The 72,089-nt window shown below is 46.9% G+C and overlaps 2 protein-coding genes across 2 annotated transcripts; one reads left to right on the top strand and one right to left on the bottom strand.

Moving 5' to 3' along the window:
* Positions 1-1,355: 1,355 nt before the first annotated feature.
* On the top strand, positions 1,356-1,769 carry LOC136465676 (uncharacterized). Its single transcript, XM_066464320.1, has one exon. The coding sequence runs from the start codon at positions 1,356-1,358 to the stop codon at positions 1,767-1,769; it is 414 nt and encodes a 137-aa protein (XP_066320417.1).
* A 62,850-nt stretch (positions 1,770-64,619) lies between these two features.
* LOC136465675 (uncharacterized) lies at positions 64,620-65,574 on the bottom strand. The gene is made up of 3 exons (XM_066464319.1): positions 65,253-65,574; positions 65,077-65,181; positions 64,620-65,005 (listed from the first exon to the last, which is right to left on the bottom strand). The coding sequence occupies exons 1-3, from the start codon at positions 65,572-65,574 to the stop codon at positions 64,620-64,622; spliced, it is 813 nt and encodes a 270-aa protein (XP_066320416.1).
* Between the last annotated feature and the right edge of the window lie 6,515 nt (positions 65,575-72,089).

Below are 72,089 nucleotides of genomic sequence, written 5' to 3'. Positions count from 1 at the left end.
GCCTAAACCTAGAGCAAGCACATAAGCGGTGGTCTAATCAACCTAAGTAGTTCGCAAAGCACCTACGCTAATCACCTAATGAATCACTAAGCACTATGCAAGTGGAGATCACTAAAATGGTGTACTGGCACCCTTGATATGTTTCCTCAGCTCCACACACTTTATTTGGCTGGTTGGGGGTCTATTTATAAGCCCCATTGAGAAATTAGCTGTTGGGGATGAAATCCTGCTTTTCTGCTACTGACCGGACGCTGATCACGTCTTGACCGGACGTGTCTGGTTGTCCCGACCGTTAGAGCTATGATCAATTGATCGGACACTGCTAGCGTCTGGTCACATGTCATCGGACGCGTTCGGTCAAAATTTTGTCGCTCTGGAACCTTTCTGTACTCGATCGGACGTTGCAGTTCTACGTCCGGTTGATTTGCCACCAGCATCAGGTCTAGCGTCCGGTCGCTGCTACTGACGCCTGTTTACCGAACCTCTTGATCGGAGCGTCCGATCACTTTCCGCCAGCGCTCGGTCACTTCTGTGAGCTCGTTTCTTCACGATCTTGCGTACAGCTTGGTTCCTATATTCATGCTTGGACTTTGCTTGATATCTTGGGTCTTCTCTTGTGCTTCTAGGGTCTTGCTTATGGTGTTGATCATCGGATCATCATGTCGCCTTCATCCAAGTCACGTCTTGCACCCTATTGAACTACAAAACAATCACTTGCAAATTCATTAGTCCAACTTGGTTGTGCTGGTCATCAAACACCAAAATCCAAAGTAAATGGGCCTAGGGTCCATTTTCCTTATAGACAAGCTCATGGAGAGTCCATGCACCAACCACGCCTATCCCGTCAAACATCTCTACAAGGACTGCGAGCTCCTCAAGCTCTTCCTACGGCAAGCCACCAAGCCAAAGGAAGGGAAAGGCAAGGAGGAGGTGCAGCGAGCAAGGATGAAGATGGCTTCCCTAACCCCAAGGAATGCCTCATGATCTTTGTGGGATCCGACGCTATCCACTCCAAGCGCCAGCATAAGGTACGCTACAGAGAGGCATGCGCCGCCAAGTCGGCCATCCACTCTTTCCTTAGCTGGTCGGACTCCCTGATCACATTTGATTAGAGAGACTATCCTTCCCACGTTGCCCGACCGGGTCGCTACCCGCTCATTGTCGACCCCATCATCCGCAAGAAGCACCTCGCCAAGGTGCTGATGGATGGAGGCAGTGGCTTCAACATTCTCTACGTCAACACCCTCGATGTCATGCACATCCCCTGGTTAGAGCTCTAGCTCATGAGCTCTCCCTTCCACGACGTGATCCTAGGGACGCAGGCATATCCACTTGGGTAGATCGACCTGCCCGTCATGTTTGGTGACTGCACCAACTTTCACTCAGAGGTTCTAACCTTCGAGGTAGTGGACTTTCTGGGGTCCTACCATGCCATCTTAGGGCAGCCATGCTACACCAAGTTCATGGTGATCTCCAACTACATCTACCTCAAGCTGAAGATGCCAGGGCCAAATGGCGTCATCACCATAGGTAGCACCTTCTCGACCGCCTACATGTGCGACTGCAAGCATTACGAGCTCGCCACTGCCATCATCAACTCCGCTGAGCTCCTGGTGCTCGGCAATTCGGCAACTCCAGTAGTCCTCGACTGCAACGGGTCGACCTCCTCGAGTGCCTTCCATCCGATCAAGGAAACCAAGGTGGTGGAGATCGACCCCACCGACCCGACCAAGATGGTTTGGGTCAGGACTAAGCTCCTGGCCAAATAGGAAAGCGAGCTCAACAACTTCCTATGCATAAATCATGATGTCTTCGCATGGGAGCCTTCTAACATGCCGGGCATACCGAGGGAGGTCACTGAGCACACACTACACATCGTTCCAGGCACAAAGCCCACCAACCAACGCCTATGTCGCTTTGACAATGAGAGGCGCAGGGCCATAGGCGAGGAGATCACCAACTTCTAGCAGTTGGATTCATCAAAGAGGTATACCAGTCTGACTGGCTAGCTAATCCTGTTCTTGTGAAAAAGAAGAATGGGAAGTGGAGAATGTGTGTTGACTATACTGGCCTCAATAAGGCATGCCCACAGGATCCCTTCCCTTTACCACGCATAGATCAGATAGTCGACTCCACCTCAGGGTGTGAAATCCTCTCCTTCTTAGATGCCTACTTAGGCTACCACTAGATCACGATGAAAGAGTCCGACTAGGTTGCGACTTCATTCATCACCCTGTATGGTTCATACTATTACGTAACCATGCCTTTTGGTATGAAGAACACTGGCGCCACCTATCAATGGTGCATGCAGCGATGCTTTGCCAACCAAATCGACCCACCCGACCAACCTGACCAAGTCGAGCAGCTAAAAGCAACAATCGCCGTCTATGTAGATGACATAGTGGTGAAAACGGCTCAAGCTAGCGACCTGATCGCAAACTTGGCCGCAACATTCATGAACCTCTGAAGGTTCAGCGTCAAATTGAATCTCGAAAAATGTGTTTTCGAGGTCCTGAAGGGGAAGCTGCTCAGATACATTGTGTTTGAGCACGGCATCGAAGCCAACCCAAAAAAATTGTGGCCATCTCCAACATGGGCCCTATACGCAATGCCAAGGGCATATAGAGGCTCACCGGCTGTTTGGCCGCCCTGAGCTAGTTCATCTCCCGACTAGGCAAATGGAGGATGCCTATCTACAAACTTCTCAAGAAAATAGATGCATTCGTCTAGACAAAGGAGGCACAACAGGCTTTGGAAAGCCTCAAAACGTCACTGACGTCGGCCCCAATCCTCATCGCTCCCAAACAATGAGAATCCCTCCTCTCATCATGGCAAGCAATCACATTATGAGCACCGCCCTCATTGTCGAGAGGGAGGAGCCAGGACACCCCCTGAAGGTCCAACGACTAGTGTACTTCATCGGTGAGGTACACACCGATGCCAAAATTCGCTACCCCAAGGTTTAGAAGCTTCTGTATGCTATGCTAATGGCAACCCAGAAGCTCCTGCACTACTTCACCAACCACGAGGTCATGGTCGTCACCTCATACCCACTAGGGGAGGTCGTCCGTAACCGCGACGCCACTAGCTAAATCTCCAAGTGGGCTCTCAAGCTCATGGGCCATGACATCAGGTATGTCCCCCACACTGCTATTAAGTCTTAGGCTCTTGCTGACTTCATCGCCGAATGGATGAAAGTCCATCTCCCGACCCCGGATGTCACCCATGAGTACTGAATGATGTACTTCGATGGGTCGGTCATGGCACCCGGCTCTAGGGCTAGAGTGGTTCTAATCTCCCTAGATGGGAGCAGGCTCCAATACGCGATCCATCTCTATTTTTTAGCCTCAAACAATGCCATGGAGTACGAGACCCTCATCATTGGACTGCATATCGCCATCGAGCTCAGAGCCACGCGGCTGTATGTCCATGGTGACTCAGAGTTGGTCGTCGACCAAGTCATGAAGGAGTCCTCCTACAAGAGCCCTCTCATGGCGGCGTAATGCCAGTGCGCAAGCTCGAGGATAAGTTCTGAGGGATCAAACTGCATCATGTCCCTTGAAAGGACAACGCCACCGCCGACTTCCTCACAAAATTGGCGGCCAGATGGGAATCGCCCGTCGATGGGGTCTTTGTAAACGACCTCCACAAGCCATCTGCCCTCATCCAAGAGGATCCGACCCAGACACGCTCCAACACCAATCTTGCACTTGGGGGTTCTAAACCTCTAACGTGCCCCGACCCTGACTAAGTGATCGAGGGCTCTAACCTTGGTGCCTCCATGGCAATGTCGCCCGGCGATGTCACCGTGATGGCACTCGATCCGACCGACTTGAGAGCACCACTGCTCGCCTACCTCCTTGAGGAGGGTCTCCCACTAGAAAGGACTAAAGCGTGATGAATCGCTCGATGTGCCAAGACGTTTGTCGCCGTTAGTAATGAACTTGACAAGTGAAGTTTGTTGGGAGTGCTCATGAAGTGTATCCCAACCGATTAGGGGAAACTTCTCCTCGAAATCCATGCCAGAATCTATGGACATCACGTGGCCCCTAGGTTGTTGGTCGGGAAAGACTTTTGCTAAGGTTTTTACTAGCCCACTATGTTGCGAGATGCAGAGGAGGTGGTCTGTAGGTGTGAAGGATGCCAGTTCTATGCTTGGCAAACTCACCTACCAACGCAGGGGCTTCAAACCATCCCCATCACCTAGCAATTTGTGGTCTAGGGCCTCGACATGGTTGGACCCCTCAAAAAGGCCCTAGGTGGCTTCACTCACCTACTCATGGTGGTGGACAAGTTCACCAAGTGGATAGAGGCGAAGCCCATCACTAATATCCGCTTAGAAGAGGCAGTCAAGTTCTTCCTCGACATCATCTATCGGTTTGGTGTTCCTAATTGTATCATCACCGACCATAGAATAAACTTCACCCAAAAGAAGTTCCTAGACTTTGGTGATGGATACGGCATCAGGATCGATTGGGACTCGGTCAGACACCTGTGTACTAATGGTTAGCTCGAATGGGCTAATGGCATTTTCCTCTAAGGACTCAAGCCCCGCATCTTCGACTGACTCAAAAAGTATACCAAGCATTAGGTTGCAAAGGTCCCAGTGACCCTCTAGAGCCTAAGAATGACCCCAAATCGACCCACAGGGTTCACCCCTTTCTTCCTAGCATATGGAGCCAAAGCAGTGTTGCCATCCGACCTTGATCATGGTGCCCCAAGAGTAAAGGCCTTCGACTGAGATCGAGCCACGAAGGCTCAACAGGACATGGTCGACCTACTCGAGGAAGCTCGTGAGATGATTGTCATCCGCTCTGATCATTACCAGCAAACTCTTCGTAGGTACCATGAAAAAAAATCAGGGGGAGGATCCGGAAGGTCGGTGATCTCGTACTCAGGAGGACCTAGTCAACCAAGGGCAAACATAAGCTCTCTCCACCATGGGAAGGACTATACGCGGTGGCCGAGGTGATCTGACTAGCGCCTACCGGCTGAAGGATGACAACAACAATGTTCTCACCAACACATGAAACATCGAACAGTTACATTATTTCTTTCCCTAAAACTCGGTCTTACCGTTTGTTTCCATTCAATGCTTGCTCCTGCAGTGCTCTAGCCCGAGCACTCTCGGCCTAGGTCGCTCGGGGGCTCCACGGGGGTGCAATATCACCCTTCTTCTTTTATATCATCATATAGTAACACTTTTCGCCCAAACAAAAGGGCATTGCTCAAAGGAAAGGGCATTCTGTTCCTTTGATTACCCTATGTAACTTGCGCTTTAACCACCCGACCAATCACACCCCCATGACATATAGTTACGAGTAGCTGAGCCTCATGGGCCACGCCCAGGTTCTTAAGGTTGCAGCCTACGGGTTAATGGGCATGTGCAAAAAAGAAAGGACAAAAGACAAAATTATGCAAGGATAAAAACAAAGGGTGGATGGGACAAGCTTCCCCTCACAAGTGATTTCATCACAAAAACAAACTTAAAATATTCATGAAAGTAAAACTGTTCACATGAGGGCTCCCCCATGAATTCATCTTTTACATAAACTGACTATTTCTACACTAAACTCTATTGTGCCCCCCCGGCGGCATCGGTTAACGGTGCGATTGGCGAGGACGAAGGCAGCTCAATTGTGATTGGGACAACGGTGCTCGACTTAGCTATGGGTGGGATGACGTTCGGCTCAATAGGGGGCAGGGCAATGCTTGCCTCTGACCCAGCCTATGCTGCCTCCTCAGGCTAGATGATGTCTTCCTAGCACACATCTACAGCCATGGTTGAATGGCAAGCCTCCATCACACACTGTGCGGTGACCTGCTCAGCAACCATCTGTGTGTGTGGCACCACACTTCCCCTAGCACATGGATCTTGTCTGCGCTCCACCCATCAGCACATCCTCTACAGATGGCCACAAAGTCCAGATCGGGGTAGTGGGTCGCCACCGAGGTCAGCACCACTGATGTCCCATAGAACATGCCATCCGAGATGAGCGCCCGAACTTCATTCGGGGCCTCCGCCAGCTGGACGGTAGGTGTACTGGTGCTCGGTCCCAACCCAAACACCTTGGAGGCCACCACCTGTGCAATGTTGTGAATCTAGGCAAGCTCTCCCTCGAGAGCGTGTCGCTCCTCAAGGGACTAGGCTAGCGCCTTCGTGCCCTGACCGACCGCTGCTTTGACCATCTCTAGCTCGTACTCTAGAGAGCTGATCTTTCCACCCAGTTCTAGAAATGGACGACAAGTTCAGGAGCAAGCAAAAGAAAAATTCAAGGCATCAACCGAGGGCAGAACAGGTATGTATCGAGGCGGTCACTTTCGAGAATGGAGATTCCTTCCTCTTGCCGGGCCACCCTCTCGAGCAACCAAGTGTTTGACTCCTCTACCCCGAGCATTTGCCTCTGGAGCACGACGACCTCTCGCTCAGCGTCCGACCAGGCCTTCTACTCCACTTCTAGAGCCTCTAGGGACTTCCTAAGCACTGCCTCGGTCTCTGCCAAGTGGGCCTTTGCCACATCGAGTTTATGCTCGATAGCAGCTGCCCACTTGACCGCACGCATCTCCACCGCCTGTGCTCCTGTCACCTCGGCCACCTAGTCTTGGGACTCACGACAGGTGGATTCCAGCTGGTGCCTAAGCTCGTCAACCCACCATGATGCCACCGCTTCTTGCTCCATCCGACCATGCTCCTCCTAGAGAAACTGGGACTTGTGGATCGACATCATCTCTAGGTCCTGTGAGACAAGAAGCAGGCATGCTGAGATAGCTGTTTGAATGCCATGGAATAAAAAACAACACTAGGAACACACAAAACTTACCTCTACAATGCGTGGTAGGTCCATAGTCATGGCCTGATGGATGAGCTCAACCCTCTCCAAGGCCTCCTTGAGCCTCGTCTTGGTAAGGGCAAGATTGGACTCCATCGACACTCCTCTCTCCCCGAGCAGGTGCCAAAGCTTTACCTCCTCCTCATCACGAAGGATGAACCGGGCCTTTCTTGGCTCACCGGGCTAAGGCCACACCAGCTCGTGGGTCGCCCCTGACCTACTAGAAGATCCAGCCATCACAGTATCAAGCGACAACCAAATCATCACCCACTCCTAGGATGGCGAGATAGCTGGCGGCTCCACCCCAGTGTCTTCCTCGCCATTGAAAGGGATGTCCACCGCTAGGACTCCATGGCTCACTGGCAGTTGCTCTACCTCTGGTCTGGCCATGGCCCCTCCGGACCCCTCTAGCTCTAACCAGGTAGGCGAACCGTGCATTCCTCCGCTGGATGAGACATGGAGTCCAGTTTCTGTCCTCTCTGCCTCCACGACTGGCGGGGGAGGGACTACAAGAGTCACCTCCGACCCGACCTCCGCCATCACCATGAGGATCACCGCCATCATGGCCACCACTGTGCTCACCACTGGTCAGGAAGATGCAACCCCCATTAAGGAAGGTCACGCTGCCACCAACCTGCTTTCCCCTTCGCTTGTCGCAACCAGCCACAGGCTGGGTCTCCACTCTTCCCGCATGGGAGGTGGGCAGATCCCTAGTCCTATTGGCTCCTGGCTACTGCAAAAAAGGGGACGAGCACAGGTTAGTCTCAACCAAAAACTCAACTATGAGGGCAAAGGGAAGCATGAATACATACCCAGATGAAAGCGGCAGAACCTTGAAACCTCGACCGGCTAACGACGACCCGACTGGGTGAGGATCGCTTGGGGATTGTAGTTCGCGCCCCCTCAGACTGACTGAGGGTAGGGACGACATGGTCAGTCCCTGTTTGGCTCATGAATGGTCATGGCCACTAGCTCACAGCGAGACAACTAGAGCAATCGGTGGGGCATCTCCCCGTTGAGGGCCATGCACGCATGGTGACCCTGAGGGAACAGGTGGGCAATTGCGTTCTGCCGACCGACTAGCGTCTTCCATCACACTCAGAGCAGGGGGCTGAGAAGCCGATGGTGCCTTCGAAGGGTGCGGCGACCATGCCCACTTCGCCTCTCGTTTGAGGGTGGCATCTTCACTCGCGGCGCGCTTCCTCTACTCAGGAACATCGCTGCGCATTTCCATACCATGCCCATCACTGATGGGCTTGGTTATGGGCTCACAACACTCCACCAAGGTCGCCCATATCTCCCTTGTACTCCAAGGAACTCATGTCATCACCCATCTCCATGGGCTCCTCTGACTCGAGCTCTGCATCCACGTCGCTCCGACTCTTGCCACCCTAGACCCACCGGTTGATCTCCTTCTCCTTATCAAACCTCTTCTGGACCTTCTCGGTTGTCCTCTTCTTCATGGCAAGTGTGGCCTCTCTTTGGGTAGCTTGCCAAACCGCACCTTTCGGCCCTCTTGGAAGATGCGATCGGGATTTGTAGCCCACGAGTCCCTTCGAAATGGGCAACTCGAAATCAATCAACACATCAAAACAAGAAGGGAAAGGTCATGGGAAAAAACATTCCAAATTGGATAGGTTCGCGGCATGAAGGGGTTCAGGCGTCCCTTCAAGGGAGTCTTCATCCCTCAAGTGTAGTACCTGACCAAGATAACCCCAGACTTCATCCTTTGATAACTCCTCCGGTGATGTGTGGTTAGGATCTGTCGGGCCAGAGTATTACCACATCGCTCGCGTCCTTTCCACCAGTAGGGCAACCCGATGGTAAAAGAAGGTGTGGAAGACCCGCAACTCGTCGAGGCTGTTCTGCATGAGCTTCTAAAGCTCAGGCTTGATGATCGCTAGCTTTTTCTATTGATGGGAAGGACCCCACGTCCAAGTTTCCCTCTTCTTCGGCCTCCCCCAGTAAACATTGGGAACGATGCCTCCACCAAGTTCCTGATATAGAACCACTTGCCATGCCACCCCCGATTGGAGTCACTAGGGGAGTACGTGGGTAGGGGACCGACGGCTTCGGCATCTTCTACAGAGCAAACCCCCAACCGGTGTAGTTTTGGGTGGTTTCCCCTTGGACAAGCTCACCCAATGAAGACTCATCGGAATAGATCCACATGCGGCTCCATCCTAAGGAAGGCCTCATAGACGATGAAGAAGCCGGTGATGTGCAGCACCCCAGTTGGGTTGAGGTGCTACAACTCTAGGCCCCACTCATTGACGAGACCATGTAGAAACCAATGCATGGGGGTACCCGAACTCACGCTCATGGAAGATGAGGAAGGAGACAACCTCATCGGCCCAGTGTCGTGGAACAACCTCCCTCGCGATGGGAGCCCTCCAATCCGACATCTCCTTCGACAGAAGCAACCCCTTCACAGCAAAGTCGGCCAGCACGGCCTCATCCACATTGGAAGGCATCTGTGAGTTTTTCCTCTCCCTCGCTCTGCTTTCCCCTCTCCTAGAAATTGCCATGGCACACAAATAGGCTTGACGAAAAGGAGGAAGAAGAAACGGCAGTGGTTGAAGAAAGGCGAAAGAACAGGAGGAAAACCCTCCCCTTCCCCCTATTTAATGCAGAAAGGCGTGACCCTAGCTGACAGGACGCGGCATGTCCGATGGAATGTTTCTTGGCTAACGGGGAGTGGCCTAGGCGGGGCCCACCATGTAGCACCCAATTGTAAGAACAAAACCAGATACACACTATATATGAGTCCAGGAAGTCAAATCTCACATATAGCCACAAATAAGGGTAATATCAATAGACAATGCTTAAATACATAACGTATTAGTATAAAGAATATAACCTCATAGTAAAGATAGCGGAAAGATAACTCCGATCTTCAGGCGAAGACTCTAAATCCATAGGGACGACTGACTGGTTGACCACAAGCCTAACTTCTCCAGACTAGCAATCTGGTACCCATCCGGGATTTTTATCCAAAGTATAGAAAAGTAAAGCAAGCGTAAGTACATGTCGTACTTAACAAATATATCATGGGGTTCATGAGGCTCAAAAGACTGACACTGGTTTACTGTGATTAGCTTTAATAGGTCATCTTTTTAAGCAATTGAGTAGCAAAGAATTTATGATTCCCATAAACACATGATCAGGTAAGAGCATCTCCAAGAGCCTTTCTAAATTTCACTCTCTAAATCATTATTTGGAGAGCCATTTGTATAAAAATCGCTTTCTATATCTTTTTAGTCTCCAACCGTTTTTCTATTTCTCATGCACACTCTAGAGAGCCATTCTCGTCTTCTATTTTTGGCTAGTGAAAAATCCAGAATAAAAGATGGCTATATTTGGATGACCATTTAAAAGACCTATTGGTGGTTAATTTTTCACCAAAATCTCTATTCCTAGCAATTAGGAAGGATATGGAGAGTCTATTGGAGATGCTCTAAACATGAATAATGAATAGCATAAACAATTAATTATTAGCATCATCATTAATGATCATCTATTCCATAAGGGTTCCAAGGCCACTCGTATCCGTGACCACCGTTGTTATAATAGTTTTACACTCTGCAGAGGTTGTACACTTTCACTGTGAGTCATGATTTACCCTTTCGCCCAAGGTAGCTAATCTCTTGACCCACTTCCAAGGAAGGTCGGTAGGGTTCATTATGAAGCCTTTCAAAGGTTGGTCTAACAAGTTAGGGTCGCTAAGGTTTTCCCATCAATAAGCATGAACCCCCTCCAAGGAGTGACTAACAAAGTGCATCCTCTTGGCAGGCCGAGATCATACCCGTCGAAGCCCCTCTTGCACCATTAAGGTAACCACTAACAAGCTAGAAAAGGTCCTCATACTGAGCTAAAGCTAGAGCCATATAGCTCTCATAGCTGTACTATAAGCCCCGGATAATCACTTACATATAAGGCCTTAGGGAGAGGAATCTAGAGCATTTAGAAAGTAACTAAACACTCTAGCCCCCAGTTTCCATGTTACTAAAAAGTCATGTTTTAATGTTTATTGCATATACCATTAGTCAGGTTACAAGATCATGGTTTTGATTAAGCACTAGCAAAAACTACCCCATGCAATAACCCAAAGGTATAAAGGAATCCATGATATCAATTAGCTAGGGAATTTGCTATAGTTGCCAAGGTAGACACATGCATCATGAATAAAATGATTAATGGTGAATAGGTATCAAGGATGGTCCCATGCTATACTTGCCTTACACACCGATCCTTCGGTAAGCTTTAATCTTCAACGTCCTTCTCCTTCTTCTAGATCACCACGTATATCTCACCGACTGGACGTAATCGTAGAACACCACACAAATATCCATACGCATACATGCATAGCATACAATTGCATCTATATCAGAATAGTACACCAATCATAGAAAAATAAGTAAAAGAGTTTGAAACATGATTCTACGCATCGCTATGAACACACAGTCACGAGAAGCACTCTAATCGGAGCTACGGTTGAAACGATACAACTACCGAGAGATTTGCTTTATACGTGGAAAAGAAAACTATAGGCTTCATTTATTTTAACTATATAAATCCATATAAGATATTTTATAAATAATATAGATTGAATTAAGTCAATTTTAGATTTGAATTATAAACTTAAAGTAAAACAAATCATATTTTATTTATGAAATCCAGTTGCATAATCATTAATCAAGATATGATTTAAACCATGATGTTTTTCTGAAATAGTAATATAGTAAACACTATTACTATTGCGTAGATCTCGTCGTTATGAATCTAACGCAACTTGAACGGACTATTTTGGAGTTAAAATGAATAAGTTATGATTTAAGCAAGTTTTCCTATAATTAAATAATAGATTAAATCTACCCATGAATTTTAAATATTGAAAACATGCCTAACAGTAGTGTAAACACATAGAAAACATAAATACAGTCCTAACGCAATTCGAACGGGTCAAATCGGACTTAAAACGCAAAAGTTATGCATGAAATAAGGTTCAATTGCATTTCTGTAATTAATTGGACTCAAATTTGAATTTAAACTAATTAATTTTGAATTTTAAATGCTAACTGGACTGCGGGCACTAATACTTAAAACTATAGGGGCTAAAACAGAAGAAAATAGGACCTAAAAGAAATTATTTTGAACTTCGGTTGGACTGCGGGTTAATTACTTGAAATCCTGGGTCTAAACTGCAAAACGTGTGTTGCTTTGACAAAGGGTTGACTGCGGCTGCTGACCGGGCGCCACGTGGCAGCCGCTGGTTGGCGTGGTGTGCCGCGCGTGCGGTGGACGTGATGCGCTGGCGCCGTGGACCACGTCCACGAGTCCGTGGTGGACCTGTTATGACCCCGATGGGGTATGTTCTAGTCCTAACCGTCCAACGCAGATCACATGGCGGGAAATAAAGGGGAGTGTTTCAACCCCCCCTGCTGCTGCACAGTGCAGCTGCGGCAGCGCCATGCCATGAACGGTGGGTTGGACCTCTCGGATCTTGGCCTATGGTGCATGGTTAGACAAACCGGAGACACTAGGAGAGAGAGGGTGATGAGGACATCACTCCTTCGGATGTACCCGCTGATCCTCCAACCATCATGCAATGTCCAATGACCCAAGCTCGAATGCGTCAACTCAATTTAGAGGTGAGCTCATTCTTAAGCGATCCTTTTCATACTTTTGAGAATAGACTACTACCTAATGATGTTATCTTGCTTAAGAACATTGGAGAGGGTCATGAGGGACTTAGAGGAAGAGGTGGAGGCATTAATGACCAGCAAGGACGTTGAACAGAAACCGGAGGCCTGGTCCAACATGATTTTGAGTCTGCCTCGGCCTTCAGGACCAGTCTGCCTTAAACTGGTCACCCAGGACGTATCCTGACTCTATTTGCAACAATCCACATATGGTTAGAAAGATAATTTGATAAGGAAGCCAATCCAAGTGGTCTCACATCAAAAGGCCTTCAGAGTCAACAGGAATCATCGAAACAAGTCAGCATCCAGAATCTACCAGTGTGCTGCGACACCGTCTTTTGGTCTGTTGGACCGTGTATCATGTTTGGGCCTATCAGGGGGCGTGTCCAGGGTAGACGACGACCCTAAGACCTTTATAATCATATGCCGCCACCGTCATTAGGTTTTGGGGTTTTGTTTAGATTAATCTGTCAAGAACAGTTTTGCCGTTCATCGGTTTATGAGACCCTAACTTCGTGAGATTAATCATTCATCTGCAATTTGGTTGCTTTCTTTCTTGTTCTTGCTTGTGTTCTTCGTTGCATAGGCAAGGATTAGCCTTCTTGGTGAGGTCAACTGGATCCGTGTCTCGGTTGATAACCAGAGGAGTTGTGGTGCTAAGATTGTAGGGTTCGATCTTTTGATCTGAAGCCGGATCGGTGTGTCATTCTCCACCACAACGATAGTTATCACTACCTGACGGAAGATCGGGATCCCTGTTTCCATTAAGTGGTAATCAGATCTAAGGTATACCATTAGGTTCATATTTATCCCCTAGTTTTGAGTGTTTCACATTCGTCCTATAGTCCAGTGCCATACTTTTTTTCCTGTCCTAGAACCTTCCGCGCCATAGCCTTTGCATATTTTAGTTTCAGAGTCCGTCGTGTTGAGTTTGTGTCCTGGTTGAGGTGTTGTTGCTGGTTAGTGTCGCAGAACCGACCAATTTATAAGAATACAAGTACAATGGCAATCCGCAAGCGGTCGCACTGTTATACTTGAACCCATATAAACCTGGTAGTCCGTTGAGTACCACGACGGGTCTCGATAAACGATTTACAACAACCAAGATCGTACATGATTCAACATACATGCCACATATTACATAAAGTTCACAGATACTTTTCATCATCAGAGTACGAATAAAAGTTATTACAAACCGAGTTTGATAAATAAAGCGGAAGCAATTAAGTTCGAAGATAAAGTTTCCAACATAGTTTGATACAGTGCCAAGCTAGATCACGGTCCATAAAAGCAAAGATAGGAATTACTAAAGAAGCCTGCCCAAGGCTTACTCCTCATCCACGGCGGGATAGAAGCAACTCTTGCAATACCCATGATACACAGTGCCATCTGCAACAATGGGAAAATAAACCCAGAGTACAAGAAGGTACTCAGCCAGACTTACCCGTCATGAACCAGAAATAAAATGACTCCAAGGATTATGCAAGGCTGTATAAGTGGACGTAACTCGACAACATTTTTGCGTAAAAGCAATTGAGTCATGGTACAGTTACAATTTCTTTATCAGGTTAACTATAACTATCCATTTCTAGATTAGCAACTATCCTGTGCCAAACATGTGGTAGAACATTTAGAAGCATACAATAGTAACCATAGCAGGTGTTGTAATTCCATATTCATCCGAACCATCATGTTTCATAACACAGTTACTACGTTGTTGGAGCTAGTCAAGTTTCTCACTATCTGGGAGAGACGGCGATTCGAATCGATTTCAACCAGCTGGGAATTTATTCCTAACACAAACCTAGGTCTACCAGCCACGATAGCCTTAGGTCACCTTTGGTACAACTCCGGTACACATTTCGTGGGTCCGTACTGCACCGCACAATCTGGAACACCAGATGCCAGGATGCTCAGGCCAAGCCTGCCCTTGGGCTCAGTCCAATCGTTCCCCGGAAGGAGCGCACAACAGAACGATTCCCGGCCTGAGTTGCATTACTCGGCTTCGTGGTCGGAACGAGTTATCCGGCCAGCTAAGTGAGAGGCATGCGTTCAATCTTGTCAGAAGTTCCAACAATGGTACGGTCCTTGATCGACACAGACGGGGATAGATCCACACCCAAGACCTCCATGTCTTGTTGCTTCTCTATCGACCTCCCGTTCGGTCTTGATTTACTTTTACCTCATGGTTCTGTTCCACGATGGCAGATATAGCCGACCGTGCTCCGGTATCCACCTATATCTCACAGGTGATAGGACATCACCCGACTTCTACCGGTCTAAGCATGGCTAAGCATTTATTCGATCCTGGACCTATACCGGTTAAAGGTGTAATATCTGGACAAGGAATGTACATGCATCAAGTGGTTTCATTCAACTCTTATAACCTAATGCATCAACCATAAATACGTAAGTAAACATTTGTAAATTATTGGGAGACTTATAATGCTCCGGGGCTTGCCTCGCAGAAAGGAAGTAGGGCGGTGGTCAGGACACTCCTGAAGCTCTTCAGGGTTCTGCTCCACGCCTTCGGGAGCTGCGGCTTGCGGATCCTCCTGCTGGTTCCCTTCCTCTGCTTCTTTGAATTCCAGCAATGTGATCTCTTCCTCCGATCCTAGATGCATGAGTATGGCATAAGTATTATGAATGCATATATGTTAACAAGTGCATCATGTTTATTGAGTAGGTGCATATCTCTTCTCGATTATTACTTAACTACTTCTACAATGCATCGACTATGCCAGAAAAAGTAGCTACTTGTTTCACTCATAACTGGAGTTCTACTAATCCAAAAATAGTGATCCAAGACTTTCTGGAAAGCTTATCAAATTCTCTACAACTTTGTTATTAACCATTTTTACAGTACACATCAGTTTCAACATGCAACTCATCAAACTCTAGAATCAGTCCGGAAACTATTTAATATGCAATATAAAGTAATAATACTTCTACTTCATGTAATCATTCAAAATTTGACAACATAGAATCTACCAACAGTTTAAGCATACCAAATACATTTAAGATAATATAATGGTGAAGCCCAAACTATTTATTTAATTGCCTTTATTATTTTATTTAGATATCTAGGTTAAATAATAAACATATATCAGATATACTTCATAAATTCTCAAAAATTTACAGTGCCTTACTAATGCTATCAAAGGACTACTATAAAAGTTTCATGTCATTTTACCAAGTAAAACATCCTATACAAAAATGATAAGGCAGCAAGGCTTGAAATAGCATAAATGGAAAATCCTATTGAAAAGTGTCAAGCAACAGATTTCCTATTTTTCTTAGCATCCATATGGTACTAGGATTACTTCCAACAAATTTCATGAATTTTGGACTCACAATTAATTTATAAAAATTCATGCAAGGATTAACTATTCATAAGAGAAAAATCTATAACTATAAATCTACACATGCACTGGTCCTCAAATTTTTACCAGAGCTCATATATGCTAAGACTAGCTTACCACAAAAATTTCATAATTTTTGGAGCACAGGAACTCTAGATATAAAATAAACAAATTTGAATGTATTCAAAAGCACATTTCAAATCCCTATTTAAATCTCCAAAACTTTCTACTGTAAATGTTAAAAACATATTTTTCCTAAATACTACACTTCCTAAGGAACACTAAAAAATTTATTTCACAATTTATGGGGCCAGCAAGTTGAAGATACAAAAATTACAAAAACATGTGAAATCTGCATTCAAACTGAACTGGATTTAAAACATGGAGTCGCTGACCGATGGGACCTATGCGTCAGTTGGACCCACACGTCATCGAGACGGAAACAGAGCCGGCGGCGCCTCTCTACGGACGTGGCCAGAGCTCGTCGACGGCGAGGTTGCCGGTGGTGACATCTTCACCAGACTTTCTACTCGACCTAGCGCATCTAGTGAGCCAGTTGGCCGGCCCTATTGTTGACTCTAGAGATGACGGCGGCGGCCATGGCGGAGCGGTGGGGCTGGACTATGGCAGTACACCGATAGAGGCCATGGTGAGGCACAAAGGGGCGCGAACGAGCTTCCCTGGACTCAGGCGAACCTAACGCGCACGGCTACGCGGTCTATGGTGGAGGGACGCGCCCTAGCCACGATGACGGGCACGGCGGGGAAGCTCCGGTGAGCTAGCGCACGGCGCTGCTGCTTACTAGGTGCGGTCAGCAAGCGCGGGTGGAGGCAGTGGGTCGTTGGGGATCCTATGGTGCTGCTGTGGTGACGAGAAGGCTGCTCGGTGCGAGCTTGCGTGGGCTATGGCGACGGCGGAGCTGTGGGAGCTCAGCGGCTGCTACTGGGGCTGCGAACGGTGAAGGAGAGCCGGGAAAATGTGAAATGAGGGCGCTGGGCGTTGTGGGCGGGTGCTGGCGTGTTGAAGGCGCGCATCGGCCTGCCTTGGCGGCGCTGGGCAGAGCGCCGGCGACGCGTGGCCACGCTCCACGCCACGCGGCGACCACGGCCTGAACCGGTCGTCCACTGACGATGTCGATTCAGTCGGTTCAGTCAAGAATTGCCGAGCCTGACAGCGTGTTTTCGAGTCGATTAAACTCCTAATCCGTGGACTTCTAGCCAACACTTCCTAAACCAAAGTTGAAGACCGAAGTACTAGCTACGATTCTTGTTCGAAGAACTAGTTCTAATTCGCAACAGAAATGAAGTAATATAACCCCAAACATTGGCTGTCAGTCTGTCAGGGTTCATGACTTAGCAAAAATTTGCTAAGTGTTGCAAATGTTGATTTCTCTAATTTTTGTGATCCAAATTCACACATGTTAGGAGCTGAATCAGTCAAAGACCCAAAAATAAAAGTTGTTCCTTATGTCAAACACTACAACATTGCTTTAGTGATCTCCTCCATGCAAGGTCTCTAGCACCTAGTTCAACTTTAGTCAAACATGTCACTTTGAAATGATGATACATACTCAAACCATGACTAAATGACCAAATTAGCCCTAGCCCTAAATACCAAAGTTGTTCATAATGATATCCTAAGCATGTTTAAGCAATTTGCAAGGTCATTCAATCATTTTATGTAGTAGTCACTCATAGAGCTAGTTAGGGCAATCACAGGAAACATGCCTTAAAGGCTTGATTAAGAAAAGTGACTTTCATGAACAATGTTCTAATTGCTAACCCAAGTGTGGTTACATGTTTTTGTGACTCACATCTACCAAGTACATGTTTTCATTCATGATCATTTGCAGATACACATGGAGACATGAAATAACGAGAAAGGTTGCATATGATAATGAAACATGCGATAACAAGCAAATGTTGCAGATGTTTCAATCAAATGTTTCAATTGTAAATGCTTGTTTATGAATGCGTGATGATCATGCTCATGTTATGCAAGTCAAGTTATGCAAGGCTAACACCCAAGGTGTTACAGTTAGGTCATGTTAGAGTCCAGTTTGTGTGTTTTTCCCCCATCGTTTCCATCAAATCTTTGCTTCCGTGACCAATTTTGCGCACATTGTTTTGGTTTTGTCCTCTTATTCGGAGCCAATTCTTAAAACTGGTCTAGTTTTCACATACAAACTTGGATTTCAACATTCCATATATCAAAATTGATCAGAAAATTTTTTTGGATCCGTCCATCCCTGCTTTGCTAGGGTCGGAGATTTTTATTTTGGTCAAAAACTGGTCACAAGATCCTCTTTTCGTGATCACACGCTTTTTATCGATTTTGAGCATGTCTTCTGAAATTTCCATAGGCCACACCTTTCACTTATTTAGGCTGATATTTTTTGTGATTACTTATTTTGTACTCCTAAGTGAAGGAAAAATATCAAAAAAAGAAAAATAAAAAGTTGAAATTTCCAAAAAAACAACGACAGCCCAAAAAATAGAAAAAAGAGAGGGCAAAAGAGGAACAATATCTAGAGTACATAGAGAAGGCCAAAGTGAGCTGTGTTAGCATGTGCTGTCTAGTTTCTTGTTTGTGTTGCTATTGCCATCCACCATACTTGTTTTTCACACCCCTGTCACCTTGCTATCTACCATACTTGTTTATTACACACCTGGTACTTGGAACATTTTAGACCAACAATGAGAACAAGTACTTTTGACTATAATTTAGCATTACTTTCTATTACTGACTTGTGTGCCAGATATACATATTTTTCTTTGTGTGCCTTTGAAGCTCCACAAACTCTTCAGATCAGCACATGAGGTTGCTGGCAAACCAGTACTCGGTGGCCTTCTGACCTGCTTCACACTTAGCCTTAATAGTAATTATGTAATTTGTATGATCATTAACTAATATTTGTATGACTATACTAGACCAATGCCTGCTTGACTTAGGATTATTCTTTTATTCTTTTTTTCTATTTTATCCTTTGAGGAATGCCAAGTGTGTGTCCACTATCTTGAAATTACCATTTTTACCCCTGTTATAAACATTGGTGTACGTGCAATCATTATTGTTCAAGTTCATATCCATACTAGACTCTTAATCAAATGCCTTCCTTTGGGAAAATATATATAACGATACCCTGAATACTTCTGGGTGAATTACTACAATGATAGCTCCGTGTGCTTGCGGATACATATCTAAAATTGTTAAGGAACTATCAAGCCTATAACTTAGTGGCATTACTAATCATTAGTGATGACGCTAAGAAATACCAACAAATACTTCTGGCGTCATTGCTAGGGATACATACCTAATAGCTATGCTAAGCAGTACCAACAAGCATTTTTGGCGTCGTTGCTGGGAATGGACTTAAAACCTCCACGGTTGGTGATTGCACTAAGAAATGCCAACAGAGGTCTGTTCTTCCCTTCAGCATGTCTGGAGGCTTCGGTGCATTGCTCTTGGCCAACTCTATAGAGTTAATGTTGTGCTGTGACTTGTAGATGGCTCTCGCTATGTTTCTTGCCTCTTTCTGGCTACCATGGATTGCGATAGAGCCATGCAAAGCTGGCATTTTCATACATAAGTAGCCCATGTGGATGGCTGCGTTGAACTTGTTTGCAAACCCTCTACCGAAGATGGCATTGTATGGGTAGTAGAGATCTACTACGTCGATGGTGACGTATTCTGTTCTTGTGTTTTCCTGGCCTCCGAAGGAAACTGGCAGACATATTTTTCCTAATGCATTGATCTTCTTTCCTCCGAAACTGATTAGTGGTGAGTTCAAAGGCTGTAACAGACTTCTGCTTAATTTTATCTGGTTGAAGGCATTAACAAAGATGATATCCGCGGAGCTTCCGGAGTCTATGAGAACCCTATTAATTTCCCATCCTCCTATATTGGCTTTGATCACCATGGCATCAGTATGGGGGTAACTTTCCAATTGAAGGTCTTGTTCTGAGAACGTAGTGGGTGTCTTTGACCAATCTGTATAACGTACTGGCCCCTAGACTGCTATGTTATTGACAAACCTGAGATGATCTTTCTTCTGCTTCTTTGTCTGAAACTCCATTGCATAGCCTCCTGCTATTGGCAGTATCATGCCAATGGTGGGTAATGGTGTATGTGGATTGAGCTAGTTTTCTAGGTTGGGCTCATTTTTGGGCGTGGCTAATTGCGGTGGGGGTGGTGGCGGAGGTAATGTTTCAAGTTGTCGATTGTGGGCTTGAGCTGGCTGGTTTGTCTTTATGAATGTTATGTGCAAAGGCCTTGGGTTTATATAGGTGAGGTTGGCTTCCACTCGTTGGTTACCGACTTGCCCCTGTTGCAGTGTGGTCAGGCGCTATGCGAGTAAGAAGTTAGGGTGGTATGCTGCTGCTAAGGTGGATGGATGTATTTGATTGGAGTTAAGGCTTAGGTAGATTAGGCAGTATGGCTGCTGGGGGGTTGCAGCGAAGGAAAGGTTGACTTTTCTTGCAGGTTGTTGTGGCGGAGGCTGATGGTTTGCCCTATTCTTTATCCTCTCTTGAGTTTCCTTTGTGTCTGGGCAATCCATGGAAGAAACAATATTGCCTTCGCTGTCTTGGTTCCTGATTCTTGTTCTAGTTCTTCCTTTGATTGAATTTCTTACCATCGTATTGCTTTTGAGGTGCTTTGTTTGGGGCTGCCTCCAGCATCTACTACCCTTGCTGGTTGTTCCCTTGCTGCTCTATATTGAAAACTTGTTGATCTAGCGCTTGTTGAGGCTATGATTGGCATTGGCTTATGTTGCTTCTTTGAGCATTCCTGTTGCTCACTTTGTACTGCTTGTTCTAATTTTGCTCTTCTAGCCTTCTGCAAAGGTCGTTATCTGACCTACAATATTTTTCAAACTCATTGTATAGTTCCTCTATTATGCTTGGCTTTTCCCAAGCTAGATGAGCTATGAAGGCTTCGAGGTGGAGACCTTTGATTACAGCTTAAATTGCCACATCTTCTGGGACATTTGGTGTCTTCGCCTTTAGCTGTACAAATCTCTAAAAATAATCCCTTAGAGCCTCTCCTTGATTTTGTTTGCACTAGAATAGGTCCATCAAGGTTAGGGATTCGGTAATAAACCCTTTGAAGTTGGCTATGATTTTGTCGCAGAGGTCTTCCTTGGAATATACTAAACTTGGCCTCAACATTGAATACCATGCTAATGCATCACCCTCGGCTGCAATAATGAATGACTTGGCTAGAACAGTGTCATTCCCACCTACGGAGGCTACAGCGGCCTCGAAGCTCATGATGAACTGGTGCGGGTCTGATCTTTTGTTGAATTTGGGTAGGGTAATTGGTTTGTAGGATGGGGGCCAAGGTGAGCTTTGGATCCCTTCGGATAGTGGGGATTTTGAGTCTATGGTTCTATGGACTGGGGTTGAGGTGTAAGGTGTGCCAAAGGTTGGTTGGGCAGCCATACCTAGCAAAGGGTTAGGTTGGCTTTGATTTGCTAAGTGGTGCTGGTTAGGTGTGTTGGAAAGAGGCTAGTTGGGCTACATGCTTTGTATCTCCGCCTGCAATACGGCCAACTACTACCTGAATTCATGCTAGAACTACCCTTTGGTTTGCGGTGAAGGTTGCCGCCAGCCTGTCTCTTTCTTGCTGCGTGCTTTGCAAATGGGCTTGCAGTTGTTGAAGCACTTGTTCTGGGATAGGGTCTGGAGCTAGTTGCTCTTTGGCTACTGAAGGCTGATCTTCGACAGTGGGCTCTTCTATAGCTTGGTCTTCTGAGGCACTAGCATAAGTGCTATGGGCATTACGCCTAGGCCTTGCCCTTGTGGTAGGCTCCAAAGGTGCCCTGGCAGGGGCTGCTCTTTTTCTTGCCATTGTGGGTTTTGCTTGGCCTACATGTGGTGGGCGCCAATGTTGTAAAACTAGGTTTCCAACAAGTATGAGGCGGTGAAGTCTTTGCCTAGGCATAGGCCCTAGGTGAAAACTAAGAAAGTGGTAGGTGGGTCCAAACAAAATTAGGGTTTCATAAATGAACTCACCAACCTCCTTTACATAGGATCTTTGGTGGGTTGTATATTGATATGAGGTGAAAAACAATGGGGGTCTCTACCCACCTTATATAGCACATGGGGTAGGGTTACAAGTCGATTGAATCTAATCCTGATCGGTTACACGATAGGAATTACAAAGATCATGGAATCTAGCATATCCAAACAGATTATCCTTGATTGCTAAGGATCATCACGTAGCATTGCGAGGCACGCCAACCTGTGCTATGCTCTACCTAGCATAGTATCACGGGCTGGACCTCCCCTGGTGGCTTGGCCCATATGTAGCCCTATGGGTATCTAGGGTCATACCCCCATAGCTAGTCCTCGAGCGCCTTGTATCCGCTGAGCAACGCCGCGCTAAGCTTGTCCGAGCTATGCAACTTGTTGCTAACCAATAGGAGCAGGCTTTTGACCAGTTTAACTGGGAGCCAAGGTGTTGACACAAGTGTTTGAGCTATTGAACACACCACCCGAGCTGCTGAACATGCCTTTGGGCCATTGAAGTAGATGCCCAAATAGTTCAACTGGTTGCCAAACCTAGACTCGCTCGAAGTTGCCAGAAGGATGTAAGGAGCTCAAGTAATTTTTTTTGAAGTCTTCACCTTAGGTGAAGTGTGCCCACTTAGCTTCTTGGCAGTGAAGTTGGATGCTTAGCGAAGGAACTTAGTCCCTTGAGAGCGAAGAGGGATGCTTAGCATCCACGCCTTAGGCGAAAATGACTCTTAGAGCCACACAGAGAGCAGTGACAATTTTCATCCATGACTTAGTCATGTCAAAATGTGTTGAGTCCTAGAAATAAGTACATTCACCACAAGGTGAAGTGTGCCCACTTAGTCCCCGAGCCTGACAGCAGGTGAAGCATTCATGTGGTGCCAGTGTCCAAAACAGTAAACTTTAGGTGCCAAACTAGTCCCTAGATTAGCTAAGAAAAATCTAGTGTAAAGAAGCAGTACAATCATCACTAGATGACGTGTACACACATAGTCCCCAAGCCTGCTAGAAGATTGAGAAGAAATCTTATGGCAGGATCTAAAGAAAAAATTATGCTTTGAAATTCCCAAGTAAATCAGTGAAACAGTGCTCATCACTTAAATCTACTTGGTGGCCCATGAACAATGCGGTTGCATTTGTGGATCTGCTAGGCCCATTTAGAGACCTAGGAAAGCATGCAAAGGTTTTGGAAGTGGGAACAGCATGGCTAGCATAGTTTCCTAAAACCCTAGAATCTGAAGATTTGGGGTCAAACCGTTATAAAGGAGCCACGACGCCTGCACACACTCCGCACCATTTCCCAATCACATTGTCTTCTTCCTCGCACACTCGCCTCTGCTCCCTGCAACCGCTCTGCCATTAGGGCTACTCCAAGCATAGAATTCATCTCTTCTCCTTAGATCCACTTGATGGCGCCTAAGAGGAGCCACGAGAGCTCGAGGGTGGTGGTGCGCGGGATCAACCGCGAGGAGGAGTGGGCGTGGTCCATCAGTGACAAGACGGTGCTCAACACCCTAGTAGTGGATGGCGTGCTGCTTGATAGGGTAATGGAAGGATGGCGCCCTACATTCGGTGAGGAATTCCCCACACCCCGCACCGATGAAAAAGTTGTCTTTGAAGATTACTTCTACCAGGGGTTCAGTGTTCCCATTCATCCCTTTCTTCGTGGGCTGATCGATTAGTATAAGATTAGTCTATGTAATTTTAGCCCGAATTCCATCCTTTATGTCTCCATCTTCATCAATTTTTGTGAGGCGTATCTGGGAATCCTTCCCCATTTTGACCTCTTTTGTCATTTCTTCTGCCTCAAAATCTAGGGGGGTCCGGATCTAGGGTTGTCGGCGGCGCGTATTTGTAGCTTTGGGATAGGATGGTAGGTTAGTACATCGCCGTCCCACTCAACATGAATGTGAAGTACTAGGCATCGAGGAGCCATCCACGAAGAGGAGGAAAACAACATGGCCCTCCTAAGGTGAAGAGCGGCCAGTTAGCGTTGGTGCTTCTGCCTAGCCCTAGAGGCGGTATATGGTGCTATCAGACATGTCTAAGGATGATGAGCCAGAGGCGCCTCCTGCTCTGAGCACCGAGATGCCTCCACCGACTGTCCTAGTAGGGGTGGAGACGTGGTCGCATCGACAAGCACGAGAGGCCACGACAGTAGTCCCGATGGAGCTCAGGGGACCATGGCTACAGCAGCTAGGACCGATGGGTGAGTCCCCAAGCCGACATGGGTGACCCCAGCTCCAGTCCCTAAGCCTACGCGAGTGGTGACGCCTGTGGCAGCGGGGGTGACCAGCCTGAGGACGGCAGAGGTGCCGGGTGGCTCCGCTCATGGGGCAGGGTGGATCAGGCAGGGCACGCCGATTTAGGATGACCCATTATAAAGCATAGTTGTAAGTTTCCTTCATCCTCATATTTTTGCTAATACAAGAATGTTGCTTGATAATTTATTTCCTAGTTGTAGCGTGGAGTCGACAGAAGAGCTGTAGCCGTCGGCTGCTGATGATGGGTAGCACGAAATGGAGACAGAGGCTCCTAGCGCCGAGCAGGGGCAAGTAGAGGTGGATCCAGTCGCCTCCACTATGGACGAGATGCCCGCTATAGAGCCGATCACCCCAGCGATGGAGGAGCCACCGGCCACCAGGCCAACCTCTCCCAACTATGGGGCGCATGATGAGGGTGACCCTATTGACGCGTCGGGTGGAGAAGAAACATGGACCACGGCGGGGTCGTCGGGTGGTCCTATTGGAGCAGGATCAGAGGCCACAGGGGATGCGCCAAGTAGCGTGGGGGAGGGTCCGCCTGTGGCTACATAGCAAGCAACCCCTGTGGTGGCATCGATGACCTAGATGGGGCTCAGACATCCTATCTAAGCACAGCAGCAACAAAGGAGGGCCCCTCTGAGGGTAGCTGTTGTAGAAGTTGAAGAGATTGTTTGGGAGCCCGCTCAGCCTCCTTAGGTCCTCCGCATAGTAATCCGATGTGGCGATGAATTCAACATGCTGGAGGAGGGGGAGGCGAGCATGGAAACGAAGAGGCTGAGAGCCTACCTATCGACAATGATTGGCCGAATTTAGGTGAGCCTGAAGTAATTTTGTGTTGTGTCTGTTACCAAATGTGGTTCGTTAACATGTGTTGCTATAGAATGTAATGAAGATATCTGAGCAGCATCGGTGGTAGTTGGAAGAGATGACCTCGGTGCTGGAAGAAAACAAAAACCTCTAGGCTTCGGTGACTGACCTCCAAGCGCGCCTACTCCAAGAACGCTACCAAAGGGAGGATTTGGATGTAATGGTCCTGACATTGGAGAAGGATCACCAGCTGCTAGAGGCAGAAAACCAAACGCTGGTCGAATAGTGTAGCCATAGTGTTGACCAGCAGAAAGGTAATTCTTTGGTCCTTATTCTGTTGATAATTAGTGTTGTGAGATGTCTACCTACGATGTGCAGCCCTAGAGATGGAGCTCGGCCTTTCTTGAGAAGCCGTCAGCCAGCTCCTTAAGAGAAAGGAGGAGAAAGCCGAGAAGGCCACTGTAGATCTTGAGCTTAAGTGCATCTATTGTCGAATCTTTTCTTACAACGTTAAGAGTATGCTTAGCGTACTGCTGTTACTGCATTATAGAGTACCACTACCAGGCGCACATGCAATTCAGAGTCTTCGAGGACCAGGTCAAGGCTCATGATGATAAGCTAGAGGTGATGACTACAGGGATCAAGCCAGTGTTGGACTGTATTAGTTTTGCGTCACCCGAGGGGACGACGCAGCTACTCGGTGGCCCGCCACCCTAGATGATCGTGTACCGGTGTCAAACAGTGTGGTCAGACTTCAAGGAGTTCATGCATAGCTCCGGCCATGGAGCGGTCGTCCACGCGCTTGTGGTGCTATGGTCGCATTATCCATTAGTGAAACCCGAGGTGGTAGTGATAGGCTTTGCCCGACAGATGGATGCACAGAAGACCACCAAGCTAGAGGATGAGGCTAAAGAAGCAGCGACGAGGCTTGCTGAGGATGTTGACCTATTTGGCGAGGGACAAGACAATGTCCAGTAGATTAGGATAAAATAGTTGTTGAAATACTATGTAGAAGTACTTAACAACTTTGGTTGAACACTTAGTGTCATTTTGATATATGTGTTTATATTTAATATAAACCGTCTAGCCAGTTAGTCTATAGCTGAGCCTCTAGCCCGAGCTAGCCCATTAACCATAATGTGGAGCGTGGAGCCCAAGTGTGTGTAGGAAGAACAAAGAGTCGCTAGGGAGCTGCTGCCGACCATCCATAACGCAGAGGGCAGACGCTCGTGCACGTGTAGGGAGGAGCCAAAGACAGGGCTATCTTTAGAGACATCTGAGTGTCAACGTGACTGTTCAAGGATTTGCCTTAGGCATAGTTGTGTGTCATCTTTGAGATGTTATACATGAATAGATGTCGCTTAGCAAATAAACATGGAGAAAGCAACATGAAGAAAAATCAAAACATATACTTTATTGAAAACTTTAACATGAAAGGTACATATCTTTGTGTGAAACGTTTTAAGGGTAAAAACGCATAAGAAGATCAATATGCTAGGAGTTAGGATATCAACTTTGATCATGTCGCATAGTCTGTAAGACCCTGGTCAGGTGACCGCCTTGACGATGAAGGGCCGTCCCAGGGGTGATGAGAGCTTGTGCATGCCTTCTATCTTCTATTTCATGCGGAGCACTAGGTCTTTGACCATGAAGAATCTATCATTGATGTTGTGATTGTAGTATCTTCACAAGCGATCAAGGTACTTTGTCGTCTAAACACATGTGACTAGGTGTTCTTCTAGGCTATTAATGTCATCGGCCCAAGCACGGTCAGAGTTCTCCTGATCATAATGCTCCACCCTGGGTGCTCGGAAGGCAATGTCGACGGGTAAAACAGCTTCCGAGCTGAAGACCATGAAGTACAGGGAGACACTAGTGTTACGACTGGGTTGGGTCCTTAGTCCCCCAAATACGGCCGATAATTCTTTTAGCCATTTTCCTAGGTGCTTCTATTCCTTCTTGTAAAGCTTTTCAACGCGTCCAAGTCATGCCATTGGCACTTTCAACCTAGCCATTAGCCCTGGGGTGAGTCACTGAAATGTACTTGACCGAGATGCATATTTCAATGTAGAAATCCTAGAAGTCACTGTCGATAAATGTGGACCCCAAGTTAGTGATGATGCTGTTCGACAGGCCAAACCTATGGATGAGGTCATCAAGCAGCTCGGTTGCCTTTTTTGCTATAGCTTGAACAAGGTGTTTGTACTCGATCCACTTGGAGAACTTGTCAATGCAGACGTAGACCCATCAGAATCTTCCTAGCGTGGGCTTGAAGGGCATGATCATATATAGTCCTCAGCATGCGAAGGGCGAAGACACAGGAATCATTTGTAGGGCCTGAGCCAGGACGTGAATTTGCTTAGCGAAGAACTAGCAATTCTCATAATGATGAACGAGTGCTTTAGCATCTGATGTAGACTAGGCCCGATCTTCTGAAAGGTATGATAGCGTCGATTGGTGGAGACTCGACGTTCATGATCTAGGCTTTGAACCAAGATTGATTCGGACCCCCACAACCATTACACCACTGCTCCGTTGGTTATCAACCACGCGAACGCGATTGACCTCGCCGAGAAGGCTTTCCTGCAAGCGAATCGAGAACACAAGCAAGAACGGGATGAATGCAATTTGAAATTGCAAATAAATATGAGGCTTATGATAACGAGAAGGAGTTCAAGTCTTTATTCAAAAGGACTAATCGCCACAGGCGAACAAGATCAAGAACTGGGGCCCTGGTTCACAGCAAGCGGCCTTAGCGGCGATAGTTGGAGCAAAACGACGTCTGTTTCACGAGGAAATCAAGAACTAAACAAAACCCAAACCCTAAGGAGAGCGACGGCTGGTATTTATAGAGTCTTGGGCGTCACCCCCCTGGACGCGGCCCCTAATGGGCCCAAACACGATACACGGTCCAACGGACCAAAAGACGGTGTCGCAGCACCCTGATAGATTCTAGATGCTGACTTATTTTGATGATTCCTGTTGATTCCGAAGGCCTTTTGACGTGAAACTAATTGGGTTGGTTTCCTTATCCAATTAGCTTTCCATCCATATGTGGATCGTCGAAAACGGAGTCCGGATGCGTCCTGGGTGACTAGTTTAAGGCAGACTGGTCCTGGAACCCGAGATAGACTCGAACTTGAATTGCTTTGGGCCTCCACCTCTGGGACTCGAACCGAATTAGCCTCGGACCTCCTTCTTGACTTGGACACCCTTGCTGGCCTCCTACCCCTCCATACCATGTGCCAAACATGGTCATATGCATGGGTGTTATGTCCTCATCATCCTCCCCTTTTGACAAAAAGCCGTCCTCGGCGTTGATTGTGCTTCAAACTGATCCTGCACAATAGAAAGGAGAACGGGGTTGCGAAAACAAAGAGAACTGAAATAATTGTGAGAAGGAACGTGACCATGTTTCCAAGTTTGTAGCATGTCATCTTGCATAAAAATTTCAGCAAGCATGTAGACTCCAAGATCCGAATGCACACGATGTATGTCAACACTATCCTGTAAAAGATTAGAACTAACCAAAGACAATGTAGGAATAGATGATCTAGCAGACATAGGTAGCAACCAACAATGCTCCCCTTCTTGGAAGTGAACTTGTTTCTTTGAGGAACATGAGAAAATGTTTGTATTATTATGGCTGACCTCTAAATGATCATAATCTTGTACAACAAAAGGAGAATTCATATTGCTACGAATGTATATTCGATGTATCATATATTGTCCCTTGTTGTTATATTTGCCAATAACATGATATGTATGTTTAGAAAACCAAGGCAAATCAACATATTTAAATAGGCTCTCCTCCAAACAATCTAGGTTACACAAAACATCAAATTCAATGTAACCCAAAGTATGTAAAGAAGACAACAGTTTGAACTCATCAGTTTTAGTAGCAATATGAATAACATGTTTATTTTCAGCGTAAGTGGTTGGTTCCAAAACATGTAAAACTGAAGCATCATCAACCAATTCATCTTTATCACAAGGAACATCAAGCAAATTATCATGGGACAAAGATAAATCAAGCGAAGGCTCCACTAAAATTTGCTCTATCATAGCATGATTGGTGGAAAAATTCAGAACATCAAGAGAACTCTCACCTTCCGTGAGTTTAGCATCGTGGGTTTTACCTTTGCTCTCATATTCAGCAGGAGTAATAGTTGATGGTTCTGAATTGTCACATGAGACTATGAGCATCTCATTTTCTGTCACGTCATCCTCGCTCTTTTGTACATTGTCCTGCAAAAGGTTAGGCATAGCAGGAGGAATAACAAGAGATTGATCTAGTTGATGCACCTCATCATTTGAATTAATTACAAGAGATGGATTAACAAAATTTTCTCTCATAAGATCTTTCATATCATTCCAAGTTTGAGGTTTATCAGAAGGATCTAAAGACTCCCACCAAGATAAAGCAGAATGTTGCAAAACACTAGATGCATTTTTTACCTTCCTCCTTGGACACATAAAGCGAGTAGCAAATATGTTATCTATGGCAATTTCCCACTCCATGTATTCATCAGCACCTATACCATCATAAGTCGGTGGATATGAACATGTCATTGTTAGAATCAAACAAGAAAATACACAAGTATGTATTTTCCTATGAACTACTATAGGATGTGGACAAGAAAAAACAAGGCACTCAACTCTCAAGCGTCTTACCATGGTCTTACAAGTGTTCTTACCAAAGCAACAGGCGGTGCAATCGGTTGGTGACTGTGATACCGTTGTAGCTTGAGTGTAACAGTTGCAAGGCAAACCTGTACTTGATTAGAAGAAAGTGGAGCTTGGACAGGCACAATATAGTAGCAAGGAATAGCAATAATTTAATTCAGAAATTGCAAGATTGAAAAGTAGTCCCAAGCTAGTCTATGTCGCTAGCCTAAACTCGTCCTAAACCTAGTTCAAGCAAGCAATACAATACAACTCAGCACAAGGACTCAAAAGGATGCAAGCACTTCTGAACTTTTTTTTCCTTCTTTATTTTTTCTCTCTCTTTTTTTAGGTGCGGCTTTTTTTTCCTTCTTTTGGTTTTTGCACCTCTTTGCCTTTTTCTTTGTTTTATGTTTTTTATCTCACAAAAGTGCCACACATAAGAGATTAGACTTTAGATATTTCCACCGTGGAAGAAAAATACTTAACCGAGGAAGCCGTAGAAGGAATTGCTAGACAAACCAAACTCAATCACGCAACCCACTCCATAACTATTTCAGATCCAAAGAAAAACTAGAGATCAATCTAATGCAAGCCACACTAGGAAACAAGACTTGACACTAGACCAAGAACAAGATCAGAACACAACGAACACTAAGACGCGGCGAGGGACGACAGTTCAATAAAGCAAACTGAAATTAAAAAAATTGCAAAGGCACAGCGGGGCTATAGGACTAGAGATATGTGATAGTGTATATTTTTTGGGCTTTTTGTAGACTATAGGTAAAACAAAAACAGTAGCAATCTAAAGGGGAAAACAAAGTTATACCTAACGGGCAACAAGGGCTCTGATACCACTTGATGTAGACTAGGCCCGATCTTCCAAAAGGTATGATAGCGTCGATTGGTGGAGACTCGATGTTTATGATCTAGGCTTCGAACCAAGATTGATTCGGACCCCATAACCGTTACACCACTGCTCCGTTGGTTATCAACCACGCGAACGCGATTGACCTCGCCGAGAAGGCTTTTCTGCAAGCGAATCGAGAACACAAGCAAGAACAGGATGAACGCAATCTGAAATTACAAATAAATATGAGGCTTAAGATAACGAGAAAGAGTTCAAGTCTTTATTCGAAATGACTAATCGCCACAGGCGAACAAGATCAAGAACTGGGGCCCTGGTTCACAGCAAGCGGCCTTGGCGGCGATAGTTGCAGCAAAACGACGTCTGTTTCACAAGGAAATCAAGAACTAAACAAAACCCAAACCCTAAGGAGAGCGACGGCTGGTATTTATAGAGTCTTGGGTGTCACCCCCCTGGACACGGCCCCTAATGGGCCCAAACACGATACACGGTCCAACGGACCAAAAGACAGTGTCATAGCACCCTGACAGATTCTGGACGCTGAATTGTTTCGATGATTCCCGTTGATTCCGAAGGCCTTTTGATGTGAAACCAATTGGGTTGGTTTCCTTATCGAATTAGCTTTCCAGCCATATGTGGATTGTCGAAAACGGAGTCCGGATGCATCCTGGGTGACTAGTTTAAGGCAGACTGGTCCTAGAACCCGAGACAGACTCGAACTTGAATTGCTTTGGGCCTCCACCTCTGGGACTCGAACCGAATTAGCCTCGGACCTCCTTGTTGACTTGGACACCCTTGCTGGCCTCCTACCCCTCCATACCATGTGCCAAACATGGTCATATGTGTGGGTGTCATGTCCTCATCAGCATCGGCAATGGCTGAAGGCCAGAAGAAACCAGCTCAGAAGGCTTTGCCGACTAGTGTTCTATAGGCTACGTGGTTACCACAAGTGCCGGCATGGATTTCCTTGAGTATCTTCTCTCCTTCCTCCTTGGAGACGCACTTCTAGAGTAGCTCCTCCTTGGAGTTCTTGCGCATTAGGTTTCCATCAACTAGGACATAATGCTTACAGCGGCAGGTAAGGCGCTCTCTCTCGGTGTTGTCAGCCAGGACATCTGTAGTGGTGAGGTATTTGATGAAAGGGACCCTCTAATCACTGCTCGGCCTAGGAACCACTTCAACTATCTATTCGACGGGTGGCTTTTCTTCAAAACTTTCTTGCCCCTGCTTGATGGAAGGGATCACAAGGTCCTGGACGAACACTGTGGTTGGAACTTCTACTCGGGTTGACCATAACTTCGATAGCTCATCAGTTGCTTGATTGTCAGCCCAAACCACATGATGGTACTCAATTCCGTAGAACTTGTCTTCGAGTTTCCTTATTGCCACGTAGTATGCATCCATCTTCTCATTGGTACAACTCCAATCTTTGTTAAGTTGGTTGATTATGAGTGCGGAGTCACCGTACACCATTAGGTGCTTGACGTCGAGCTCTATAGCTATACGGAGACCATGTAGTGCCACCTTGTATTCTGCAGCATTATTAGATGGCCAGAAGTGGATGTGGAGGATGTAACGGAGTTTGTCACCTAATGGAGAGATGAGGTATACACATGCCCTAGCGCCGTCGAGGTTAAGGGATCCATCGAAGTACATGGTTCAGTGCTTAGGATGATCGACCGAGATAGGAGCCTGCATATCCGTCCACTCAGCAATGAAATCGGTGAGCGCCTGTGACTTGATCATTTAGCGTGGCCTAAAGTCAATGGTAAAGGTGCCGAGCTTGATGACCCATTTAATGATGCAGCCGCTGGCTTCCTTGTTGCGAAGAATATCACCGAGTGGATACTTGGTAACCACTGCTATGGGGTAGGTCTTGAAGTAGTGGTGGAGCTTTCGAGATGTGATCAGGATAGCATACAATAGTTTCTGGACCTAAGGATAGAGAGTCTTAGACTTGTTCAGGACTCCATTGATGAAATACACTAGGTGTTGGACTTTGTAGGCGTGTCTGGCCTCTTCCCGTTCAAAGACGATTGTTGTGCTGACCACCCAGTTAGTCGCCGTGATGTAGACTAGCAGGGGTTTGCCCGCTTGGGGCACGGTCATGATCGGAGGTGAGGTGAGAAACCGCTTGAGCTCGGCGAATGCCTTGTTAGCATCCTCTGACCTGACGAACTGTTCTTGAGCCTTGAGCAGCTTGAAGAAGGGGAGTCCCTTTTCACCTAGATAGGATGTGAAATGACTCAAGGCCGCCATGCACCCCATTAGTTTCTAGATGTCCTTGACATAGGTTGGTGGTTTCATCTTGGTCACCGCCTCTATCTTCTCTGGATTGGCTTTAATGCCACGTCGGCTAACGATATTGCCTAATAGGATATCGGATGGGACGCCGAAAATACACTTAGTGGGATTCAGCTTCCATCGATACACCTTTAGGGCTTTGAAGGTTTTGGTGAGGTCGAAGATGAGGGTATCATTAGTCTTAGACTTAACCACCACATCATCAACATAGGCCTCAACGTTCTTCCCGATCTGATCCTTGAGGCAACACTAGATGGCTCTTTGATAAGTAGCACCCACGTTTTTGAGCCTAAAGTATATGGTCATGTAGCAGTAGGCACTCAATGGAGTGATGAACGACGTCTTGATCTAATCTTCTTCTTTTAGAGCGATCTGGTGATAACCAGAGTAGCAATATAAAAAGCACAGGAGCTTGCAACTAGCTGTGGAATCTATGCCCTCGTCAATGTGAGGTAAGCCGAAGGGGTCTTTAGGGTAGTGTTTGTTAAGATTGGTGTAATCAATGCACATTCTCCATTCTTTATTCTTCTTTCTTAGAAGAACCAGTTTGGTTAACCACTCTAGATGATACTGTTGATAGAATATCATCGACAGTCCTCCGAGGGGTATCCCACAAAGGTAGATTGATCGGTAGAGGAGCGTGAGATCAAGAACAAGAAGGCAATAGAGATACATGAGTTTGATAGGTTTAGACCGTCAGTATGATGTAATACCCAACTCCTGTGGTCTGTTGGTTTGTATTAGCTATCATATGATATTGCATGAGTTTGGAGGGGGTCCCTGCCCACCTTATATAGTTCGGGGAGCAGGGTTACAAGTCAGTTAGATCTAAAAGATAACTGGAAAGTAATAACTGATTACAGAAATCTTGGGACCATACATATCCTAACAGATCTCGTAGTATCTTCATGATATCTTCTAGATGTCTTGCGAAAGGTGCCGGCTAGAGTCGTGCCCCACAAGGCTTTGTCTTGTGGGCTAGGCCGCCCCTGAGGACTCAGCCCATGTGGTCTGCCATGGGTATCTGGGGTCATACCCCCCACAGCTAGTCCCCGAGTGCCTTGTACCCATAGTGCAACGCCGTCTTGAGCTTGTTTGGGCTGGTGCGAACGAAGCCAAGCAGTTGAACTCATGTCCCGACCACCATGATGAGTTGCCGAACAGTTGTGAGCAGTTGTTGAGCAGTGTGTACTATCACCGAGCAGCTTGAACCATAGCCGAGCAGCATAACCCAAGCATGGCTTGCCATTAGGGTGTAAGGAGCTCAAGTTCAGAACCAAAAATTTCATCACAGTGGAACAAGTGTGCCCACTTAGAGTCCGACCATGAGAAAAGGAGATAGTCTACTTCAACTTCAACAAGCGTGGAGTCTTCCGGAATAAAGCAAGCACATTCACCGCGAGGTGAAGTGTGCCCACTTAGTCTCCGAGCCTAACAGTAGATGACATAGTCATGTGGTGCCAGGGTCCAAAGTAGAAGACTAGTAAAAGACCAGCTGAGCAGGCAGCAGTCCTCGAGCGAAGCCCTAAAATGAGAGAGAGCACATTCACCGCAAGGTAAAGTGTGCCCACTTAGTCCTCGAGCCTGATAGTAGGTGACACAGTCACGTGGTGCCAAGGTCAGAAACATAAAAATAATAAAAAGACCAGCCGAGCAGGCTGCCAGTCCCCGAGCCGTTTATAGAGATATCTAAAAAACCCAACCGTGGAGAAAAAACCGGAGTAACGGCTGTACAGTAACTGTTACCGAGCCCCAATATATGGTGGAGAAGTCGGCGATTATTCGGCGGGTGATAACCAATGGCAGCGATAAATGAGTGATGTGGGCTGCGGTTGCGTGAAAGCCCAGGTTATGGCCCATTAAGCCACGTCGGAGAATTCAGAGGGGCGCAAATCGTGAGAATGGTTCCCCAAAAACCCTCGAATCCGAAAGGGTGGGAAAAGTGCTTTATAACTGCGCTGCCGCATCCTTCGCTCCCACCTTTGCCACTTTGCCATTCCATTTACATCCTCAATCCTCGCGTTTCCAGATTCACATCCTCATTTGCTTCCGCCACCAAACCCCAATCACATCTGAGAGATGGCGCCAAAAAAGGGAGCTGCCAAATCGAAGAAAACAAGCCCCAAGAAGGCAAGCGTCGGCGCCCGTCGTGACGAAGAGTGGGTGTCGTCGCGAACCGAAGAGGTGGAGCTTAACAGATTGGTGGAGGCTAGCGTTCTTCCTGACCGTGCTACCGCCGGATGGCGGCCGGCCCTCGGTGAGTCCTTCCCAACGCCTCATACCGATGAAGCGGTGGTATTCGAGGATTATTTTTGGCGCAGGTTGGGATTTCCTATTCATCCGTTCCTGAGGGATGTGGCAGAACCACCTAATCTAATGCCTCACAGGAGTGCTTGTCTTCCATTAGACACTAAGCACTCAAGGGAGAACACTAAATTACTCGGTTCCGTCAGACACACCCCAGGGGAGAACCCGAAAATCCACATTTTTGCCATCAGGATCACAAATGAGAGAATAAAGCTTACATCATTCGTAACCATTTCTTATATCACTTTTAATACAACATCAGAATATAATATTTATTAATATAACAGCGGAATGAAATCATATTATCAGAGTTATAAACAATTTAATTGAATAGCGGAATAAAAACATGTGAACAGAGTTACATCGGAAATAAACATCTATTAATGACATGATGAAGTATTTATATATACACTACGACAACAGATTACGAAACTTTCATTTATAAAAGCATTTGGTGAGGGTTATAAATAACAACTACGATCGCAGTGTAAGAAAAACCTCTCTGAGCCCACCAGGAGGATTCCACACACAAAGGTCAGCTCAAGCCTCCACCTGTTACCTGCAACAGGGGGAATAAAACCCTGAGTACTCAATTGTACTCAGCAAGACTTACCTGATAGGAGAAAAGAAAAGACTCAAAGGATATGCAAGGCTATCTGGCTTGTGGGTTGCATTTGCAGGAAGCATTACTAAGCGTGAGTCCTTATATTCGATTTTTATTAATAGCCGCATTGATTCATTAACTAACCATTCTATGTAAGCACCTGTGCTACTTTCAAGCAGGTGGTAAGCAATCAAATTACCTTTGTCCATCTTTCATCTTCCATCTTTCAGTTCTTACTACGATGCTAAACCGCAGACAAGCCATACCGGATAGCCCGGTGATTCGCGAATCAATGCCCCCAGCTGGGTACCCCGAAAACACATGCCCCGCTTGTACCCCAGGCACAAGCAGGACCAACCCATCACTCTCCAGTCTCGGGTGTCCAGGTCCCCATCCAAACTGGGACTCCAAGCCCCCGCCCCTAAGTCCCAGACTCAGTGCGGTGCAAGGACCTCCTCCACCAAAAAGAAACCCTAACAGTCGGTCCAGAAAGAGCCGGATCCACGACAAGAGAGCAACAAGTCTTCCAAGCGCCCATACACAAGTATGTGCTCAGGATAATAAGTCTGTGACCTGCCTAGAGTCATATGCAACGATCGGTCCTTAACCGACCAGACAGGGAAAAACGGTGTAACCAAGCTATGACCCACCTCCGTGGCAACACAACTTCTTACACCCATCAATACCCAAACCATATCCCTGCCCGGTCACCATTTTATATATTCCAAGTGATAATCATATAGTAACATATTTCCTGTATCTCGCGAGTGACAGGCAATCACTCGACTTCTACCGGAGTCCTGTAGCATAGCAATCTACACGATCCTGTCATACTAGAAAGACTCATAGGATAAAGATATATATGCAAGTGGTTTCATTCAACTCCTTGAAACTTAATGCACAAATATAATTTAAACTATAGAAAAGTAGGGGTTATGCACCGGGGCTTGCCTGGGTAAAATATAATCAGAAGTTAGCTTTCCATCATGGCGACATGATCTCCAAAAGCACCATTTTTCCAGCAACTCCCAATGACTCCGTGATCCATCGACTTCCTTATCATGATATGCAATGTAATGAAATGCAAGGGTATAATCAACTGATTGCAATCGTGACTCGTATAAATACGCTCTACGTCTCTCAAGTGAACGAGCTAGTTCTAACGACGACCGTACTTAGGATACATATCCATGTTGTCGCATAAGACGTTATTTCGCACAATTCTTTTAGTTATATAAACCAACGGTGTTTCTTTATCCCATTCTAACGATTTAATCATTATTCGCAATAGGCCATCATTATCTATTTAGCAAACTAATTATTCCGGAGCTACAAAAATTACCATGAGTACCTAATATTGCCAAGAGCCTACTGTACGAATTTCAGATCCAACACTATTACCAATGTATCATGGAAATTCTTATAAGTTTATACTTGGCAATATCAAACGCCTTAAATTAATTATATAGCTTCCAAGAATATTATCCAACTATACGAACAAATTAGACTAGCAAGTAGATCATGAATTTAGGAGACTAACAAAACTAGTTTCGCTATTTATGGACTCTTATGCTATTTTATATTTATTTTACAAGTTTACTTCCCAACTAAATTGCCAAGTGCATTAGAAAAACAAAAAGGGACCGGCTGCCACCAAAATGGCCCACGGACCAAGCACGGGCCAAACGCAGGCAGCGGCCCATCGGTGCGCACGGCAGGCCGGCCCAGTGACTAGGCGCGGCCCAGTGGCGCGGCCAGGCCAGCAGCGCGGAAACAGGCCGAACAGGCGGGCCACAGGCATGGCGGTGGCGTGGCCCAAGCGCCAACAGCGGCCCAGCCAGGCTGCAAGAGGCTGGCCCAGGCGCGGCTGAGCGGTCAATGGCCTAGCAACCAAAAGCGGTCGGCCTGTGCGCGGTTGAGCCCAGTGCGCTGGCAAAATTGCGTAAAGGCCCCCGAGCTTTCTCTAAATCACTCCACGACACTAACGTACTATTTAAATGAGTCTGGTATTTTGCACCGAGAACCCCCGTATAAAGTATTGCTTGGATTAATACCCTTCACACCCTCTTCTTCATCCAGAGCAGAGCATGCGGTGGGGAAGAAACCCGACGGCCAAGGAGCGGTTCGCCGGCGACGGTGCAGTCGCGGGACGGCGCGTGGAGCAACAGTAGCCCTAGCCGCACCCAAGGATGGCAACAGCTTGGCCGAACGGACCCAGTAGAGCATCCACCGCGCGCGCACAAGGACGGACATGGGATAACGACGGTGGCCGTCTCGCCGGCGCCAGGTGGCCGATGGTGGCAGGCGAGGGAGGCCTCCACGGCTCCGGGCATGCGCGGCGCACCTCCAGCAAGGCCCTGCTCAAGCCATGCGACGGCAAAACAGCAGGGCGGGTCGGCACGGCCATGGACAACGGAGCGGTCACGGCGTCCACGCGATGGTGCGACGCCTCCAGTGCGAGACCAAGGGCGTCCGCGCAGGGAGCATGCCAAGGTGGCGCAACAGCTACCACACAGCACCAGCACAGAGTGGCCCCGGCGAGCGCTGCGGGGAGGGCGCTGCAGCTCGGACACAGGAATGGAGCGGCGCTGTGGGGCAGCGGGCGAGCAGCGCGAATCGAGGGCGCCTCGGCGGCAGCGGGCTGAAAGGCGCACGCGCACAACGCTTCCATGTGAGGTGACCGGGACGGTGCCTCCGAGGCTCGGTGGAGGAGCACCAGGGAGAAGCGGTGCCATGACCAGAGCAGCGGGGGAGGCTGGAATCGGCAGATGGAGTCATGGCAGGGTCGCTGTGGAGCTGCGGGGAAGGGAGAGGAAGGCGCCAGTGACTGCGAAGCTCGACCGATGGCGAGCGTGGGTTGAAGGTGGGGCGGTCCAGCATGGCCGGGGCCGAGGGGCGCACGCTGCGCGGGCGAAGGAAGAAGAAGGAGGCGCTGGTGCCTGCGGCAGAGAAGGTGAGGCAGAGCCATGCGCGCACCCGCGAAGGAAAAATGGGAAACGACGGACTGCATGGCTGCAGAAAAAGAACAAGAAAAAGAGAGGAGTCACATTGCCGACAAGGAAGTGACCTGGCCAGACTTTCATTAGCGCACAGATAGCGCGGCGTGTTCGGCAAAGTTGCAGAGCGATGGGACAATGGAGGCAGACGACGGAGAAAAGAACGAGCAAGCAAGAGAGCAGTCGGTCAACTATACAGTCTTGATCAGAGAGGACAGTGCACTTAACGCCACAGTTACACTCAGAAGCACGTTTTGGCGTATAGTAGCGGAATAGAATACAAGTGGCTGACATGACCCAAGGACAGACACCCAGTTCACAAATGCTCCAGCTGCTCGGTGGATCACTGTGGCCACTTGCTCATGCATTCATGAGGCCCCTGCATGCTGTGACTCTTCATTTCGTCCCTACACTCTGGCCTGTTGAAGTACTGGTTACGTAACCTTATATATATATATATATATATATATATATATATATATATATATATATATATATATATATATATATATATATGTATATCGTGCTGTTTATTAATGGAGTTTATTTTATTTATAAATGTTGCTTTTCATGCTTAATCTAATAGAATGAACCGTTCGTCATTTACTTGCTAGAATCATTATCGGACAGTCCCAACTATCTTTACACACTAAGTAATTTAACTTGGCGTTGATTTGAGTCCCCGAAACTAAGTCACACTGGATTCGCTTATCGCGTCGAATACGTTTTAAATCAAAAATCCGAGAAGCTCGTTTCGAAAACTTTACTGAGGCCTAAATTGCGGCGCTAAAAAGGATTGTAACACCAGGGTGTTACAACCAACCCCCTTAAAAAGAATCTCGTCCCGAGATTCGAAACTGGAAGCAGAAAAGGGGAAACGCGTTTACATTCCATAGACCAGGGACTATATGAAAGATTACACGACTTTGAATACTAAACCACACAGGGATCTAGGGATACATGGTTAAGAGCAACTTGGTACAACCGAGACTTAATCCAGAAGTCGAGATAGACGAGGACAATGGAGAAACAACAAGAAGATGATTATCCAAAACAAGGCATAGCACCAACAAATCCAGAAACAGTCAACTGAGAAGTAAAACATCGTGAATCCTAAGGCCAACTAACCAAGGGAACTTGAACTTCTTCGATGAACCGGATCCTTTCTTCTTCTCAGATCACACCATCACCTCCGACAGACGAACCGAGCTTCACAACGTCGCCTAGATTTCATAGTTCTGCTGTGAAAGCGAGAGGAATGGGGATGAAGAAGAAGAGCAAGGACCAAGGGTATCTTATATAGGTGGACGGAGGGGGAAAGCAACACACCGGAGGCGGATGCAGCGGGGCTGGGGTACACAGGCGGTGCATGCTATGGAGATAAGATCGAAAACATGGTGCGCTTCCTGTGCGAGCGGCAGGGGAAAAATAAAGGAGAAGAGAGGAGGTCTGCTCGACGAGGCAGGCGTGCGGGCGGTCATGTCACCAAAAGAAGGAAAGGAGAGAGAAATGGGGGGGTCCGATACGAGGATGAAGGCATAAGAGTCGAGAGCCGACTGGATGCTGGGAAAAGGAGAAGTGCACAGTGCACAAAGACGGCGAGCACTACACGATGCCGCGGCCACGCGAAAATGGGATGCTACAGATCCTAACACATGCGATGTTTGCAGGGCACGCAGCGAAATGATCCAGCATGCATAGCGCGGTCAACTAAGCACAGGGCTTGGGACAAGACGTCCACTCTGACTTTTCCAATTACTCCCGACTATCCACTGCTAACCTTCCTTCACTACTCTTCTTTTGCTTCCTTCCTTGACCACATCCGTCCTTTCTGTAAACCCAGACCATGTCATACTTTCTTTCTCCAAACCATCTCTTGTTTACCTTGAGAGAACACCTCGGCATCAACCCATTGTGGATTTCTCGTTTGACCACCTGAACATTTCCAAGGAGAAAATTTTTAAAACAAAACGGTACGGCGGTGTAACTCGGCAAGGTACTTGGTCAACAACCTCGATACCAGCGTGTGCTGAGCAGCATCACCATGTGGCAGCTGTTCCACAAGGAGGCCTCGATTTCGTCGTGGCACCGTAAGCTATTAACCAGGCAACTACTACCAACTTACACGCCATGAAGGCAGTGGGGTCATAGACCATAGAGTAAGGGGGTATCGCAAGGGAAAAATTCAACAACAAAGGTTTCCCTCCACAACAAGGGACAAGGAATTCAAATCCAACGACGGATTTGTTTTTAAAAAGATTCAAGTGTGCTGTTGGGACATCCACAATTAGCCGATACAGTGTCCAATAACACCCAATCACGGCTGATCTGCTGGTATCGGAATGGCAACTTCTCTTGTAACCCACTTGATATCACCTATGAAACTCTTAAGCACACCTAACGAACTTAAGGTAGATGAATGCAATAAACACAGCGAAATAAATAAAATGCATGTTCCAACGGTCTCATATGGGTACACGTACAGGCATTCAGGCTCACATTCATGGCCTAGCATTCACCTACGGTTGGACGATCTCAACAACTACGGACGACAACGACGACAAGAGTACAATACCGGGGACAGCAACGAAAAACACTACTACTACAGGCACAACGTCCCAAGGCAACTAGTCTACATCCTCACGGGGCAACGACTGAGCGAGAGGAATCAAGGGTTCTTCTTCTGACACTTCTGAGGGTGGAGGTGCGGGCGGTGCTGCAACACCAGTTCTTCTTCTTTCTAGCGGGTGGATAGGGATCCCTTCCAAGATCGAGGCATCCTACCTTCCAGCAGCCAACGTCCTCCGTTCGGCCCTGGTGACAAGATAGGCCACCCGCAGCTGATGAACATGCCGATCTTCGGCCTCCTTCAGGGCTTCTGACATGGCAGTCTCCTAGCTCTCAGCAGCTACAGCACTGGCATGCGCTTCGGCGAGCTACACCTGGAGCATCCGGTTGAAGATCTCGGCTTCCTCGGCTCGATGGAGGCAGCTCCTCAGTTCCAAGGCTTGCCGGTCATACTGCTCATCCAGAGCAAGCAAGTACATGATCTAGTGCACCACGGTAGGGCTATCCTCATGCGCATCCTGCCCTTGCAGAGTCTCCATGCGAGCCCTCCATGCCCACCGATTCTTGTCCAAAGGAGGAAAGAACCGCATGGGGGTACGGGCAATGGGTTCCTCATAGATCTGGCAGAGGTACCGTAAGGCTTTGCGGGCCACAACCTGGTAGGTGTCGACGAAGCAAAACCCGATTGCAGTCACACTCCAGGCTTTAGTGATGTCGGGAAACTCCTCACTCTTCCCGATGTAGATGGTAACCTCACACCGCTCGATGCCATGCTCCTCATACTCACGGCCCTCATACTCAGGGCGATCATTGACTCCAAGCTTTTGCAGGGTGGCATGCAGGATTTTGGGAAAACCCTCAATGTTCAGGCAGTAGGTACTAACCCAGGCTCCTGCCATTTCTAGCGACGGTTGCAAGGAAGGCTGAGCGAAAAACTGGCTCAAAGGAAAAGCTAAGCGAGCTAAAGTGAGCCGAGTGGTGGTACCAATGGCTAAGCCAAGCTCTACTTATAAAGGCAGAACGTTCAGTGGTCCTGGCGTGGTTCGTCAGGGTCCCACACAAGACCACTATGACGAATCGACCAAATTCCGTGCATTCGAGGCGAGCGACGTGCGACGCCATTACTGACTAGTACGACTACAGGGCAAGGGTCCGATAAGAGCACAGAAAGGGGTACAAAGAGACGTGGGTCACGACCGGCGTGTACCACGGGCAAACGTGAAACATGAAGCCATAGTGCAAACCTAATTCTAGGACAGGAACGAGTCAGACGTGCACAATATGACACGCGTGACACCTATGGATGGCGTATCTACCAGCAATACGACACTACAATGCACAAATAGGATATGCATGAATGCATGTCCTATACGTCCTTGCACTTGTTGCCACATATAGGGCAACCGTTCTCAGATGTTTGGCACATCGTTCTCTCCCTGTAACTAGTCGATACTATCGAACTATGCTCGAGTCAGTGTATCTGCAAAAACTTGATTAAGTCTACCTAAGTTAGCAGAGTGCCATCTATCCTGGATACATAACCATATTAATAGGGCTACTTATATAATTTCGCATACAGATGTCTTAACTTTTTGAAAGAAATTTGTTGTCAAATTTTAGTTTAGAAAAGGTTTTCGAAGCCTTATTTCCTTATTTGCTCTCTGATACCACCTATGGCAGAACCGTCTAATCTAATGCCTCATAGGAGTGCTTGTCTTCCATTAGACACTAAGCACTCAAGGGAGAACACTAAATTACTCGGTTCCGTCGGACACACCCCAGGGGAGAACCCAAAAATCCACATTTTTGCCATCAAGATCACAAATGAGAGAATAAAGCTTACATCATTCGTAACCATTTCTTATATCACTTTTAATACAACATCAGAGTATAATATTTATTAATATAACAGCAGAATGAAATCATATTATCAGAGTTATAAACAATTTAATTGAACAGCGGAATAAAAACATGTGAACAGAGTTACAGCGGAAATAAACATCTATTAATGACATGATGAAGTATTTATATATACACTATGACAACAGATTATGAAACTTTCATTTATAAAAGCATTTGGTGAGGGTTATAAATAACAACTACGATCGCAGCGTAAGGAAAACCTCTCTGAGCCCACCAGGAGGATTCCACACACAAAGGTCAGCTCAAGCCTCCACCTGTTACCTGCAACAGGGGGAATAAAACCCTGAGTACTCAATTGTACTCAGCAAGACTTACCTGACAGGAGAAAAGAAAAGACTCTAAGGATATGCAAGGCTATCTGGCTTGTGGGTTGCATTTGCAGGAAGCATTACTAAGCGTGAGTCCTTATATTTGATTTTTATTAATAGCCGCATTGATTCATTAACTAACCATTCTATGTAAGCACCTGTGCTACTTTCAAGCAGGTGGTAAGCAATCAGATTACCTTTGTCCGTCTTTCATCTCCCATCTTTCAGTTCTTACTACGATGCTAAACCGCAGACAAGCCGTACCGGATAGCCCGGCGATTCGTGAATCAATGCCCCCAGCTGGGTACCTCGAAAACACACGCCCCGCTTGTACCCCAGGCACAAGCAGGACCAACCCATCACTCTCCTGTCCCGGGTGTCCAGGTCCCCGTCCAAACTGGGACTCCAAGCCCCCGCCCCTGAGTCCCAGACTCAATGCGGTGCAAGGACCTCCTCCACCAAAAAGAAACCCTAACAGTCGGTTCAGAAAGAGCCGGATCCGCGACAAGAGAGCAACAAGTCTTCCAAGTGCCCATACACAAGTATGTGCTCGGGATAATAAGTCTGTGACCTGCCTAGAGTCAAATGCAACGATCGGTCCTTAACCGACCAGACAGGGAAAAACGGTGTAACCAAGCTATGACCTGCCTCCGCGGCGACACAACTTCTTACACCCACCAATACCCAAACCATATCCCTGCCCGGTCACCATTTTATATATTCCAAGTGATAATCATATAGTAACATATTTCATATATCTCGCGAGTGACAGGCAATCACTCGACTTCTACCAGAGTCCTGTAGCATAGCAATCTACACGATCCTGTCATACTAGTAAGACTCATAGGATAAAGATATATATGCAAGTGGTTTCATTCAACTCCTTGAAACTTAATGCACAAATATAATTTAAACTACAGAAAAGTAGAGGTTATACACCGGGGCTTGCCTGGGTAAAATATAATCAGAAATTAGCTTTCCATCATGGCGACATGATCTCCAAAAGCACCATTTTGCAGCAACTCTTGATGACTCCGTGATCCATCAACTTCCCTATCATGATATACAATGTAATGAAATGCAAGGGTATGATCAACTGACTGCAATCGTGACTCGTATAAATACGCTCTACGTCTCTCAAGTGAACGAGCTAGTTCTAACGACGACCGTACTTAGGCTACATATCCATGTTGTCGCATAAGACGTTATTTCTCACAAATCTTTTAGTTATATAAACCAACGGTGTTTCTTTATCCCATTCTAACAATTTAATCATTATTCGCAATAGGCCATCATTATCTATTTAGCAAACTAATTATTCCGGAGCTACAAAAATTACCACGAGTATCTAATATTGCCAAGAGCCTACTGTACGAATTTCAGATCCAACACTATTACCAATGTATCATGGAAATTCTTATAAGTTTATACTTCGCAATATCAAACGCCTTAAATTAATTATATAGCTTCCAAGAATATTATCCAACTATACGAACAAATTAGACTAGCAAGTAGATCATGAATTTAGGAGACTAACAAAACTAGTTTTGCTATTTATGGACTCCTATGCTATTTTATATTTATTTTACAAGTTTACTTCCCAACTAAATTGCCAAGTGCATTAGAAAAACAAAAAGGGACCAGCTGCCACCAAAACGGCCCACGGACCAAGCGCGGGCCAAACGCAGGCAGCGGCCCATCGGCATGCACGGCAGGCCGGCCAAGCGACCAGGCACGGCCCAGTGGCGCGGCCAGGCCAGCAGCGCGGAAACAGGCCGAACAGGCGGGCCACAGGCGCGGCGGTGGCGTGGCCCAAGCACCAGCAGCGGCCCAGCCAGGCAGCATGAGGCCGGCCCAGGCGCGGCTGAGTGGTCAATGGCCTAGCAACCAAAAGTGGTCGGCCTGTGCGCGGTTGAGCCCAGTGCGCTGGCAAAATTGCATAAAGGCCCCCGAGCTTTCTCTAAATCACTCCACGACACTAACGTACTATTTAAATGAGTCTAGTATTTTGCACCGAGAACCCCGTATAAAGTATTGCTTGGATTAATACCCTTCACACCCTCTTCTTCATCCAGAGCAGAGCATGCGGTGGGGAAGAAACCCGCTGGCCAAGGAGCGGTTCACCGGCGACGGTGTAGTCGCGGGACGGCGCGTGGAGCAACAACAGCCCTGGCCGCACCCAAGGACGGAAACAGCTCAGCCAAACGAACCCAGTAGAGCATCCACCGTGCGCGCACAAGGACGGCCGTGGGATAACGACGGCGGCCGTCTCGCCGGCGCCAGGTGGCCGACGGTGGCAGGCGAGGGAGGCCTCCAAGGCTCCGGGCATGCATGGCGCACCTCCAGCAAGGCCCTGCTCAAGCCTTGCGACGGCAAAACAGCAGGGCGGGTCGGCGCGGCCATGGACGATGGAGCGGTCACGGCGTCCACGCGGTGGTGCGACGCCTCCAGCGCGAGACCAAGGGCGTCCGCGCGAGGAGCATGCCAAGGTGGCGCGGCCGCTGCCACATAGCACCAGCACGGCGTGGCCCCGGTGAGCGCTGCGGGGAGGGATTCGCACCTCGGACACAGGAATGGAGCGGCGCTGCGGGGCAGTGGGCGAGTCACGCGAATCGAGGGCGCCTCGGCGGCAGCGGGCCGAAATGCGCACGCGCACAACGCTTCCACGCGAGGTGACCGAGACGGTGCCTCCGAGGCTTGGTGGAGGAGCACCAGGGAGAAGCGGCGCCGTGAGCAGAGCAGCGGGGGAGGCTGGAATCGGCGGATGGAGTCGTGGCAGGGTCGCTGTGGAGCTGCGGGGAAGGGAGAGGAAGGCGCCGGTGACTGCGAAGCTCGACCGACGGCGAGCGTGGGTTGAAGGTGGGGCGGTCCAGCATGGCCAGGGCCGAGGGGCGCGCGCTACGTGGGTGAAGGAAGAAGAAGGAGGCGCTGGTGCCCGCGGCAGAGAAGGTGAGGCAGAGCCGTGCGCGCACCCGCGAAGGAAAAATATGAAACAACAGACTGCACGGCTGCAGAAAAAGAACGAGAAAAAGAGAGGAGTCACGTTGCCGACAAGGAAGTGACCTGGCCAGACTTTCATTAGCGCACGGACAGCGTGGCGTGTTCGGCAGAGTTGCAGAGTGATGGGACAATGGAGGCAGACGGCGGAGAAAAGAACGAGCAAGCAAGAGAGCAGTCGGTCAACTATACAGTCTTGATCAGAGAGGACAGTGCACTTAACGCCACAGTTACACTCAGAAGCACATTTTGGCGTATAGTAACGGAATAGAATATAACTGGCTGACATGACCCAAGGACAGACACCCAGTTCACAAATGCTCCAGCTGCTCAGTGGATCACTGTGGCCACTTGCTCATGCATTCATGAGGCCCCTGCATGCCGTGACTCTTCATTTCGTCCCTACACTCTGGCCTGTTGAAGTACTGGTTACGTAACCTTATATATATATAATGGTTTACTAATTTACATAAATTGTAACATCTAGGCACAGAAAAATTTCTGCAAGTTCGAATTTAAATTTGATTCAAAAGCTATATATATATATGTATATCGTGCTATTTATTAATGGAGTTTATTTTATTTATAAATGTTGCTTTTCATGCTTAATCTAATAGAATGAACCGTTCGTCATTTACTTGTTAGAATCATTATCGGACAGTCCCAACTATCTTTACACACTGAGTAATTTAACTTGGCGTTGATTTGAGTCCACGAAACTAAGTCACACTGGATTCGCGTATCGCGTCGAATATGTTTTAAATCAAAAATCCGAGAAGCTCGTTTCGAAAACTTTACTGAGGCCTAAATCGCGGCGCTAAAAAGGATCGTAACACCGGGGTGTTACAAGGGATCTATTGGAGCTTTAGGTGGTTAGTCTATGCAACCTCCATCCCAATACCATTCTGCATATCTCAATCTTCATCCATTTTTGTGAGGCATATCTCGGAATCCTCCCCCATTTCAACCTCTTCCGTCACCTGTTCTGGCTAAAGAAGAGAGGCGGCAGTGGTTCCAAGGTGGTCGGCGGGGTGTACCTTCAGCTGCACGATGGGATGGCGGGCGAGTACCTTACTATGCCGCTGAACACATCATTGAAGGGGTGGAACGCCAGGTGGTTCTACATGAAACAGAGCCACCCAACCGTCCGCTACGATGCCGACCATATCCCGGAGAGCCAGAGGAGCTAGTCGGAGACGCCGAACAGCACTGACATGGAGCAACTGAGGGAGCTTCTTGCCTTAATAAAGGGCGTGAGGACCAACGATGGATTGGTAGCAGCGAGCTTTATAGTACGACGCGTGTAGCCCTATAAGGAGAGGGCGCACCCAGCCTTCAAGTTTAAGGGGGAGACCGACGGTACCCGGGAGAGGTCGAAGATGCCGTCGAAGAACGTTGTTGAAGAGCGAGCTGTAGAGCTATTCGCTCCGTTATCGCACTCGATTTTAAAGACAAAACCGGATACACACTATATGCGAGCCGAGGAAGTCAAATCTCACATATAGCCACAAATAAGGGTAATATCAATAGACAATGCTTAAATACATAACGTATTAGTATAAAGAATATAACCTCAGAGTATGGACAGCGGAAAGACAACTCCGATCTTCTGGCAAAGACTCCAAATCCATAGGGACGATCGACTGGTTGACCACGAGCCTAACTCCTTTAGATTGGCAATCTGGTACCCATCTGGGATTTTCATTGGATGTAAAGCAAGTGTAAGCTCACCATGCTTAGCAAGTATATCAAAGGGATCTATGAGGCTCAAAAGGCTTGACACTGTTTGATTGCGGTTCGCAATTTTAGTTGATCAAATTTTAGCATCCTGAATCACTACTTTAATGAACAGTCCCAATTTCCAAGTGATATTAAAGTATAGTCATGTTTATCTCAATTCCCAACCATCCACCATCCACAGTAACCACTAATCTTGAAGGATCTAGACCGCTCGTATCCGTGAGCACGACTGTTATAACAGGTCAAATATTTCTACAGAAATTGTACATCTTTACCCACCGAGCCGTGATTCCCAATGTTGGGGTTTGCAAAGCCCACTACACCTCTACCTAGGAAGTGTGGCAGGGTTTCACTATGTAACCCTTAGCTAGTCGCACTAACAAGTCATAGCTACTAAAGAGTGGCATGCGTAGGCAACGCAACACGGTACACACATCCTAGCAGAAAAAGGAAAGATACCCTCTTACCCTTACTGGAAGCTACAGACGAGCTAGTACAATCTAGTTATCAGGTTAAAGTCAGAGCCATATGACACTCGGGGTTGTACGGAACCTCCTGGGTTGCCGCTTCAGGATTAAGTCCTTATGGAGAGGCACTAGAGTACTCAACCCTGAACTCTAGCCCCCTATCTATTGCTACAAAGCTTCATATTATCATATTGCATAATGTCTTTAGTCATGTTTAGCTATTATTCTATGTTCAGCGCTGTAGCATAGCATCTATCCAAAATGCATATCCAAACCATAGGTAACAAGGATTTGTGGTACAAGAATTCATCTAGGTAAAGTCCTTAAGGGTATATCAAATTAAACACATGCATGAATATAAATAGTAATTGTTCATAGGTACAAGGGGCCTTTGGTACACTTGCCTTAAATACCGATCCTTCGGTAAGCTTTAATCTTCAACGTCCTTCTTCTTTTTCTAGATCACCACGTATATCTCACGACTGGACGTAATCGTAGAACACCACACAACATCCATACACATACATGCATAGCATATAATTGCATCTATATCAGAACAATACACCAATCATAGAAAAATAAGTAAAAGAGTTTGAAATACGATTCTACGCATCGCTACAAACACACAGTCGCGAGAGGCACGCTAATCGGAGCTACAGTTGAAAAGATACATCTACCGGAAGATTTTGCTTATAAAACAATATACTAAAAGAGTGGGATCGTCGCTACAATCACGGGAACGCAAGAATCACCGATAACGGAACTATTATTAAAAATAAATGACTATCGGGATTTTATATTACAAAATCGAGAAAAAGCCTATATGCTTGATTTATTTTAATTGAGCAAAACTATATGAAGCATATTAATTCAGATTACATAAAATCACATTTTATTTTAAAAGCCGAGTTGAACTAGTCATATTTTATACATAAACATGCACGTATCATTTAATCAAATTAACTTTAACTTTGCAAGAGAAAAATGCATGTGAAAGCATCTTAACTGACTTTATATAAATCATGTTCAAACTAAGCAAATTATAATTAATGAATACATATTTAAGTTGACATTAATTAACAAGTAATTATAAGAGGTGGATATTGTCCTAGGTTGCTGTTTATTAGAAACAAGTTTACGTAATCATTAATCAAATTAATATTTAAATTATAATACTATGAACATGTGACGTGATAAACGTTGCTACTAACGTGCACCTTACATTGGCACGATCTAACACAACAAGAACGAATTTAACCCTACGTAGTTGCTTTTAATTAAAAGCTATTGAATAAATATAAATTAAATTAATACCTTATATTAAAATCCAGAAACATTTGTTATATTGGATGACGCTGCTAACATGTATCACACGTTGCGATGAAACTCGTTCAATCGAATCGAAATTAAAAACCTAAATCGATTTTAATTAATTAGCGATTAATTAATTATAGACACAATTAATATTTTAATAAAATAAATTCCTAAACATGTGACATATAAACTAGTAACTCTACTACGTAGATCTCGATGACACGAAACTAACGCAACTGAAACGATTAAACAGCGGAGATTACCGAATTGGTGGCAGACTCCTAAATTTGTCGTCTTTTTCCTTGGTCGATCTACAGAACGTAGTACAACTTTGAATGTCCCCTTTATTCTTGTAGATCGGTACAAATGTAACCCTGCATTTCGTACTCAAAAATTTATTTCTAAGCAAGATCTACCAGATTCCTTCTTCATTAAATAGTTCAAATAACTACTTACCGAGAAGGCAATTATTTTCCCTTAAAAAAGAAACAACATTTATTTTTAACCAAGAGATCTGCTATACCCGAACTGCCTTAAACTTTGGAACCATACACTATGTCCCACTTAGTAAAGCGATATTTTTGCCTTTTATCATTAGCTTGCCAAATGAATCCTGACTGATAAAAATCATGTCTCTTTTATCGTTAGAGGACACACTAGTATCATGGTAAATTTGGTTTTGAGGCATCACACTTGGATGCCACCAAGGTGGCAAATAGATATAAGAATCCTGAATATGACATCTTGTAATTGGGGATCGAACAAAAACTATTGGGATTGGAATACGGTGTTTGTCAGAACTCCTAGTGACGCCGGAGAAGATGACTGTCTTGAGTAGGTAGCATGGTTTTGGCCCGTATAGGACTAGCCCATTTCCGGTTTCAGCACATGAGGCTTTTGTTCTTATATTCCCACTCCCTGCACGGAGAACTGTGTTGAGAAATCGTTCTAGCACCTACAGTAACATAACACAATATAAACACGGAGACAGGGGCCTTGTTTAGATTGAAGAAAATTTCAACCCGATGAATAGTAGCACTTTTGTCTTATTTGGTAAATATTGTCCAATCGTGGACCAACTAAGTTCAAAAGATTCATCTCGTGATTTCCAACTAAACTGTGCAATTAGTTTTTTTTTTACCTACATTTAATGCTCCATGCAAGTGGCTAAAAATTGATGTGATGGAGAGAGAGTGAAAAAACTTGGAATTTTGGGGTAATCTAAACAAGGCCAGGGAGGGATGAGAGCTCTTTATTTCTTCCTTTTGGGTTGTCGGTTGCCCATTACAAAGTTGACATGATGGATCTCATATTTATAGAGGCAATGGACAGTCAGCGCTGTCCACGAGTCTACTCCACCCTCGGAGATGATGCGATCACCATGGAACAAGTCAGGGAACCACAGCTCAAAAATCGACGACGATGTCGACGGGAAATCAAGATCTACCCTACCTAGAAAACCTAGAAATATATACATCAGCAGCCTCAATCCCCAGTCCCCATCCTCTCCGGAGCCGAACTGGCTACGAGAGAAGAGGAGGAACAGAGGAGATTGGCGCCGGAATCGACTCGTCCTCTTTTCGCTCTCTCCCAACTGTAGCAGCGGATGCAACCCCGTGTCTTGTCTTCATGTGATTAGCCCCCCACATGATTCAAGAGTGGTTCACCCGTATCGAGAATTCACAAAAGTGAACTTATGAGTTTTTTTTTCTCCTCGCGTCTCGCAACTCTGAGCGCGCCGCCACCCCCCGCCTCCACCACCGTTAGTCCACATCCCTCCCCCCTTCAGCATATCGCTGGAAGACGGAGGAAGTGGGAATCCATCGTTTTTAATAAGTTTTTCTAGTAGATCAAGTTCTTAGATTAGGGTCTTTGCATGCTAAGTTTCTTGGTTTTAGGGATTTATCTTCTCCTATTCTCCGGCGATGTTGGAAGGGCAGGGTGGAATCGTTTTCTCCATGGTAGCTCTGTTAAAGATGAGGGCAACAACTACGTCGTCATCATCCTCACCTGTATGACAACATGAAGACTTTTATTTTCGGACTGCGACATCAAGGCGGAGATGGTGTCGCCGCCATGGAATAATTTTCTCTGGTCTCTTCTCCGTTTTATTGTGTTTAGATTTGGCCACGACGAAGGACTAAGGAGAATAAGTTTTAGATCAGTCTTCATCATTCTTTGGTGGCAGAGAGAAGAAGAAGAAAGACACCAGAAAGAAGAAGTTTCTCAACTTCGCCTACATGAATGTTGGCCGTCGTTTGTTGGGCATCTGTTCTAAGGCCTTTTGCCGAGTATTTGTCTATGCGGTCATCCATACTGCAAAGCGTCGTTCAGGTTTGGTTTTGAGATCTGGAGCTATTAACAGCGTGGGTATAATTTAGATAAAAATTAGTTTCTGGATATTTGTGTAATTCAGAGTACTTGTAACTTGTTGATTATCCAGCTATTATCTAATATAATTCTTCTTTCATCGTAAAAATTTTTTTTTCTCCCTACTGTCAAGCTAAGGAAGCATGTATCCTTAAAGGACAGATTTTACTTTCATGAGTAGGTTTTAAATTTCTGTTTTCTGGGCTTTTGTGTGAAAATAAATATGCGTATGTGGTCTGACCGGTGCTAGGGTAATACAATTCACAACCAAATTATGGGTTACATCATCAGATCTTGGTTAAAGACATACTATGCATGCGGATTTGTAGACTGCTACCAGTACTACTACATGAAAAATGTGACCAATCTTTTCCCACCAAAGTATCTCCACTACTTTTAGTAGTTTTTTTTTTCTTCTGTTCCTATGTTTCCGAGATATGGTCAGCATGGCTCGAGTGCTTAAGCTTAACTGCCCTTCCTATGCCATGTAAAGCTGCTGTGTCGTCACCGACCCCAACTAAACTTTCTAGGGGTCAATCTCCGAATCTGAAATATGACTTCTATATGAGTTTTAGTCTTTGCCTAAAAGTCAAAATAACAATCTGTAAAGTGTTTTTTGGAGATAACCTTTTATATGACTGGCACAGAGATTAGATTTTCAAAAACTCGTGCATATGCATCACATGGTGGCTTTAGGAAATGAAAGGTGGAGTGTAAAGTTAAGTTGTATGACACTCATGCTGTAACCAAAAAAAGTACATAATAATATAACTCATTTTATAGACAAGTGATGTGCATTTCTATATAATATCACATGGTGGCTTTAGGAAATGAAAGGTGGAGTGTAAAGTTAAGTGATGTGTATTAAAACCGGCTGATAAGCCGGCTGAAGCTGATTTATTGTGAGAGAAAAATACTGTAGATTCTAACTGATAAGCCTGTTGATAAATTCAAACGAACAGTTTTTGTTTCCATCTCTGTTTCTTCCTTCACTGCTTTTTTCTTCTCCCACTTGTAGGTTGGGTCTGTACGACCGTACACGAGTTCTCATGAAAAGTGCTGCCCCCGCCTCCTGGTGATGTCCCGTCACTTTTCTTTCCCGTGCTGCCCCTTTTTGTGTTTTTGTGTTTTCGTTTTTTTATTTCTTGATGAATTAACTCTACCTATAGAAATAAATAATAAATACAGTATTGTGGGTCTTCGAAACTTTGATCCTTAATAAAAAAATATTCCTATTACTAAGTTGTTGGTTTTGATTAGGAATAAATTATTATTGTGACATGAATTAGCTGATGGCCTAACTAATCAAACCGTAAACTAAAATCTTAAGCAGATTGTCATCTCTAATGAAAACAAATGTTTCTCTAAGTTGTCAGCATGTACTTGTGCAAATCTCTAAGCTATCCACGTGTACCGGTGCGAGTTTCAACAGGGAGTGTCATGTGAAAACTGAGACACAACGACAACTACTTTAATAAGGTATTAGATTACAAATTTTTATAGATCCTTAAAAAAGTCATAGAACTTGATATCTAACTCCCACATGGATAGTATGAAAACTAAAATTATGATTTATTTGCGAGTAGATATTTTATGCCTTACAATAAAAGAAAAAATCTAGCAAGGCTATATTTTAATTCAATATAGAATTCTTAGGACATTATCATATTGTATTAATTTATATTATGGATACAATGGTCATCATAAAATAAAATATAGCTTTTAAACTTTATAGAAAGATAAAAGAAATAAATATATATGTAACATTGCGATAATTGTTTCTATCGACAAGCCCATTCGTTTGCCATTGTTGCATGAAGCAATCACAACATCAAAAGTAGCAGTTATACAAATTAAGCTATCGTGACCGATGTAGTTGTGCAACAAGATGAAGCGAACATGTCAAACATTGGATTGTTTTTTTCTCCTGTTGCAACGCACGGGTATTTTTGCTAGTCAGAGGAAAAAGTAAAGCACTCAAACGCATATTCTTTTTTGAGAAGAAAAAAAGAATAGTGGAATCATTAAGACTAACAGCTTTTGGTCAGCTGACTTTTGATTGTTCAGACTTCATGTTATTCCACAAAAGAATATAACTATAATGGCCCTGTTTGGTACAACTTATCTGGGAAATGTTTGCCAGATAAACTACACAAACAGAGTAAAAGTGGTTGTCAAAATAAGCTAGTATGAACAAGCTTATGCTTTTAAAACAAATAAGAGCGGTGAGAATAAGCGTTGCCAAAATAAGTTATAAAAAAGCGTCATGTTTGACTGTTGGTTTTAGCTTATTTTGGCCATAAGCAGCTTAGAAGATGTATACCAAACAGGCCCAATATCCATAGAAATCAAAGTAGTTCAAGTTTGACCAAGATTAGAGTGACTAGTATACATATTCATATATCCAAATTAATTTATTATAAAAATATAATATATAATTAATTTAATAATAGGTTCCTAAAAAAGTCGTTTTGGGACCACGACGTGGTCTCCGAAGATAACTTTGACTTCTTATTTTTATAAAAAATATTTATTGACAAGTGATATATGTATAGATTTTTATGAAAATATTTTTCAAGACAAATCTATTTATATGGCTTTCACATTTTCCAAACAACTTAAAAGTTTTTATGATTTATATTCCCAATATTTAACCGAAACGTGGTCCAAAATGAATTCTTTTAGCAACCTAGACAACTATTTTATACCATAAAAGTTAATATGTCATCATAAAACTTTAATAAAACTTGAAAACATTTGATTGCTCCGAAAGCGGAGGGAGTACAACTTCGTAGCCACGAATTATGAGATGAGCGCAGGTACGGTCGTGTCTTGTTCTTTTTCCAGCCTTGGGCTCGATCCTCTGGTTGTGTGCAGGGGCGGACCCAGCACTAGGTAGCCCAGACCATGACCTTAGTTGCGGCCCATGTAACAAGGGAGCAAGTCTTCAGTTTTTTTGTCCATCATTCCATCAGGCAATCCAACAACACATGCAGCCTAGGCGAGCAACGGAGACAAAGTCACAGAGAGCCGCTCGGCCTTGCGAGTCGTGCAGGCGCAGGGGAGCCTACGCCCACCGGCCCTCTGCTCCGCCTCCACCCTCCGTCATCCACGCTCCGGCTCCGGTGCTCCACGGCGGCTAACGGCGTAGCCTCGCCCCCTCCGCTGTGCGCTCCGCGGCGGCGCGGCCGGCGGCTCCTTCCTCTGTTCCTCAGCCAGTCAGCCGGGTGCTGGGCGCCCGCCTGCTGTCGGCTGACCGGCTGACCTTGACCGGTGAGCCTGCTGCCCTCCTTCCTTGCAAGTTGCTAGGTTTGGTCGTTTCTCATTTGGATCTGAAACTGATTTAATTCCAAATTTCTAATTTCCAAGTTCCCAATTTCAACCATTTGATTCTAATTTCTCATTACAGTATACAAGATGAAGAGGCCCAGGACTTTAGTTTCATATTTCTCTCGAGTTCCTGAGCAACAGGGTGCTGCCGAACAACAACCGCAATCTCAAGCTCCTCCACCGCAATCTCAAGGTACAGAACAGGAGACAATTAGGAATAGAGCTAGTGCTGCACAAGCACAGAACCAACCCGTGGAAGTAAGAACAGCTACAACTAGTTAAAACAAACTAGAAATGAAAATATTGATTTTGTGGAGGAGGAGAAGAAGTTACCTAGTATGTTACATAAGTTGCTCCTTTTCTTATTAACCTTTACTTGTTTATTTTCTTATTAACCTTTTTGGTTGCTCCTTTTCTTATTAGGAGTTGTTATTGAGGACAAGGAAGTGGACATTGCGAATGCACCAAATCAAGGGCATCACTAGACACTAGGTATTTATTTGTCAACGTTCCATGATATTTCTTAGCTATTAATTAGATAGTTGAAGAACTTTTCTTGCAAACTTTGCTTGAGAACAATTGTTTTCTGTTATTTATATATATATATATATATATATACACTATGCTGTAGCTTTGGGTTTTTGGCCGCTAAGATTTAGCCCTAGTCTTGGCCAAATTCTAGGTCCGCCACTAGTTGTGTGAGATCTCTTTTATGGGCTCGCTTTTTAATTCTCAGCCCACTTACGTGTAACCTGTTTAAGGTACGGGTTTTCTTTCTTTTCTTTTGAACGATGAAAAAGCAGCATCACGGTCAGACGTTACACATTCTACCACAATATTGCCTATAATTTGGTGTGCAAAAATTTCAAACATTTCAAAACCTTTTGGATTGATGCCTCCGTTCATATCAGAACTACGTACTTCAAAATGTGGTGGCAAACCAAAGCACGATATAAACATCACAACTTTTTTGTACTCTCATAGAGGATTACAGCGTCCATTGAGTATTTGTAAGCATCGTTTAGCCCGTATACAAGGCTTAGCATGGCATGTCAATGATGCGTGTTTGGTTCCAATTCACGTGGTATAGCACACTGTGGGGGTACGACCCCGGATACCCACGGCAGACCACATGGGCTACGCCTCCAGGAGCGGCCCAGCCCACGAGAAGAAGCCTTGCGGGGCACGATTCTGCTCGGCGTCTCCCGCAAGACATGGTGAGGATATCCTGAAGATGTTACGAGATCTGTTAGGATACGTACGATCCCATGATTCTTGTAACCTGTTATTACTTTCCGGTTATCTCTTAGATCTAACCGACTTGTAACCCTGCCCCCGGACTATATAAGGCGGGCAGGGACCCCCTACAAAATCACGGCAAATCATACAATAGCTAATACAAACCAACAGGCCACAGGAGTAAGGTATTACGTCATACTGACGGCCTGAACCTGTATAACTCGTGTGTCTCTGTTGCCTTCTTGTTCTTGATTACACGCTCCTCTGCCGATCAATCTACCTTCGTGGGATACCCCTCGGAGGACTGCCGACGATATTCTGTCGACAGTTGGCACGCCAGGTAGGGGTGTGCGTGCTGTTTTCTTGTCGAACAAGATGGCTTTTTCCGCAGGCTCCTCGTCCCTCCCGCAGCCCGGACAGATCTTCACGGTCGGATCCATCACGTGGGTCATCAACGCCGACGGAGTCGGAGAGCTTCTCGAGCCGGTGCAGATCCGTTCTGCGCCGACCACCCTCGCACCTGTGACTGCAGATCCAATCTCGGAACCACTTCCGGGGTCGTCTTCATCAGCTACTCGCCGCTCGCTTCCTCGCTACCGGAGGAGGCATGTCAACAATGATGATCTGATCGAGTCCATCGATCGGGTCGGCTTGAAACTCGCCGATTGCCTCTCCATTGCTGAGTCGGCTCTGGACACCCTCGTTCAGCACCGACCACCTTCCGATCCCGATCCGTCGGTGCTCAGTGCTCGGCAAGCTTTGGGGCTCACCGCCCTGCCCTTTGGGCTCGCCAACGCTGCCGCTACATATCAGGACACCCTGAGGGGCAAATTCACCGACCAGATCGCCGACCAGCTCCCACCGACCGTCAACATGCTGCACGCCAGCCGGGGTCCCGGAACGTCCCTCCAAACTATCCTGGAGGAAAATCCGGACTTCGAGTCTCAAGGCTCCACGGAGCCCCTCGCCGAGACCTTCACCGAGCAACCCCCTCTCCTGCCTTTCCAGGGTGGCGCAATCTTCAACGTCAGCATCGACAGCCCCCCTCGGAACGGCGAAACAGATGAGGAACGCGCCGCCCGTGAAAACAGGAACATCAACCGCGTGCAACGCCGTGATAACGAGCGCGCCCTTGCGATGGCGGAGGCCGCTCATGATAACCAGTTTGACTCGCAAGGAAGGCCTCTCCATCGCAACCTCAATGAAGAATTCCTCCGCGTTGATGGCCACGACGTCTTCAAGACTCCGAGCGCAAATCTAGCGGTGGCCGCCAACGAGCTTGCACACCTCCCGCAGATGCCCGAGCTCGCCAAGGTCGCCGCTATGCTTAAAGCGGCACACTGTCAAGTTAATGAGATCCGAGAGGATCAGAGACCTTCATGCTCCACAAGCGCGATTCGCTGATCAGCCGTTCCTAGATCCAATCGCCGCCCCAGTCAAAGCCGGTTCGCCGATCAGTCACTACCTCCCCATGGGGGAGGCCACCACGCTGAGCATCATCGCCAGCACGACCAAGAGGTCGAACAGGATGCCCGAGTGCACCTCAGTAACCTCCGGGATACACGACGGCGTATCGATCAACGTCGCTTTGGGTGCCATGAAGATGAAGTACGACGCCGCTAGGAGTACGAGCGAGAGTACGGTAATCTGGACTCAGCTCTAGAGCCGATCATCGCCGGCAATACTGCTGATATCGGCGTCGACAACCCGGAAGAGCCCCCAGCATTCACCAGGGCGCTCCGAACACTCTGGTGGCCCTATGGTTTCAAAATCACCGGGGTCGAGCCCTATGAAGGAAGGATGAACCCAACTCAGTGGCTGCAGGCTTACGCCACCACCGTCCGCGCCGCCGGAGGAGACACCAACGTCATGGTGAATTATCTCCCCGTCATGCTCACGCCAGCCGCCATGAGCTAGTTCACAAGCCTTGCCCCGGACTCCATCAGATCTTGGGAAGAGCTGAAGAAAGTCTTCACCGATAATTACATGGCTACATGCAGGCGGCCGGGCACCAAGCACGATCTCAACCGCATCACCCAAAAGCCATCCGAACTACTCCGCAGCTACATTAGACGCTTCTCCAAGATGAGGAATTCTATTCCCAACATCACGGAAGCCGAAGTCATCACCGCCTTCGTCCGAGGACTTCATCATCGCGAACTCCATTCTAAGTTCAATAGAAAGCCACCTACCGGCATCGGCGAGATGATCACAACCACCAACCAGTACGCCGACACCGAGGAAGTGGAGGTGCGTTTTAATGAAGACACGGGCACTAATCGCCCGCCTCGCCGCCACGATGACCGACAGCACAACAATGACCGCAGTTTCCATCGGGGCAGCGGACGTGATCGGCCAGATGGATTCAAACCTGGTCAGAATCGCTGCCGCCGACCAGACCACTTTGTTGCCAACGTCAATGAGCCGCGCGCCAAGCGTAACTACGATGAGCAGTACAAGAAGATCCTCGGTGGCTCGTGCCCCCTGCACAAGAACGCCAAACACAAGATGAAAGACTGCCTTAGTTTGGCTAAGGAGTTCCAGGACAAAAAGTACGATGACGACAATGGTGGGAACGGAGGACGCCGACCACCTAGGGGTAATGACAATGCCTTCTAGGACCATAACAAGGTGGTCGCCACCATCTTCGGGGGCTTCGCCTCCAACGAGAGCAGAAGGGAACGGAAGCTTGCCGCCCGACGAGTGCTCGCCGTCGCTTCAGAGGAAACTACCATCAACCCCAGCTATCGCCCGTGGTCCGAAGTCCCCATCACTTTCAGCAGGGCCAACCAGTGGGCGGACATACCCTACACAGGGCATTTTCCCCTCGTCCTCGACGCGACTGTCCAGAAGGTGCTCTTTAGAAAAGTCCTTGTCGGCGGTGGGAGCACTTTGAATCTACTCTTCGCTGGGGCCCTAAGGGAGCTCGGCCTTGGGACAACAGATCTCACGCCCTCAGACTCCTCCTTCTAGGGCATGGTACCTGGCAGGGCATCTAGACCGCTTGGGGAGATTACCCTACCAGTACAGTTCGGCACGACAACTAACTACTGAGTGGAGCATATCAACTTCTACGTCGCCGACTTCGACACTGCCTACCATGCCATACTAGGGCGTCCAGCTCTGGCCAAGTTCATGGCCGTTCTGCACTACGCGTATTTGGTGTTGAAGATGCCTTCGCCCGCAGGAGTCCTGTCTCTGTGGGCCAACCTATTCGTCGCCTACGCTTGCGACACAGAGAGTCTCACCCTCGCCGAAGCCACTGACCTCTCCATCCAGATGGCTAGCATGGTCGCCGAAGCCAAGATGGCATCTGCTGACGACATGGAGATCCCAGAGCCTCCTCATGCCTCCGCCAAGTCCAAGGAAGTCAAGGAGATCGGCCTCGGCCTCGACGACCCTTCCAAGACGGTGAAAATTGGGGCTCACCTCGACCCCAAATAGGAAAGCGCGCTCATCTCCTTCCTACGTGCCAACGCCGATGTGTTTGCTTGGAAACCTACAGACATGCCGGGGGTACCGCGGGAGAAGATCGAGCACTCCTTGAATGTCTCGCCAACTGCTAAACCGATCAAGCAAAAACTTCGCCGATTCGCGTTGGACAAAAAGGAGGCCATTAGGGTAGAAATAAAATGGCTCTTAGCTACTAGATTTATAAAAGAAGTGTATCATCCAGATTGGTTAGCTAACCCTGTTCTTGTTAGGAAAAAGAATAAAGAATGGAGAATGTGTGTTGATTATACTGATCTTAACAAACACTGCCCTAAAGACCCCTTCGGCCTGCCTCGGATAGACGAGGTTGTAGACTCCATCGCCGGCTGTGAGTTGCTCTCCTTTCTTGACTGTTACTCCGGCTATCATCAGATCTCCCTCAAGAAAGAAGAACAGGTCAAGACGTCGTTCATCATGCCTTTCGGTGCATACTGCTACACCACTATGTCTTTCGGACTAAAGAACGCTAGAGCGACCTACCAAAGGGCTATCCAGACATGCCTTGACCAATAGATCGGCCACAACGTCGAAGCCTACATCGACAACGTGGTTGTTAAGACTAAAACCATCGACAATCTTATCGCCGACCTTGAAGAAACTTTCTCCAACCTAAACAAATACCGATGGAAGCTGAACCCTTCAAAGTGCATCTTTGGAGTTCCATCCGGTATCCTGCTGGGCTACATCATCAGCGCTCGAGGCATCGAACCAAACCCTGACAAGGTCTCCGCCATCACCAACATGAAATGGTCGACATGCATCAAGGATATACAGAAGCTTACAGGCTGCATGGCTGTGTTAAGCTATTTTATCTCACGCCTCGGTGAAAAAGGGCTACCTTTCTTCAAGCTCCTCAAGGCCTCCTAGCTTTTTTCTTGGTCAGAGGAGGCAGACACAGCTTTCGAGCAACTCAAGTTGTTTTTAACGAAACCTCCAATCATGACAGCGCCACGACCAGATGAAACTCTACTGATCTACATCGCCGCCACTTCTTGCATCGTCAGCACGGATATTGTCGTTGAACGCGAGGAAACTGGACACGCCTACAAGGTGCAATGTCCGGTCTATTTTATCAGCGAGGTACTTAATGAGCCCAAAACTCGTTATCCTCAGGTACAAAAGCTGTTATACGCAATTTTGATTACCTCACGCAAGCTCCGACATTACTTCGAATACTACAAGATTGCCGTGGTCACTGAGTTCCCTCTGGGGGACATTCTCCACAACAAAGAGGCCAATGGTCGTATCATCAAGTGGGCTGTCGAGCTCGGCACTTACTCCATTGACTTCAGAAGCAGACCCACCGTTAAGTCACATGTGCTTGCTGATTTCATCGCTGAGTGGACCGAGATCCAAGAACCCATTGCCGCCACTTGCCCCGAGCACTGGTTGATGTACTTCGACGACGCCCTTAACATCAACAGTGCTGGTGTGGGCATTCTGTTCATCACGCCAACCAAGGATAAACTCTGATATGTTCTTCGCATACATTTTCTGGCCTCCAACAACGCCGCAGAATACGAAGCATGTCTCCATGGTCTCCGTATAGCTGTCGAGCTCGGCGTCAAACGCCTCATGGTGTATGGGGATTCCGCGCTGGTTATCAACCAGCTCAATAAAGATTGGTCCTATTCCAGTGAGAAAATGGACGCATACTATGCCAAAATTAGGAAGCTCGAAGGGAAATTCTATGGTATCGAGTACCACCACGTGGTACGAGATCAAAACCAACCAGCCGACCAGCTCTCAAAGATAGGATCTTCTCGCGCCGCGGTTCCGCCGGGGGTTTTTGTTCAAGACCTCCTGGCACCATCCATTAAAGAAGAGAAGGAAGTTGAAGAAGTACCCCCTGCCGAGCAGTTGGTACTTGCGGTACCTTCGCCGGTCGCCGATTGAAGGGAGCAGTTCATCAAATACCTCACCAGTGACGAAGTACCCGCCGACAAGATCGAAACCGAACGCCTAATTCGCCGAAGTAAGCATTACATGCTGGTAGATGGTAACCTGATGAGGAAAAGTGCCAAGGAAGGGATACTACAGAAATGCATCATCCAAGACGACGGTGTGAAGCTACTTTCTGAAATTCACTCTGGTTCCTGTGGCAATCACGTGGCTTCGAGAACATTGGTCGGCAAAGCTTTCCGAGCAGGTTTTTACTGGCCCACGGCCATCTCCGATGCAGAAGATCTCGTTCGACGATGTGAGGGTTGACAGTTCTTTGCCAAGCAAATACATGTACCGGCACAAGAACTGCAGACCATTCCTGCTTCCTGGCCATTCGCATGCTAGGGACTGGATATGATTGGGCCTTTCAAGCCAGCGCCAGGAGGTTTCCGGTATGTGTATGTTGCCATTGATAAGTTCTCCAAGTGGATTGAGTACAAACCACTCGTCTCAGCTACTGCAAAGAAAGCAGTCGAGCTCTTTGAAGACATCATACACAGATTCGGTCTCCCGAACAGCATCATCACCGACCTCAGGACCACTTTTACCGGCCATCATTTTTGGGACTTCTACGAAGACTGGTGCATTTCTGTTAAATACGTTTCCGTTGCTCATCCTAGAGCTAATGGCCAGGTCGAGCGGGCTAATGGTATGATCCTTGACGCCCTCAAAAAAAGGCTCTATCAGAAAGAAGAAAAGCATTCAGGCAGATGGCTCAAAGAACTACCAGTTGTAGTCTGGGGACTGCGCACTCAAGCTAGTTGCAGTACCGGCGTATCTCCATATTTTTTGGTCTATGGCTCAGAGGCCATACTTCCAGCGGATATTGCCTTCCGAGCACCTAGAGTAGAAAGTTATGATGAAGAGCAAGCCATAGCTGTTCGGACAGAAGACGTTGATCGGGCTGATCAAGAACGTCTGATCACTTGTGTTCGCACAGCCAAGTATCTCGAAGGTTTGCGGAGGTATTACAGCCACAACATCAAAGGTCGTTCATTCACGATCGGCGACCTCGTCTTACGTAGGAAACAAAAAACTGAAGGGCTTCACAAGCTATCTTCCCCCTGGGAGGGCCCTTACGTCGTCAAAGGTGTTACTCGACCAGGGTCTTTCGCTTATGTGACTTAGATGGAATCGATGTTCCTAACTCCTGGCACATCGAGCACCTTATACGTTTCTACCCCTGAAACAACACAGATATGTATTCTTTACTTTCTGATTAATAAAGTTCTGGTCTCCATAATTTTCCTCCATTTTATCCTCCATTATAATTTTCACTTATGGTTGACAGGCTATACGCCACTCCATGATAATCTCCAATACGCTCAAGCACTCCAAAAATCGCCGAACACGATTTCTCCAAATCGCCGAACACAATAACGCCAAAAATCGCCGAACACGATTACTCCAAAAAATCGCCGAACACGATTTCTCCAAAAATCGCCGAACACGATTTCTCGAAATCGCCGAACACGATTTCTCCAAAAATCACCGATTATGTTTTCTCCGGATCACATAAATTTTTCTCCTAAAAACGACGACGATTTTGCGCTCCAAATCTCCTAACATAGCTCGCCGATCGTCGAGCAGCACACGTTTTCTTTTCTGTTTTCTATGGAGAAGACCCAGTCTCCGATCCCTTCCTACACGTGCCTGGGGCTCCGCGCTCTGCGTTATGGTTGGTCGGTTGTGGTTCCTTGGTCATGCCTGTTCATCCTACATGTGTCAGGGTCTCTGCGCTCGACGTTATGGACTATGGGCTAGTCAAGGCCTAGATTTTAGGCATGAACTAACTGCTCGGACGCCACTTTAACTACTTTTTCTCGCCAAGTTACTCAAAGTGGCCGCTGAGCAGCATGTGTTTTGCTCTGATCTTTATGGAGAACACCAAGGCTCTAATATCCCCCTACACGTGCTATGGGCTCCGTGCTCTGCGTATTGGGCGATAGGCTATGGTTCCTTAGTCACGCTTGTTTTTCCAACACGTGCATGGGCTCCACGCTCTGCGTTACAGATTACGGGCTAGCTAAGGCATAGAGTTTAGTGAAAACTAACTGCTCGGACACTGCTCATATTATGCATAATTGCATCGGGTTGTTAATACAACGATTCTTCATCGCCAAATAAAGCAAGTGGTATAGGCGATAATATCCGAGCAGTTTGTTAAGCTTCGCCAACACCTTCTGTTTCGCCAAACAGGTCTATATCGCCGATAAGCATTTTTGCTGCATCTTCAACATCATCCTCCAGCTGCTGGGTTTCGCGTCGCTCAGCCCATCGGCGAACCCGCCCCCTATCGACTGGATATCGATAGTCAGATAGTGGGACCGAACCACCGCAAGGGCATGAGTAGCGGCGGTCACAACGGCGTCGCGGTTGAAGTTTTTGAAATTCTCCCACGCTGCCTTGCATCTCTGGATGATGGTGTCTGACCCTTGCTGCCTGCCGTCAGGACGAGGTGCCAGTTCAACATCGACGCAGTCGAGTACTAATTTTATTGCGGCGATTACAGTGTTGAAGTTGTCTTTTTGGACCTTGGCTTCCTGCACCAGCACATCGAACTGTGCCTTGGCTTTATGGCGATAATCTACAAGCATTACAATGGTTCGTCATGCCAGAAAAGTACTACAACATTATTTCCGGCCAGGGGGTATTTACCTTTCAGTTCTTCGGCCAATTTATTTGCTCGCTCCGACTCTTTCACTTTATCTTGTCGGATTTGCTCGACGGTCTGGCGTAGCTGGCTGAGTTCTGCATCTTGCTCTGCAAGCAAAACAGTTATCGAAAAAATGGATGGCTAACTATTGCAAAGTACAATCGCTGATAAAGCATACCAGATTTCTGCTTGGATACATTCTCGAACTGCTCGCACTTCTGATCGAGCTGCTCGGATTTACTTTTGAGCTCTCTAGTTTTCTTGCCCAATTGCTCGGACATATTTTTTAGCTCCTCGGATACAATCGCCAGTTGCTCGGATTTCTTCTTCAGTTGCTCAGATGTAGCCGTTAGTTGCTCGGACAGAACCCCCTTCTGATGTTCCAGGTCCCGTGAGTTAGACTCCGCAAGGTCCCGCTCGCGCTGGGCCCTCTTAATACTCTTTTCAGAAAGATTTAACGCCTCCCGGAGTTTCTTGTTCTCCTCGGCAAGGGGCTCCATCCTCTTCATCAGTTGGCGTCGTTGCTCGGCTGTTCGAGCTATCCCCTGCGGATGAACAATGCTAGAGATAAACTTTGGTCTCCAACAACATATATCAGTATTTCAGGCGCGGTCCTACCTCGATTTGAGTCATAACTCCAGCAACGGCGGATTTCAACCTCTTTATCTCCCTGGTGGTGTTTTCTTCCTCGACAACTACTACCTCTTCCCCGTATTTTCGGAGAATCCGGATGGACTAGGGTTTAGGTTTGGCACGCTCGATCTCCTCAACCTCATCCTCCTCCACCGTCGCTTGAGGCACCACTGGGGGACTCTGTGGTCGGATAGCCGCTCCGACCACTACTGACGTCACTGCGGGTGGTGCAAGCTGCTCCTCGGCCGTCGTCGGAGTTGCCTCCTTAGCCTCTGGCGCATCAACGTCAGCTACAGCTTCCGCTTCCAAAGTACCGATGTTTTCAGTCGCAGCCTCGGTCATTGTCACCGACGCGCCTGTTGTGTGCGCCAATGATTCACCGCCGCCAGGACCACTGGCAGTGGTGGCTAACCCATCCTCTGTTTGTCGAGCACTCAGGGACTCCCGGACGGGAGCAGTCGGCATTGTTCCTACTGAGGGTCTGGGCCTCGGTGTTGCCCTGCGTAATATCAGCTTGTCAGTACCCAAAAGAAATCAAGAAACAATATTATTACTCCAAGGCAAAGATACTTACGGTTTGGTCTTCCGATTAAATTTCTTGAACTGGCGATGCCTGCCTGATCCCCTAGGCGCTGCTGCTTGGTCTGCCTGATGGGAGGGTTCCTGCTCTTCTACAGCAGGCTGCTGCTCTGCTTGGTGCCCCGGAGCCCCCTCTGTGTGCTGCTCTTCGGTTATTCCCCCTTGTTGCTTGGGGACTCCGGTCGTCTGCACCGCCGGGACTTCCGTCATTGCCTGCGCATGACCCTCCCTTGCTTGCTACTCGGGGACTTCAGCACCCTTCGATGGCTCCTTCGTGCTCAGCGGATGCGCTGTCTGGTTCTCATCGTTGTCAAACCACTCCAGCACTACGGTCCTTCGTGGTCGAGCGGTTCGGTCATCACCAAGCGAGATGCCGCCCGATTTGTGTGCAGTAGAGCTTGTGGGTTTTCTCCTTTTTTGGACCGGCTCATCTACCGCTGGTCTTTTCCCACGGATCTTCTCCGATACTAGGGATGGACTATCCGATGAGGTGCTCGGCTCCTCCTCTTTGGGCTGTAGCGGCCGCCGGATGTCTACTCCTTTCGGCCAATCGGCTCTCGGCACGCTTGAAAAGTATATTGCCCTATCCTGCGAATGGATCTTTACATAAGTAAGTCAGTCCTTTGCTTGGCAATTGATGCCTGATCAATGCGAAATGAAATGGTTACCTAAGGAGGCGGATTGGTGCAGTTGAAGGCCTTCGTTCCTTGTGGCCAGCTGAATGAGACGTTGGAAGTGAATAGGTCCATGGCCCGGTCTATTACTTCTTTCTTCGATAGACGGTCTGTGCTTTCCTGGGTACCGTCATTGTCACCTTTGTAGTCGAACACCGGATGGGCCCTCTCTTTGCAGGGCTGGATGCGGCGCACTATGAAGCTAGCTGCAACCAGTTCACCCCTAAGCTCCACGTCCTTAATCAAGTCCAGAAGTTCCATTACTTGCTCCATGTCAGCACTGTTGGGTCTCTCCGACCAGCTACTATGGTTCACCGGGATGTGGTGGACGTCACATCGAATTATTGGGTGACTTTGTTTGATGTAGAACCACCTGGCGTTCCAACCTTTCAGGGAGGTGTTTAGCGGTACGTTGATGTATTCGCTAGCCATCCCATCCCTGAGCTGCAGGTACACGTCGCCGACCACCTTAGAACCGCTGCCCCCTTTCTTCTTCAGACAGAACAGGTGCCTGAAGAGGTTGAAGTGTGGAAGAACACCAAGGAACGCCTCGTAGAAATGGATAAAGATCGACACGTGCAGTATGGTGTTGGGGTGCAGATTGCAGAGGCTAATCGCCCAAAACTCCATAAGATCCCTCAGAAAGGGGTGGACAGGAAACCCTAATCCTCGCCAGAAATAATCTTCAAATACTACATCCTCATCAGTATGAGGTGTTGGAAAGGGCTCACCACTAGCCGGCCGCCATCCGGCAGTGAGGTGGTCTGGGAGAACGCCTACCGCCACCATTCTATTGAGATCCGCAGCCCCCGTCTTCGACGGCATCCACTCCTCGTCGCGGCTGGCTCCGGTGGCCGCCTTCCTCGGCTTTGCGGCTCCCTTTTTCGGCGCCATTCTCTCCGGTTTGGTCCTAGATCGGAGGCGAGTGCTCGTGTTGGTACAGAATGTGGAGCGCAGGGATTGCGAAGGAAGGAAACAGGGCAGAGTGGCAGAGGTAGCCGGCGAGGTATGCGGCGGCGCTGTTATAAAGCACTTTCCCCACCTTTCTTTGCATCTGAGGGTTTTTGGGAAACCGTTCCCGCGATTAGCGCTACTTCGACTTCACCAACGTGGTTTAATGGGCCGCAACTTGGGCTTTCACGCAACAGCAGCCCGCGTCACTCATTTATCGCCGCCAAATAATCACCGATTTCTCCATAATTTAATGAGGCTCAGTAACCGTTGTTGTACAGCCATTACTCCGATTTTTTCTCCACGGTTTGATTTATCCGATATTTTCGCCTGAAACACGGGGACTGGCTGTCTGCTCAGTTGGTTTTCGTTATTTCTTCGTTTCTGACCCTGGCACCACGTGACTATGTCACCTACTGTCAGGCTCAGGGACTAAGTGGGCACACTTCACCTTGCAGTGAATGTGTTTGTTCTCATATCGATGCTACACTCGGGGACTGGCTACCTGCTCGGCTGGTTTACTACTTTCTGACCCTGGCACCACGTGACTACGTCACCTACTGTCAGGCTCGGGGACTAAGTGGGCACACTTCACCTTGCGGTGAATGTGTTTGTTTTTTCTGAAAGACTCCGTGCCTCTAAAAGCTAAAGAAGGTTATCTTTTCCCTCGTGGTCGGACTCTAAGTGGGCACACTTAGTTTTACTGCGTAGAAATTTTCAATGCTGTACTTGAGCTCCTTACACCCTTATGTCAAGCCATGCTCGGAACACACTGCTCGGCAGCTGCTCACAACTGCTCGGCGATTCATTATGGTGGTCGGACCATGATCTGGACAGCTCGGTTTTGGTTCGCACCTGCTCGGAAAAGATCAAGACGGTGTTGCACAACGGGTACAAGGCGCTCGGGGACTAGCTGTGGTGGGTATGACCCCGGATACTCACGGCAGACCACATGGGCTACGCCTCCAGGGGCGGCCCAGCCCACGAGAAGAAGCCTTGCGGGGCACGATTCTGCTCGGCGCCTCCCGCAAGACATGGTGAGGATATCCTGAAGATGTTACGAGATCTGTTAGGATACGTACGATCCCATGATTCTTGTAATCTGTTATTACTTTCTGGTTATCTCTCAGATCTAACCGACTTGTAACCCTGCCCCCCGGACTATATAAGGCGGGCAGGGACTCCCTACAAAATCACGGCAAATCGTACAATAGCTAATACAAACCAACAGGCCACAGGAGTAAGGTATTACGTCATACTGACGGCCTGAACCTGTATAACTCGTGTGTCTCTGTTGCCTTCTTGTTCTTGATTACACGCTCCTCTGCCGATCAATCTACCTTCGTGGGATACCCCTCGAAAGACTGTCGACGATATTATGTCGACACACACGAAGAAACTGGAAGTGGAAGGCCCCATCGGTCGCCTCCTTAGTTGTCTTATCGAAATGCTGGTGAAGTCTGACTTGGGGCCAAGAGATGATCCAAAACTAATTAATTCTACCGGAAACGATCGAGACTTGGGGCAATAATTGGTGTCTATGTGAAGCTGCGTTACCAGGTCAGGTCAGTTCTTCCTCTGTTGCTATTGGCTTATGGAGCAGAGCTGCATATGGTCCGTCCGTAGATGGTGTTTCTGCTTTGTGAACTTCCTCTGCCGCAAGTTCCAACACGGGATCCACTATCATCCGAGTTTCTAGAGTCATCCCTTTATGAAAACACAAAGGAGTACACATCTCTCAAGCATTGACCTATTAGGTGAAAAAGCAGTAAAATACAACTTGAAATACGAACCGCTATAATTGCGTAAATGATACTCCCTCCATTCCAAAATAGAATATAATTTACAATTTATGTCAGTCAAATAAAGTTAAGTTTAATCAAATTTCTCTAAATAAGTCTATTATGAAAATACATTCCATAATTAATCCAATGATACATATTTTGTATTATAAATGTTAGTACTTTTGATATAGTTTTGATCAAAGTTAAAATCATTTGACCCCTAAAAAACAGAACTACATTTTTTTTTGACAAAGGGAGTAAGTTGTAGCTTTCCCTATAACACCCTAAAATTTGCATAATTTTAAAATAGGAGAAAAATAATTTAATTATGCATTTTATGAGCATTTAAATTTAGAAAATAATAACTTTGTTAAAGTTAAAATTAAATATAAGGTCTACATACATGTTTGTGCATTCATGCCTATGCATATTTATTTTGTGATGCTTGGGTTTGATTAAAAATTTAAAAGAATTTGAGTTTAATTTGAATTTGGGTTTGTAAAGGAAAAAAATGAAAAACTCTCTCATGTCCCTCTCTCTTTCGGCCTGGCAGCAAAGCCAGCCCGGCCTGCTCCTCTCTCCTTTCTCGCCGGCCCACACGCGCCGAAGCTCAGCCGGCCTAGCTCCCTCACCTCTCTCTCCCTCTTCCCTTGGGCATGTTGGCCCAGCCCGCTGCTCCTCCCCATCCCTCTCTCTTTCCCCGCGGCCCAGCAAACAGGCCAGCCCGCTCCCGGTTTTCCCTCTCTCCTTCTCCACTTGGGCCTAGAACGCAACCGACCCAGCAGCGTCGCCCGCGCCGCTCCTCTCTCTTCATTGGTCTGTCTCTCTGTCGAGTCGATCCCGCGCCTTGAGTCACTGACAGGTGGGTCCCGCTTGTCAGTGTCCTCGCCGTCTTCTTCCTCCCGTGGTCGAGCGTTACTCTACCCGGGATGGAGTCCGCCGCCGCGCCGTGTTCCTCGCTCGTTTGGCGTGACCCGCACGCCTTCGCCCCCTTAAATAGCGGCCCCACACCGTGCCGCCTCCCTATCCCACCCTAGCGTCAGCCGCTGCCTCCAATCGAGCTCACGGCCACCGCAACCCTAAGCGCCTCCATCGTCGCTGAGTTCGTTCCGCCGTCCAGAGCCGCTCGTCGCCTCCATCCGCTCCACGCCACTGCAAATTGCCTTGGTGGTTCGCCTTTGCCTCCTCTTTGATCCAGTGCTTTCGGTTTGCTTTCCCGTGGGTCGTAGGCCTTGATTCATGTGAGCCGCGCGAGGTTCTCATCGCCGCCAATGGAGGACTGCCGTGCTTGGCACTGTAGCCGGCCGGCACCCTCTCTCTCTCCTACTCGATCTAATCCCCATCGTCCAATCTCAATCCAACGATCCAGATCACGCGATACCCCTTCGCTGGCTTATTTGCTAAAGAGACCCTCTATTTTCTGCAAATCAACCCGCAGTCCATGGCGTACTCCCATAATACGTTTTCCTATTTTGGAAGCGTAGTTTCTTTCTAGTAGATTCAAAATATGTTTTCATCTAATTATAGTTTTGCCATTAGTTTTATTTAGGCCATATAATCTCTGTTTTAACTCCGATTTGATCCGTTCAAGTTGCGTTAGATTCGTAATTGCGTAATCTACATATTCATCCTACTGTTAAATATATTTTCAACTTTTAAAATTCGAGGTTAGATTTAATCTATTATTTTATTAAAGAAAATCTTATTTAATTCATAACTTCTTCGTTATAGCTCCGATTAGACTGCTTTTCACGTCTGTGTGTTCGTAGCAAGACGTAGATTTGTTTTACAAACTTTTCATCTTGATTTTATGTTTGGTGTACTGTTCTAATTTAGATCTATTGTTTGCTTCGTGTATGATTGCATGGATGCTTGTATGGTGCTTTATGATCTTGTCCAGTCAGTGGACTTTACGTGTTGATCAAGAAAGAGTTCCTTTGAAGCTTTGAGTTCCTTTGAAGCTTTGGACTAGAAGAAGGATCAGAGTTTAAGGCAAGTATAGCATGGGATCTTCCTTATTGTCCTATACACCTTTAATCATTTAATCCATATTGCATGTGTCTATCTTGAATACCACTAAGGATTTTCTAGTACTTTGTTACCTTGTACCTTGTCACCTATGGGTTTATGCATTGGGTAGTATGATGCTAGTGCTCAATTAAAGACCATGATCTTGTAACTTGACTAATGGTATATGCAATAAACATTAAAAGATGTTTTTAGCAACATGGAACAAGGGGGCTAGAGCATTGGGCTGTTTTTATGGTGCTCTAGATTTTCTCTCCCTAAGGACTTATCTATAAGCGAATATCCGGGACTTATAGTATAGCTGTGAGGGCTACATCGCTCTGGCTTTAGCTCAGTATGAAGACCTTTTCTAGCTTGTCAGAGGTT

The sequence above is a fragment of the Miscanthus floridulus genome, chromosome 7 (genome assembly GCF_019320115.1).
Source record: "Miscanthus floridulus cultivar M001 chromosome 7, ASM1932011v1, whole genome shotgun sequence".
Classification (NCBI taxonomy): Eukaryota; Viridiplantae; Streptophyta; class Magnoliopsida; order Poales; family Poaceae; genus Miscanthus; species Miscanthus floridulus.
The sequence above is the reverse complement of the archived record's forward strand: the minus strand, read 5'-3'. Positions and strand labels throughout refer to the sequence as shown.

Coding starts and splice junctions, on each gene's coding strand:
- LOC136465676 (XM_066464320.1), top strand. CDS start 1,356: ATGTTTGGTGACTGCACCAACTTTCACTCAGAGGTTCTAACCTTCGAG.
- LOC136465675 (XM_066464319.1), bottom strand. CDS start 65,574: ATGGAGCCCCTTGCCGAGGAGAACAAGAAACTCCGGGAGGCGTTAAAT. Junction 65,182..65,252: donor TGTATCCAAGCAGAAATCTG/GTATGCTTTATC, acceptor TTTTGCTTGCAG/AGCAAGATGCAGAACTCAGC. Junction 65,006..65,076: donor ATTGGCCGAAGAACTGAAAG/GTAAATACCCCC, acceptor TAATGCTTGTAG/ATTATCGCCATAAAGCCAAG.